At 38.9% G+C, this 72,089-nt stretch overlaps 1 long non-coding RNA gene across 1 annotated transcript; it reads right to left on the reverse strand.

The window, feature by feature from the left end:
• Positions 1-4,184: 4,184 nt before the first annotated feature.
• LOC131401353 (uncharacterized) lies at positions 4,185-48,342 on the reverse strand. Its single transcript, XR_009217660.1, has 3 exons — positions 48,317-48,342; positions 47,440-47,516; positions 4,185-4,497 (listed from the first exon to the last, which is right to left on the reverse strand). It is a non-coding gene; the product is annotated as an uncharacterized LOC131401353 (long non-coding RNA).
• Positions 48,343-72,089: the final 23,747 nt, after the last annotated feature.

A 72,089-nucleotide genomic window follows, 5' to 3' on the forward strand; every position in this document is an offset into this window, starting at 1 on the left:
TGTTTAAAAATGTGAAAAAAAATCAAGAAAGTTACTAAATTAACTGTCATAGTAATGAAGAAATTTATTTTAATAATGTAGCTGATCCTGTAAAACAGTGGCCACCAGATGCTCCCTTTCTTGAAATTAGTGCATGTTTGAGTTAAAAAGACACAGGCAATTTCAAGTCTACCTTTTCATCTTCAAACAGAAAAGAAAGCTGAGCAGGGAGTGGGAGAAATAACAGGAATTGATGTGACTCGTGCTGATGTCTTATTAAATACGTATGTGTAAGTGTTTATTCTTTTCTACTGGTTTATAGTTGTGGTGCTAATAACTGTTACCTTTTGAGGTTGCTTTGAAGTAAAGCTTGTCTTTCTATGAGAAAACAAAACAACCAAAAAAAGCAGAGGGGGCAAAAGGCCATTTTACTTCTCTTTCTATCCCAAAACCCATTCTAAATCTTAACACTTCGATTGAGGAAAGGTCAAACATGCTGATGAAATAATAGAAGAAAAATTTTAAAAAAGAGAGAATAAAAGCCATAACAACAAAAAAGCAAAAATAATAGAAGAAAAATACATACTCATAAGCTTCAATGCCAAGATTGATGTGTGTATGTGTGTGTGTGTGTGGGGGGGTGAGGTTCGTGTACAATTCCTAGATGAGAATGCCCTGTGGCTCCTCTTACCTAGCCACATGAAACTGAACAGAGCACTGTAAGACAGACAGATGGCCCAGATTGCTCAGAACAGCCCCTGTGCTCTTATGGAAGGGAAAGTATCCACCTCACCAGTTACTCTAGTCACTAGCAGAGTGACCAGTCTCTAGACGTCAACATTATTTGGGAGGCATTTGATTATATTCAATGTAATACATATATTAAAACATAGGATGGTCTCTAATTGTTTTATAAATGTTTATCTTGAATCCCCAGAAAGATTAGAAACTCACTGAGAGCCAGGCCAATATCTATGCTGCTTCTATTTCCTAAAGGGTGTAACCGAGACACATGGTGAGTGCTCAGTCAATATTTGTATGACCAAATGTAAAAAGAAGTCCTTATTTTTGAAACTCAATATAACCTGATTTTACAGATATGAGGATAATAGTATGGCATATTATATTCAAAGGAGGTAGAAAAGAGTTAAGAACTGGCAAAAGAGTTTAAACCATCAAGAGTAGCTCCACTGGATGAAAAAAACATACCCTCAAACCTTCTAATTATAGACTAGGCTCTTTGAGTTAATGACATTTCTTTATAAGACATGCAATTTTTTCTCTGTCTGGAAGCAACACACATTCAGGAATTGAGACAAACATCAATAGAACAAAAGCTGTAGCTCAGCTGTTTGGAGGAAATCAATTCAAACAACTCATAATTTGCTGGGTGACACATCATGAAACATTAAGCTAAGTGGCGGCACCTGGCTTCAGAAGCATGATCTCTAGGACAGCTACCAATTTATTCATGCTGAAGAAGAAAGTCTCCCCCTCCCCGCCCCTTTCATGTAAAGCTTATAAACCAAAATGATGATGATATCAAAGGGTTCTTAAAAAAAGAGCTTCCCAACACACAGTTTTCTCTCTGTCAGGTTATTTCATGCAACTTTCTCAAACAAAGTGAACGATGAGCTATACTAAGGAAATGCTTTGAGGTCTCTAAGCTATGACCAGAACTTATAAGATTCAGTATGGAAGGGAGGCATGCAGTGTGACAGGATAGCCGTATAATGGAAGTCTGGTTTATAACCTGGCGAGGTTGCCAGTGAAGATGTTTTCATTAGTAACTGGAGTTAGAGAAAGGAAGCACAAGTACCTCTGTACCTTAAAAATAGCAGGCAGACAACTGGGCACCGGTTCATCATGATCAGCTACTTACTGTCTCAGAGAAGCCAACAAAAGTGGAGCTCACAGAAGGAAGAAGGGGGAGAAAGCTGACCTTGAATTGACTGAGAAGAATGGTCAGTAGGAGTACACTGTTAGTGATGAAGTAACGTGTTAAGTCATGGAGAAGCTTTGGGGAGCATTCACCACAACATCCTTGGCCATAAGTGCATATTGAATGTAGACTTACTATGTGGCCATTTTGGGCTAGTTGAGTTGGGGGATATAGAAGAAATGTAGCCACTTTCCTTAAAGAATATGTCATCTAATGGAGACAAGATTAGTAGTGACCGCTGAGTATTTACTATGTGCCCAATAGTGCTTTACATATGTTATCTTACAACATAATCCTCACAACATCCCAATGAAATGGGTATTATTATTCCCTCCATTGTATAGATGAAGAGACCAAAGTCAAAAGAGTTATGCATCTTGTACAAAATTATTCATCCAGTAAGTGACAAAGCCAAGATGTGAACCATGGTCTTACGTTAGAGTCTATGCATTTAATCACTAAAGTAGAGCCAACCGTAAAATGGGGATAGAAATGGTGTCAACCACAGAGTTGTTAGGAGAATAAATGAGTTAACATATGAAAACAATGAGAGCACCTGGCATGGAGCCAACATTCAAAAATAGCCAGCTATCATCATCTTTAATGTCAGCAGTGTTTTCCTACATCTTAATGCATGAATCCTTTTTACAACATCCTTGACAGGTAGTTCCCAGCTCCTGATTATACATCTCCTCAGGGGCAGGAAGCTCAGTGCTTGAGCAAGCAGCTTCATTGTGCAACAGCTCTTGTTGTTTAAAGGGATTTCCTTTGATCAGCTGAAATAAATCTTCCTATAACTTTTGCCCACTGGCCCTACTTCTGCTATTGATAATAACACAGAATAAGCTGACATCCTCTTCCACTTGACATGACAGAATAAATATGGCAAGAAATAGAGAATCATTTAAGATTTTTGAGCTAGAGAACAACATAAGGAAAGGCGAGTCTAAGGAAGATGTGTCTGATGATATTGAATAAGGAGAGCTGGGTTGGAGAGCAGTGAGAATGGAGATAGGGAGGCCAGTGAGGAGGTTGTGGCAGTGATCCAGGTCATGTGGACCAGCACAAGAGCAATGGCAGTGAGGATGGAGAAGCAGCACAGATAAAGGAAACCTTTCATGGGGAAATTTGACAGGGCTTGGGGACTGGCCAGATGTGGGGGTGGGGAGATAAATAAAAGAAATCTCATTGACGACCCTGAGTTTACAAATCTAGCTGTTCAGAGGAGCCAAGTTTTTTGGGTTTGTTTATTTGTTTGTTTGGGGGTGGGGTGCATTTGGAGGGTGGGGAGATGATGAGTTTGGCTTTGAGTTGACAATTAAATAAGGCGAAAAAATATCCAGTAAGTAGAGATAGGTGACTGGCAAGAGACATCTGGATAAGACATACTAATTTTAAAGTCGTCAGCCAGAAGGGTTGAATAAGATAAACGAACTGTTGATTCAGGGCTTCAAATGGTAAGATGAGAATCTGAATGTGGTCCAGTAGGTAGGGCTGGCCCTATGTGAAACTTTGAAGGACCTGGGATTCTGAAGCCTCTGACTACCCTCCCACTCTCAGCTGTCCCTTTCTTTTCTTTTGATGGTGGCTGCTCCCCTACCACTTAGTTCTCTGATACCATTGTCTCCCTCCACTTGCCCTCCTATTAATATTGTGATGAAGACAAAACTACTCTTAGTGGGTCAAGGTGATCATGTGGCGAGAACATAAATTAAGAGTCAAGAAACCTGGATTTTCATTTCAACTCTCCCGCTCCTCCTTCTGAATCCCAGAAGGGCCCTAAGGGTCCCTACAGCTCAAAAAATCAATGTGTGTCCAACCTGTCTGTGCTGAACACTGTCCCAGTTCATTGCCTCAGTGCTGTGAACCTGTTTCCAGATTCTCCGTTCACCCTAAGGTGCAAAAGACGGAGCACAGCTTAGTGTACCCTAGTGGAAAGAAAGGAGTAGATAATATGTTTGATGGATAATCAAGAAACAATAGTCTTTGGTCTTGGAATGCAGTCTGATTTAGACATCCAAACACATGCCTACTAGTACAACCACTCATTCACCCCCTCCTAAACTCAGCTGGATGGTTCACTGCTGGAGCTGGGTAAGATATGGTGGGGGAAGAAAGCAGTTGCTTTGAATAGGCTTCTCTTAGGGAAAACCTAGAGTTGTCTGTTTGTTGTATATGGTTTATGTGCAAATATATACATAAGTATAAAAAGGTCTGGAGGGTTACATATGGAACAGTTAACAGTTCCCTCTAGGGAGGAGAATAAGATGAGAATGAAGAGGTGAGAGGGAAAGGAGACTCACATTGCACTCTAGATAGTTCAGTGTATGAATTTTTACAATGAGAATGTATCCCTGCATTACTTGTGTAATATACAAAACAATAAAAATGTTTTTCATTGTTTAAAAAAAAGACAACTGCTTATTAAATTTGAGAAGCTGAAAAGTTTAGAGTAGCATTTCTAGCATCACAATGATAAATGACTTCATGTCTCAGGATCCTTGCATTTTTTGAATGGTAGACAATTTCCTCCTCTCTTGTCCCAAGATCATCAGCCTCTCTAGGCTCACAGCCACCTAAGAAATAGAATCAAGAAAAGGGGTATTTAAAAAGAATGCAAAGAAGAAATGGAGTGTTTCAAATGGTCCCAGGAAGGCTGGCTGGTGGGCTACAGTCCCCAAAGTTTAGCCAAGCAGTGTGTCAGGCAGTAAACCAGAGGGCATCCTTAACCTCCTCCCACCATTTGACAAGCAAGCAAGAGAAAATGCGGCTGGTGTGAGTCCACTGCAGAGGTGGGGAGTTCTTTAGTGCAGTAGTGACAATGCCCTGCTTCCCTAGATCTGGCACATTTCAGAAGCTGCTGACGTGTTGAAGCCTGCTAAAACATGATGTGGGAAGAAGAATGAATGTGGGCAAGCTCGGCTAGCCACTCAGAGGGAAATGATCTCATTTCTCCTGCTGGGCAACCCCCAGTTGATGGTAAATGGAATAAGACAGGGTAACATTTAAATTCCATCATTATAGTTTTTTTCTTGAAAGCCACAAGTTTACAGTTGATGGTTTCTGTTGTCTTTTGAGCTCTTTATCATAGCTGTAGCCAGAAGGGGAGAAAGATTCAGAAACACTGTCTTGGCCAGAATTTCATTCTCCTGCTTCTCTTTGGAGATATTTCCATTATTTTTTTTCAGATGCACAGGGACGGCCTTTGGCACTTGTTATGGTCTTATGTGCTGGCTGGTTGGAAGTCATGAATATTGGAGCCTTTAATCCATAATCTCTCCCAGTGCAATTTGTCTATGAGATTCCTTTCCTGTCCTGCCAGAGGGTAGTAGAGTTATAATTCATGATCCTGTGATCTTCAACATGGCTTCTGGCATAGTGAGTAAGTTCTTTGTTCTTTTAGGACAGAACTGTCACTCATCACTAAACAGCCCTTCATTTTTTTCCCGAACACTGACTCATAGAATCATAGATTCTCAGGGATGGAAGGAAGCCGAGAGGTCGTCTCATCCAACCCCTTACTAGTTGACTCCAGGCAGTGCCTAGGCATGGTGAATTACTTCATGCCCCAAATAAGTAATATTTAGTGAAATAAAAAGGGTGATTCGTGAGGGTCAGAGATGAAACACCTCCAAAAGCACTTTAAAGAGATGTGTGTTCTAAAAGGTATGATGTAGGAAAAAGGCATATTAATAACATCTTTGTTTCTGTGAGAATTAATCAGGTACAAACCCAAATCAAAACTGAGAACCTAATTATATAATAGTAGTGATAATAATGATGACGATGATAATAACAACTAAGTAAGAGCAGTTAAAATCAGTTAAGATTTTTCTGAACACTTGCAATGTATCTGGCATGGAGCTAAGTTATTCATGTGAATTATATAATCATCAAATCACTGCTATGGGTCTGATATTATCCTCCATTTTACAGATGAGAAAACTGGAGCTTTGGAAAGGTTGGAGTAGTTTGCCCAAGGTCATATACCTGTCAAGTGGCAGAACTCATACTGGAACCTAGGACCAAGTCTTTATGACCAGGTCATACTACTGTATTATCCTCAAAAGAAGATGGTTACTGTAGAAAATAGTTACCTCCCAGATTTGTCCCCAGCTGCAGGGCTAGTGAGGGGATATGTTTCATAATCTTTTCCCTGGACCCCTTGAGATCCTTCTCAGTTTATAAGCGCTCATCTGAGCTGAAGCAGAAATATTTCTTGCTTCTATCTCATCACACAAAGGATGTTTTGGTTTCATCCAAGAGCAAAGAGAAATGCTTCTCTAAGCTTTGGTTATCCTACTAGTGCACTGGGAGCAGGTGATAGATTTAAGGGGAAAATAATAGCCTATGGTCCTGGGCAGCTGGTTTGGGGGGAATTAAAACCCTACTCTGATTCAAAGAATAAGGATTTTTTCATACAAACTCGCTGCCCAGCTAGTCAAAATCTATAAATCCATCAAGTAGAGTGAAGTTTTTGGCTTAAATTGTCTCAAGGATAAGTTTTCCTATTAAGTGCGTCTTCCTTTGAATACTGCGTTTTAAAAAGCTGAATTGCTGTGCTGTGAGTAAACAGCAAAAGGGGGTAAGAATATCCTAGAAATATATAATGAGAATCACATGTAACAAAGGACCCATGCTTTTGTCTCACATTCATACCTTACCAAGTGCTCTCCCATACTTTATTTGATCGTCACAACAACCCTGTGACGTAGGCAAGACATATTTTATTTTCCTAATTTGGTGAGAAAGAAAACTGAGACACAGAGTTTTAAGAGGATCACTCAAAGTTATATGGTGAAATGACAAAAAAGACAGAATTAGGACCCAAGAATCTTTTTATCTTGTTCTATCCATATTGAATAGTTCCCTGCTGATGGATAGCATGTTTACAATTTTTTAATCATTATAAAATATCTCTAACAATTTTATTATCCTCCTTTAGACTTAAAGATCTTGGTGTTAACAATGTCCTTGTTCTTTAATCTTCCTGGGAAATTAGTGTATGTCAAAGCGTTAGTATATTATGTCTGTGCTGGAATTTCCTGAATCTAATTTTTGAAAATTCATCATATGGTCATTGTCCTCACCAAAGGTTAGCACAGCAATAATCTTTAATGAGTTTGTAAATGTGATTGGTTGTACATTTGGAAAGAGGAGGGGGAAATAATGCTAATTGAATATTAACTACATGCTGGATACTTTATGTGCATTATCTCATTGAATGCTCTCAATACCAGAAAAGGAAAATATCACTATTGTCTTGATTTACATTTAAGAAATTGACTCATAGCGATGTTAAACAACGTGACCAAGTTCCCAGAGATATCAAATGGTGAAGCTAGGACTCAAACTGGTATAGCCTGACTCCAAAGTCCACATTTTTAACAACTGTGCACACTGCTTCCTAGTAGCTGAAGCTAAATAAATACTAATAGCTCATCTTGAGTGTTTATTATCTACCAACCACTGTGCTAATGACTTTGCCTTCCTTATCCCATTAATTGTTAAAACCTATAAAGTAAGTACTAATATTATCCCCAATTTAAAGATGAGAAAACTGAGACTAATGATGTTAAGTAATTTAAGTCACCCAGCTAATAAGGGAAGGAACCGGAATAATTACTATACATCTCTGGTTTTTTGTGTGCCATTTAGACAACATACCCTATAAGTATCAAAAAGAAGTAAAGAATCACTTTGCAGCAATAATTTGAGTTGCCATGTATGTGCACGAAGTCATATATCAAAAACTCAAGGCCCGTGAGAAACATTACTCTTTTATTCTCAAGGTTACTGACCAGTTATGGGGGGTGGGGGCATTTTTGATATGCTAAGAAGCCCTTAGTGAAGACAGACACCATTAAATAAATCAGTAAGGTTAAGAACAGAAGTATCAACTGGGGCACAGTTTATTAATTTGTTGGCCAGTTCATGAACTTGAGCCCTGACATATATAATCTTTTATCTTTTACTTGTTTTGGAAATTTTATAGATGAAAAACATTAAAATAATGATGCGATGAATTGCTATGTAATGACACATGAGCTATGTTGTCAAAATATATAAAAGATTAAGTATATACAGACAGACAGGTGTCAGTTGGGATCCCAACTCTGCTGCTTCCTAGCTGTGTGATCCTGGCCAAGATACTTGACTTCTTTGAGCCTTAGTCCATTTGTCTTTAAAATGAGGCTAATCGTACCTACCTCATAGAGTTGTTGTGGGCCTCTAATGAGTTTAAATATGCAGAGCACCTAGTCCTGTATTTGGCATATAGCAGTAACTCGATATATATATCAGTGCCCTTTGCCTTTCCCTTGAGAATCATTATTTAATATTAACCTCCATACAGCAAGGACTTTTTAAGATCGGAAAAATAAATATTTTTACATGTATTTATTGTTAGTAGTAGTTTCATATTATTTTACCATTTCTACTTTGTTAGGCAGTTGTGGCTACCCCAAATCCTGTGCTTCTTAATAGCATATGCAGAAATTGACTCACACAAAATGGTTTACTTTGTGGCTGACTTAAGATTTGCACAACATTATTGCTACGTTTTAATTTGTTTACTTTTTTTTTCTTTTCATATTGCTTGGCAGAATTGCCTAAATGGCACTCAGAAAACCAAAAATACGTGGGAAAGTAAGTAAGTTATCCAAGCACATGCTGAGAATTGCTTGGCATACTTTACAACAACTGGCAAATTAACCTTCACACACTCTGATAATGCCACAGAGTTAAAGGAGCAACTGTATGTGCCTCCATGCAGCTGTCTAGTTTGCTAATGCATGCTCCTAAAATAAAAATTAAAAAAAGAGCCACACACATACTAATTGTCTTTTTCCTTCCAACAATCCAGCTACTCAGTCCTTCTTCTTGAAGCCCATTTTCATAAACACTGTGTTGACCAAGAAACGTCTGGAGATGGGAGGAGGGAGAAAGCTTGTATTGTTTATTGAATATCAGAGGACGTCTCCTTCATGCGACCTAAGGCATGTGTGAGTGCTATCATAAGAGCCACATTTTAAAGAGGTGAAGTCATTGCATACGCCGCCTTAGAAGAGTATGCTGGTGCCAAAGACTATCCTCAACAGCGTTTCCAGATTTGCTTTTTTAAAAATCCAGAGATTTTTTTTTAAACACATAAATCAAAAGTGAACAAGGCAAAGGTTCAGCAGTTCACTTCCATGCGTTGCTACCCTTCATCGTGGAACTCAATTTCTTAGCCAGGTTGCCTTTCAGGGCTAAAAGAAGGGAAAACAAAGATGGGGGGAGGCAGATAGGGCCAAGAATCCAATTAAGAGATGAGCTGCATGAAGGTATAATCATCAGTAATCCTAAACAAGAGAAAGCAGAGGGGAAGGAAAGTTACTTATAATCAGAGAAAGTAGAGAAGAAGAAAAGTTCCTAAAATTGGTATACAGCAAAAAAATTGTAACTTCCATTTTACTGATGAATGTCCTTTAGTCTGGAATTAGAATTCTATAAGGTCAAACAAAGAGCCACAGTTAATTCCCTGGGAGACTCCAATTTCAACTTGGATTGGCTTTAACAATAAAAAAAATTGTGCAAATTCAGAAAGCAGCACACAAAAAAATTAAAGAATGCAAAAGCCTCTCCTAGATGAGCATGTAGCCTTGCATAGAGGGAAGATGAAAATCTTTTCATGCAATTACCCTTTACTCCAAATTCTACTAATCCTGACCTTCCCTGTTTTGTAAAACATCAAATGCAGATGAAATGAAAACAAAATCACTGGGCATTGGAGTTTAGCGAAAGGAAAGGCTAACCAGGAATGCTTTTCAGTGGCAGGAACTGTTCAGGTGAATATGGTGCTTAGCAATTATTCAGATAAGAAAGTGGCGGTAAGCTTTCTCTCTTACCATGAGTCTGTGTGCACACTTTGTTCTCTGAGGAAAAAAATCTGTACATATTGAAAAAAGGACATGTACTTACGTTGGACTTAGTGGGAATCTGGCCGACAGAGGTCTGTTCCTTTCTGAGAATATGAACAATTCCCAGTGAGGAAAGTATATAAACACTTACACACATACAGGCATCATGCCCACTCTCTCTCCTGGCCTGCACCTTTTGTCTCCAAATCTAAGAGACCACACACCATTTTCCTTTCATAGGCCTTTATTTGACACTCTTAGGCGTTTTAGGTTTATCCTGGCAAAGGCCATATTTAATATTCTAGATTAAAATCAGAGAATGTTGGAGCTGGAAGTTATATATATGTAGTTCAGCCAGTCAGCTATTGGCCTAAAACCACTTATGCCCCCAGTCCCTCAAAGGCTCATCCTTTAAATGATAGGCAACGTTGACACAATTAAAATAGTTTAATTGGCAAATCAAATTTCCTTCCTCTTTTCAGAAAAAAAAATCTATTATGTAAAGTGAGGTTGGACTCTACACAGTATTTGTGCCTTAACTATAATCTAGCCAATTCATTTTAGTAATCATTCATGAAAATATATCATTCTAAGTTCTCCTAGGCATTTAGAGGTGAATTGAAAGTACTTATTTCTTAATTTGTCCCCCCTCTATTTCTTATGATCCTCTCTACTTCTCAAACATATATACCTGAGAAAGAGAAAGGGAAATCAGAAAGAAAAGAAAAATAGATGTTAGGAGAGGCTGAAGGTGGCAACTGGAAGTTTCCTGGAAAGAATGAAAGTGAAAGGGGCCGAGACGCCCTTGAAATATTCTTTCTCGGCAAACAAAATCAGAGAATAGATGCTGCAGACTTGAAAATGGATAAACAATGTTTGTGCCTCCATCTCTATCTCTTCACAATCCCCTAAAGGTTGAATTGTACTGCACATTAAGGATATCTAGTTGTGTTTCAGTTACAATATATTTCCTTTGATGCCAATCTTCCTAGTGTCTGAATTTCCCCAGATTAAGAGTGAGAACTGGGATTGACCCAAACAACAGTGCAGAACTCATAACACTCAGCGGAGTTCAAGGCTGTTTCTAGGGATGAAAAGGTGGAAAAACACATCAACACAATTTAGGGTAAAACAAAATACAGTGATATCCCACTTATCCAATCATCTAGCATAAAGCCATATACAGAAAGGCCTATAATTTCTTTCGGTAGTAAAAACCCTCCACTGCTAGATGATTGTGCTAAAAGTAAAAAAGCAGATTGAGAGGGATACATCCAGGCATGAAAGTGAATGCTAATAGTGGAAGAGGAAAATGTGCAAATACCAAGGTCCAAGCTTAGCACACTGGTTAACTACGGAGAGGAGCAGCAGCTGGTTAGTCCTCCAGAGCCCCAGGGCATCACCATGTAACACGCGGTGTGATAATTACATTTAGAATGCTGCTTCCGCCTCCTCAGGTATCATACTTACTCCTGGGCAATTACCATCCTGCTGTTGTGAGCTCTCCCCTCTACTGGCTCCAAGTTTCAAGGGAGTATATGAAATGAAACATCTTCCTTTCGCTAAGGCCAATGTTCACTGTAAGGCAGTTTTCTATTACTGCCTCACCATTCAAAAATGAGTTAGGTCCCTCCTTCCATGTTCTCATCGCACCCTGAAGGTTCATTCAAAGCAATTATCAAAATTATAATTAAATAAGTGTTTGTGTCATTATTTCATTAATGCATATGTTCATTTATTTGGCACATGTTTGTTGATCATCTGCTCTGAGCCGTGCACTGTGCTGGGCCCTGAGCTACAACAGTGAGCTCAGCAGACATGGGCCCTGCTCTCATGAAGCATCAGAGGATACCGCAACTAATTGCGCAATTCATTACTTAGGCACATTGATTTCATGACAATCTCCTCTGCAAGACTATAAACACAATGAGCCGGGAGACTCTTCTGTCTTGCTCAGTCTTAGAGGGTTCTCAGTGGGAACCAGCTTAGGAAGCTTTTGCTTTGGCTGAAAGCATCTCTTGGGCTTCTGAGGTAGGCGGTGAAGCTGTTCCTGTAAGTTCTCAGAAGACAACACACAGGCTCCCCTCTGCCCAAAGGAGTCAGCTTCCCGAGTTCTAGAGGTCCAGTGGGTTAGGACCTTAAGCTAGGTCAGTCACTGGGGGTTCCGACAAGTGGAACCGTGCTTGGAATTAGGGATTTACTGGGCGCTGACTTTGCTGCACTTCTAAATTCTCAAGATGGACCCAGAGGTCCAGAGGACTTAACAACAGCAGTTTTGCGGTATTTCAGGGCCTCAGGTCAAAAAGAGGACAGCTTCAACAGCTACACATGAAGAATTCAGTAAGAATGAGTGTGGGCACCCAAGAAAAGGAAAAGAAGTTTGGATAAATCCCTGGGCATGTTGAGGCTTGGATTCTGAGGCTCCCCAGGAGTGGCTTTCTTCTCTTGGCAACTTATTTCTTATCTAGCAGTAGGTCAAGAGGGGAACAGTTGACTGCATGCCATCAATCTTCATTAATTTAATAAAATTCTCACTGGCATTTTTGTTCATCCAAAAACGATTCCTGGTTTCAATCGCAGGTAAGCTTAAACTTGTAATAAGACTATTAGTAGCTGCTCTGGGATGTGATGGAAAGTTCCAGGACCATGAGCAGTCCATTTACATCCTGGACAGGGGTAGTTCTCAGGCTACATATGGATTTTTTTTTAAATTCAAGAATAGTTCGGGGCCGCCCCAGTGGCATAGCGGTTAACTGTGCACACTCCACTTCGGCGGCCCGAGGGTTCGCGGGTTCAGATCCCCGGTGCACCAATGCACCGCTTGTCAAGCCATGCTGCGGCAGCGTCCCATATAAAGTAGAGGAAGATGGGCACAGATGTTAGCCCAGGGCCGATCTTTCTCAGCAAAAAGAGGAGGATTGGCATCGGATGTTAGCTCAGGGCTGATCTTCCTCACAAAAAAAAAAGAAGGAATAGTTCATTTTCTATTATTATAAAATACATATTCCTATAGAAAATCTGTGAAATATCAAAAAAAAAAAAAAAAAAACCATGAGAAAGAAAACAAAAGTCCTACCTCCCAGAGATAATCACTATTAACATCTCAGTATATATCCTTCCAAACACTTTCCCTATGTGCAGCAGGGTCAAACCCAAGGTCCACGTAACTTTTCTCTTGCCAGGACGCTCATCTAGAGTTTCCCTGACTCAACATCCCTTTGGAGCCCTGAGAACCAGACTTCAAATGAAAGAGCTGGGCTGGAGATATTAATTTGGGAGTCACCAGCTCAAGGTGGTAGCAGAGGCAGTAGGAAGCAATACTATCTACTGTTTATCAACAGCTTGGTATGTGTCAGGTGCTGTGCTAAAGTGACATTACATACATTCTCTCTAATCCTCACAAGAACCTTTTGAATCTGTATTATCTCCATTTTACAAATGAGGAAATAAAATTCAGAAAAAAAAATAGATGATGTATTAGTTTTCTAATGCTCCTGCAAAAAATTACCACAAACCAGGTGGCTTTAAAGGTCAAAAATGTATTAGCTCAGAGTTCTGTAGGTTGGAAGTCTGGGCACAGCATGGTTCACCTGGTTCTCTGCTTAAGAGTCTCATGAGGCTGGAATTAAGGTGTTGGCTGGGCTACGTTCCTTTCTGGAGGCCATGGGGGTGAATCTGCTTCCAAGCTCATTCAGGATGTTGGCAGAATTTCATTCCTTCTGATTGTAGGACTGAGGTCCCATTTTCTTTGCTGGCTGTCAGCTGAGGGCTATTCTCAACTTCTAGAGGCTGCCCTTCCTCCATTTTCTTTTCTTTTTTTTTTTGTTTGTTTGTGAGGAAGATCAGCCCTGAGCTAACATCTGCCAATCCTCCTCTTTTTGCTAAGGAAGACTGGCCCTGGGCTAACATCCTTGCCCATGTTCCTCCACTTTATATGGGACGCTGCCACAGCATGGCTTGACAAGCGGTGTGTCGGTGCCCGCCCGGGATCCAAACCCCGGCCGCCAGCAGCGGAGCGCGCGCACTTAACCGCTACACCACTGAGCTGGCCCCATCCCTCCATTTTCAAAAGCAACAATTGTGGATGGAGTCCTTCTCATACTTTGGATCTCTCTGACCTCCCCTCTGCCTTATCTCTCCTATGCTGTCCTCCTTCTTTAAACCTCCTAACTGAGGTATGATTGACATATAGAAAACTGTACAAATTTAATGTATACAACTTGATGAGTTTGGGGATAAGTATACACCCGTGAACCATCACCACCATCCAGGCCCTAGACATACCCATCATTTCTCAAAGTTTCCTCGAGATCATCCTATTTTAAGGTCAACTGATTAGCAATTTTAGTTACACCTGCACAGTCCCTACACAGCTGTACCAAGAATAGCATTTGGTTAAATAACCAAGAGATGGGAATCTTGGGGAAACATCTTCAGAATTTTGCCTACCATAAGTGAATTTTCCCAAAGCCACACAACTAATCAAGTGGTAGACCCGGGATTAGAATGCAGGCTTTCTGGATTCAAAAGAGTTTGCTATGTGTAACTCCTAATTCTTATTACTAAATTAATTAATAAAAAGGAAACTGGATGACATTTCAAGAAAGACTATATAGAGAAAGAGCAGAGGGCCAGGATAAGGTGTTGGGAACATCTGGCAGAAGGCTTTGTGGAAAGTAAGTTCAAAAAATATCTGTTAAGTAAGTTATTTTACTCAGCTATACAGCACATATTGGAGCCCGTCCCCTAGGCCATCACCCCTAAGTGTTTTGTTAAAACCAGGAGAGTTTTGGAATAGTAAAAAGCTGCTCATAGAAACAGAGAGTAGACTGGTGGTTGCCAAGGGCTAGGGGGTGGGGGGAAATTGGGAGAGGTTGGTCAAAGGGTACCAACTTCTAGTTAGAAGATGAATAAGTTCTGGGGATCCAATATACAGCATGGTGACTATAGTTAATAATGCTGTATTATATGCTTGAAAGTTGCTAATAGAGTAGATAAATGTTTTCACCACAAAAAAGAAATGGTATTCAGGTGATGTGATGGAGGTGTTAGCTAATGAATGCTATGGTGGTAATCATTTTGCAATATATAAGTGTGTCAAATCAACACATTGTACACCTTAAACTTACATAACGTTCTGTTTCAATTATATTTCCATAAACCTGGAAAAAAGATCCTGAATATTCTTGACCATTTACACTTCCCAATAAAATTTAGAGTCTGTTTACCAATTAAAAAAAAACAGAATAGTTTTAAATCATAATATTCTACAAGTCATCAGCATGAAAACTAGCTTTAAAAATGAAATCATTCTAAATTATTTATCTTATACATGCGTATGGCTCCAGTCAGGCATGTTTCTGTCCTTGCAGTCTCCCAAGTAACAGCAAATGATTCTGTCAGCACCTGGGACAAGCAGGGTGTCACTGTTGCATCTCCATCTGCCCTGGGGCTGCGGGAGCTATCTATGGTGGTGAGGGGCCCTCTCTGCCTCCATCTGGCTTTGGGGAAAAGCTTGTCACTTTTGATCAGATTAAGATTTCATCAAATGCCTAGGTATTTGTGAGATATGCTTTGGGTTAGCCTTTTGACCTCTGATTTGGGATGTGTTGGAATCTGACTCAAGCCTGTAGATGGTGAAGAAAGGGCAAGGTGAAGGCGAGCAGATACCACGGGCAAAAGAGAGTCAAGCACTGGAGGTGGGAAATTAGCATAGGCTCAGAGAAAGTGGAGGATTTTTCTCTTACTTTGGAATAAAAAACAATTAAAACTCCTCTAATAAATTCAGTCTCTTCCTTTGCCTCCTTTATACCACCACTTTCCCAACTCTGAACTCTACCCCCGACGCGTTCACATGTACACATATACTCATACGCACATACGCACACAAAAGAACGCAGGACTAAGCTCACTGAGAGTAAGGAAAAGGAGGAGTTTAGAACTAAAATGCTGTTGAAGACCCTTTGAGGGACCCTGAGACAAGCCCTAAAGGCAGCCCAGTAGGCAATGGAACCATGTCCAGTCTCTTTCATCCAGGAGAAATGACTGAGCACCACGGGGTTTGTGTTGTAAGGTCAAAGTCTGTGCATGCCCATAATCCTGGTGACTTCAATATGGCCATTTGCTCAGACCTATAAATCCTTTATTTCCCTAAGAAATTCCATCAGTTAAAAAGTCAAATAGTTGGCCCTTATTAGATCCAGACCTTCATCTATATTTTCAAGGACCCGTCTGCATTTTTGGGTTTAGTTTGCTAAGACCTGGTCTGACTTCAAATAGGAATAAAAGGGATATAAACATGGGAAACAGTTCATTAATTCATATTCTGCCCCTGTTTATAGGGTGGATGGGGATAACTACATAGCACAATTCTTTAAAGCGACTGATTCTCTGAGACAAGTGAATCTAAATTATAGTTCCCTTTCTCATCTCTGGGAAACTTATAGTACAGGACAATTCAACCAGTGTTTATAGGATGCCTAGCACAGTGTCCCCATGTCTATCATTTAGATACCTCAAAAGTAGGTGCTTAATTATTGTTTGACTCAAGCTTCTATTAGCTAATATCATCAGTCAAAAAGACAAATGATTAGAAAATGTCTTCATTTCTTTGGTTGGCATCTGAAGGGTTTGGAAAAGAATCAAGATTCATTCCCATAAATGGATATATCTGCTAATCAGGGTTCTGGAGTGAAAAAAAAAAAAGTTGGAGCTTAGGCCAGATTAAGAAATACGTGAAGCTTGTTTTACTTCCCTTGATTGTCTAGTGTTAGTCTTATGCTGCTCACTCCCCCACCGTTTAGTGCATGAGGAACAATATTAATGCACTCCTCTCTGCCAAGTTGGATGGGTGGGGCAATAGACAAAAAAGTAAACCTTGAAAATTGAAACTCAGTAATTGATTCATAATGGGTGACCTCGGCCTCCTTGGGAGGGGCTGTCTTTGGGAGAAGGCTTGTAAATGTGTCATAGGAAAGGTGTGACTTGCATCTTGTCGTAAGACTTGAGTCTTCCTCAAAGTCAGTCAAAAAACAAGGGTGACTGGAATGTGACAAGTGTGAAAAATTGTAATCCGTTCAACCGCATTGAACCTTCCCTGGCATGACATGAGGTCATGGTGAAAAATATAAAAGGGGAATGGGGATAAAAAACAGAATGAAAAAAGGGGGGGAAATGGGAATAAAAATATGGGAATAATTTGTCAGTTTTCAGAGAAGAGTGGGCTCTGGCCCTTTCTATGAGTTAGAGAGAAAATCGCCCCACAGTAGAGATGGATATTCATCTAGCTCTGCTTATTTGCTGAAAATAAAACTATAGAACTCAAAACACCCCCTCTCTTTGTTCAAACTCTATGCTGAACAAGCAACCTTCCCATCTATAATTTGGTTCTCTGAGTGACATGCCGATCCACAGGGAAAGCCCTGAGCAAACGACAAATTTGCATTATCCCACTAGATCCAGCTGTAAATTAATAAATGATTCCCTGGTTTATATGACAGTCTTTTACAAGTGTAGTTAGTATAAAGCAGTCCTCTAGGACTTGACTACTTTGGGAGCACTAAATAAACTGAGTTTCTGGATCTGCAAAGCTGAGGATCTGACCTTGAACCCATGAGGAATTTGCAATCAGCCTGCCTACTGAGTTTTGATAATTTCGGCATATTAAGCATGCTCGTTGTTATTCTCTAGCTCTCACATGGCCTGCAGGTCAGATTTACTTCTGCTAGAAATAAATATGCAAAAAAACCCAAGAAAGTGGAAGGAAAGTAATGTAAGCAGAAAGAGAAGTAATGTAAGCAGAAAGAGAAAGGGCTTTAATCTCATAAGACCTGAATTGGGACCCACATTCCTCCTCTCCATTTTCTCATTTGAAAATGGGGTTAATAATACCCACTTCTGGAAGGTTTCTTGTGAGAGTAAATGAGATTATATGTATATAAAGTGTCTGGCAAATGGAGGGTGTTCAATAAGATATAAGTTGTGTTACTGCCATCCCAGGCTGAATTTATATTTTAAACATACCTTAGACTTAACCCAAAGGCGTAAATGTCTTGCGGAGTCATTTCAGACCTCAGCTAGGAAGTAAAAGAATTTGAGGCACTCAGGCCCCATCAGGATCTTTGGAAATTACACTCCAGTGGCCCCCAAAACTAGATTTTCCAGTTGTCTACTAAACTCATTCAGGGAGCATGGCATAAGTTTTGTATAAATGAGTGGTTCCTAGAGATATGGTACTCCCAACAAACTGTCACAAGGTACTTTCTATTTTCATCCAGGGAAAGCTTGCTGAGAAGCAACACAAATAATAACAGCTAACATTTCTTCAGCACTTACTTTTTGCTTGAGACTGGTTAACAAAAGTATTTCTGTAACTCTTTTCATATGCATTTGTTTTATTTCACCAAGAACATCCTAAGCTCCTTGAGGACTTTGTGTCCCCCTCATTGCCTAGTACCGGTGTAGGGTGTAATGGAAGAACAAAGGCTGTGGATGATGACGCTGAACTACTAACATTTACTGATTTGTTACCATGAACCAGGCAATATACTAAAGTGCTTGTACGTGCTTTATCTCATTAAATACAGTTGATAACCTGATGAATTAGGTACTACTATTACCCCATTTTACAGATGGAGGCATTGGGGCTTGCCGGTGAGGTCACTTGCTCAAGGTCACAGCAGTAAGTGGCTGAGTATGGATTCAATCCAGGTCGGTGATCCCAAAAACCATTCTACTGCCACCCTACTGCCTCCAATACCGGCTTTACCATTTATCTCAGGCAAGCTACTTAATGTTTTTAAGGTACATCTGTAAAACTGAAATAATGATTCCCACTCTCACTGAAACAAAACGTTGTGAATTCATCATTTTGACCCTGAGAACGATGAAGCCCTAAATAAAGATTGCTCCTGAAAGTAGTCCTGGAATATCTAATTTTGTAATTTCTCATGAGTAAAATAACAAATAAGTGTAAAACTTTCCTGTTTTTATCCAATTCATAATAAATATTACTGGTAAAAATCAGCACAAAATAAAGCTGAAAAAGGTGATAACTGTATTTTATTAAAAATTATTATAGATGAAAAATTAAGAATATCTTTTCAGTGAGAAAACTGCAAAAATTGACCAGATAAATTAGCATTGGTAGAACTTATCAAGACAAAGGAAACAAAATGGAAAATGGATAAAAACACACTAAGAAAAATGTCATTAACTGCAAATGTAATAGGGAATGAAATCTTGCAAAATATAGATCTATAAAATATGACCCAAGCAAATTGAACTCTGTAGAAATAATGGCCACAAAAGTAAAACTATATATATAAATAACTTTCATTATAACTTCTGTGAATAAATAGATTCTGATAAAATAATTTAAGCAAATTAAAAGTGAAAATGGAAAAATTTTACATATTTTAAGTTTAGTGCACTGAAAAATTGATAAAAGAAATAGAAGGGCTTAGTGGTGTTCTCTCCAGAAAATACTTTAATGAAGAAAATTCATCAATGTTATTATAATTAAGAATCATTATAGCAAAATGTTTTGAAAAGTGTGGGCTCTGGAGCCAGACTACCTGGGTTTGAATTCCAGCTCCACCACTTAGTTGACTATAATCTTCAGTCAGTAGCTTAACCTCTCTGTACCTCAATGACCCTACCTACGGGATAAAAATAGTATTCACCTCATTAGGTTCTTGTGAGGAGTAAAGAAGATAGTATATATAAAACACTTGGAAGAGTGCCAGGCACATAGTAAGTGCTATATAAGCATTAGCTACGTGTAAATCTTTCCTTTCTCATCAATCAATTCCGGGGCCCTGTGTTGCTTAACATTGGGTCATAATCATTGCTGGACAGGGTGCTATAGAGTCATTATGATATGCCTGCAGTTGAAAGAACTGATGTGCTATCAATGACCAAAAGTCTCAGGCTAGGTAAACAAGTTTCAGGTTGCTTCAATTGCCAGAACTTGATTGTTTTGCAATGATTATAGAAAAGGAAGTTGGTAGTTTTTCAAAAGAGTTTCCTGCATTGCTTAAATGTAGACTATTTTGTTTTCTATTGTTGAGGAGGTGTGTGGATAGTGTTTGTAGATAGGAATTGGTCTTCATTAAAAAATGTATATGATTTAGACGCATATATTCAGGCTATAAAGTTGCCCTTTGATTCAAAGATGCTGAGTCTGGACACATTCTGACTAGGTATTTCTGTATTCTGCTCATCTTGATCCCTTTGTTCTAGACAAAAAGTATGTGTCCCCCTCAATAATGCATTCTGGTGTTTAACGCTAATTTTGTAGCAATGTTAAGGCCTGGGTGTGGTGGAAGGAGGAAAATCCAGGAAAAAAGTGAGTTGGAGAACATCTTCCCTTCACCACTAGTTTTTTGTTTATAATCCCATAATGAAAAATTTCAGATTTTTCCATTTTCCCCATCCCAGAACATTTTCTTGCCTTGCATATGCTTGTCACCCTCGCTTTCCCCATTTCCCTCTTTACTGCCCAGTTTTCAGGCTCAGTTATTTTCCATCTCCTACCTCCTTTACTAATCAAGATGCTCTCTTCTCTGAATTCACGTTGCATTCCTGATCATGACCATGGAACTTTAGTCCTCGTTATTTGTATTGGTCTTTGTGTCATGTGTTCTTTTCATCCAGTGTTTTCAACCACAGCTGCCCACTGGAATTACCTGGGGAGCTTTAAAAATGCTGATACCTAGGCCTCACCCCAGACGTTCTTATTTAGTTGGTCTTAGCTGCAGCCTGGAGATGGGGATTTTTAAAAGCTCCCCAGGAGATCTTAATGTGCAGCCAGGTTTGAGAACCACAATTTTACCCCATCATGAAGGTAAGCTCCTTTATAATAGAGAGTGTTTTCCATTAGCAGCCCTCAAACTTGTTCAGATGCTGGTATACCTGCAAGTTATGGTGCTCTTTGAAGAATTCTATAAAATATTGATGTATTTGATTGATTCATATAAATGAAGAACAATTTTAGTGGCAAAGAAATTGCTGTGGTTTGAGTATAAAATATAAAAGCATAGCCCTGAGCACATATAACCAAAACAAGCTTTTAACCTAAACATGATTGGCTGATTCCCAGTTTCCCCCTAATATTCTTCGGCTTCCTGTTCTGTCATCTGTTAGTGTTCACTAACAGTCTAGCAGTAACAGGTATCAAAGTTTTAAACAAAAATTACAAGCCAAAAAAAAAAAGTGGTTGAATTCCATCTTTTTGCTTTCTTTTTCTTGCAAAGTGAGAAAAGCCTGTTACTAGGTTTTTAGTCTTGGAATACTTCCATTCAGGTTGCAGAACACCCAACACAATAATAACTGCTGACATTTATTAAACTCATTACATAGCAGATGCTCTGCTTTATATATGCCATTTATAACTTACATACTTTATATATTTTTAAAGTATATAAATTATCATTTTGTAATAATTGTTTTTGTTGAAAAGGGATGAATGCTATACAAAAGGTATTTTATTTAGAAATAACTTGTCTGAAGTAGCCCCTTAGATATCTTTAAAAATGAATTTGTATTATATTAATAACAATGGCATATACATGAATTTGCAAATGGTAGTAGTTATACATGTAAGTTATTATTTATTTAAATAAAATTTTTGAAGCCCTAGAAATAACTCCACAGTTGGTTAGCAGTGTGAGGCCTGTAGATTGTAAACTAAACATTGAACTGCAAATTTGGAGTCTGTGGGAGGCAGAATAATGGCCCCTAAAATATCCAGGTTCTAATCTCTGTAACCTGTGAAGGTAACCTTATATGGCATAAGAGACTGTGCAGGTGTGATTAAATTAAGGATCTTGAGATGAGGAGATTAGACTGGATTATCCAGATGGACCCTATATGCAACCACTTGTATCCTTACAAAAGAGAAACAAAAGGAGATTTGACACAGAAAAAAAAAAGGCAATGTGACAACCTCAGCAGTGGGGGGAGAGGGGAAGGAAGGGGGGGGAAAGGGGTGGAGAGAGAGAAAGAGAGAGAGAGAGAGAAAGTAGAAGATGCTATGCCTCAGTCATTGTAGATGGAAGAAGGGGACACAAGCCAAGGAATGCAGCTCTAGAAGCTGGAAAAGGCAAGAAAACAGATTCTCCTCCTAGAGTTTCCGGGGAGCACGGCCCTGCCAATGCCTTAATTTCAGCCCAGTGAAACTGATTTTGGATTTCTGGCTTCCAAAACTGTAAGAGAATAAATGTGCATTGTTTTAAGCCACCAAGTTTGTGATAATTTGTTACAGCTGTCATAGGAAATTAATACAGGGTTGTTCCCCACTTACATATTGTCAGCAAAAATGAAGGTTGTGATTTTAGGTATAGGCCATTACTACACTTAAAAAAAAAGTAGAGGGACACTTCAAAACCAAGGAAATATTGACTGAACCTATTGCTTTGGTTTTAAATTAAAGTGGTATGCAGTGGAAAACTAGGCTTATTGCTAATATATAAACTACTTTAATTGAACAGTCTTTGAAGAAATTTGGCTCTAGTTGGGATAGTGTCCACCCAGCCTGAGATGTGCCAAACCAACCCCATCTGTATGGTTTACATCAGGAAGTATGCTTTTTTTAAAGGATGTTTTGGAAAAAGATAACTAAAATCCTTACATGGTAGTTAAATTTCAACTTGAAATTCTTTATAAAAAATTAGAAAGCAATAAATGATATACGGATTATCAGTTGTGTTAAATTAACTAAACAAGGAGGCCATTAGACTGAGGTGGTTCTAATGCCTTAGCAGCCAATGTAAGCAAATCAAAACCTAAGCCTGTCAATGCCTCAAGGTTAAGAAATCAAAACCTAAGGACAACCAATCACAGACAGCCCCTAGGCTTTTCCAACTAAGGCAAAGCTTAAGCTGTAGCCAGTCAAATCATTTCCTTGCTCTGCTTCCGCCTTTTCTCTATAGAAGCCTTTCCTCTGGCTCTTGTCTGGGGAGCCCTCCTAAGCACTTCCGGTTTGGTGTTGCCCAATTCGAATCAATTTTTGCTCAAATAAACTCCTAAAACTTTTGATAAGCTTATAAATATGTTTATGGATCAGATAGGTTATCAATACTTTAATGACTCAGAATGTCATCAGATTAACCATTCCATTAAGAATTTGGAATTTTTCCCACTAAAGATACTATATGGACAGCTAAAAGAGTGCACTCACCTCCTGGTAATGACAGGATGGCATACTTACCACATATTCAGCTTTGCTTAAATTTTCTGGAAGATAAACTCACTTTAGAAGTCAACATGGATGTTGGTGTGTCATTAGTAATTTTAAAAAAGGGGGAGTCCCAATTAAGAATACAAAAATAAAACATCTTTTAATGAAACAGGTGTTCCCTTGGGAAGGGTTGTGGGGGTTGGGCTGGGGAGTGAAACTTTATTCTTCAAAAAGCTTGGGTAATTCAAAAATGAGTGACCCCATTAAGGGTCATTTTAATGGCCACTATGGAAGGCTAATAAAAATAAACTGTCTCTACAAGTACGAAGCTGTAAATTCGCTATCAGTAAGTCTATGTTTTGCAAAAGAAGAAAAAACTCTGTGAATTTTTGTTTTGGAAATTTATTGTTTTTGTTTTTTCAACAACAATAATATGCACCCTGGAGACTAATTATCTGCCTTTCATTTCCTGGTCACCAATTACTTCTAAGCTTCATCTTTGTTTTAATATCCACTTTGTAGCATTTATTTCTGTCTTTTAGCCATAAATACAAATATTAGAGTAAGAATATGCAAGCATTATATAAGCAGTAAGGATGTAAAACAATTTGCTACATATGCCACCAATGTTTAAGCCATTTCAAGCCACTAAAGCCTATAAAAGCAAATTATTTGCCCTTTCTAGGTTCACTAACAACCGCTTTCACCAAAGTGATCTTCGAGTAGCATAGTTACTGAATTGGATACTGCTGAATTAGTAACTTTATACTCCCCCAAAGAGTATTTAGTAACTCAGCACATCTACAATTTCTAAATTACTGCTCTTATAAACAAAGACAGAGATAACTGGAGGCTAGAATCTAATGGGTCTCTAGACACTTGTCTATTCCAGTTCAGCAGTGGGTGATATTTTTATGGGGATTTCTTTATATCAGGTAACTCGATATAGGAATAAAAATGTGACAGTAGCAGAAGGTAGTAGCAAGGTCTCTGGCTTGTGTGACAGGAAGATTGGACACTGTCTCTCTAGTGAGGACCCTTGAACCGCAGATCTAGCCTCAGAAAATCTGGATCATCAGTGTTGATAACCAGGAATCCTATTTAAATTAGTACCCATCAGGCCTCTTGGGAATAAAACAGAAGATGACTTTTTGATTGGCAGTAGGTTCCTGTGACACAGAGATTAAGACCCTTAAGGAAAGGAATAGGACAATAGTTGCTGCCACCATAGGGAATGTGGAGAGCAGTGCCGAGAATGACCAGGGAGCCCCAAAGTAGAATAGGGTTGAGGAGCCTTGTGACAGACATTGGGTTTTGTTTGCAGGGATAAATGTTTTCCGGTAAAACCCAGGTGGCTATCACTCAAACGTGTATGGAGGGGTTGGGAAGCTTTTTCTATGAATGGCCAGATAGGAAATATTTAGGGCTTTGGGCACCACGAAGTAAAGTCGAGGATATTATGTAGGGGTTTAGATAACAAGAGAGAGAACAAATTTCCAAACATTCAGTGTTGAATAATAGTGATTGAGGTTGGATCTTTTTATTTAGAAAAATTCCAATCTTGTCCCTGAGCTCAAAAAATCTCAAGAAAACTTGACCACTGCTAAGCCATTGAACTTCAGTTTCTATTTTTGAAAAGAAAAATTCACAGAACTGTCAGTGGCTAAGTCCAGGAGAGTGTATGAAGTTCACCACAGACACTCCTGGCTCGACAGCACGTGATCGACTCATTTTCTGCGAAGTGCCTGCTGACGAGTAACGCAATGAGTAACCTTAGGCTATAAACATCTTACATTTTCACAAGTTTTGTAAATTTGTTCAACTAAGCCTTTTTCTGTTCCACACGTTTTTACCATCAGTTGTAACACATCTTAGCATATTCTACTTCAAGTTGTACTGAATTAGTATTTTTTCAACTTCTTTGAAAATATTCTCTCCTGTAGCTGTTCCACACAGACTATTCATAAAAGCCAATTCTTCAATCACTTCACACTTACATTGTTTCCTCAAATAAACAAGCAGTATTGATATCATCTGTCAACTCATCAGGAGCCAAGGAAAACCATTCAAAATCACTTGCTTGTTTTTTAATTGACTATTGGTGTTGCTCCCAGTGTCCTCAACTCTTTGAGCAACTGTTCTCACCAAAAGGCTAATAGTTTTAAACAAGTTTATTTTCTCTAAACACATTTCTTTAGCTGCTGCAATCAAACATGATTTAATTAACCAATCATCAGTAAATGGTTTTTATTGCTTGGCTGATAAATGAGCCACTTGGAAACTTGGTTTGGTGGCAGCCTCACTTTCATTTTTTTATTTTTGTGAAGAATTTCTGCTGTGATGAGATATTTCATTTTAAATGTTCCAATTTTTCTGACCATTGCTTTCCTGTGAGTTGGGAATATTGTGATGAGTGCTTAGCCTGGTGATGTTGACATATGCTGTATTCTTTTGGCACAGCTGTAGTGTCAATGTGTAATAAAGACAATACTCTGCTATCTGCTATGGACTGTACTGTGTTGCCCCAAAATTCATATGTTGAACCTCCAACCTCTAACATGATTGTATTTAGAGATAGGGCTTTGTGAAGGCAGTTAAGGTTAAATGAGGTTATAAAGGTGAGGTCCTAATTCTATAGGCTTGGTGGCCTTATAAGAAGAGAAAGAGAGAGCGAGATCTCTCGCTCCCCACGTGCACACACAGAGGAAAGGCCATGTGAGAGCATAGCAGAAGGAAGGCATCTGCAACCCAAGGAGAGAGCTCACACCAGACACTTAACCTGCTGGCACCTTGATCTTGGACTTTCTAGCCTCCAGAACTGTGAGAAATTAATTTCTGTTGTTTAAGCAACACAGTCTATGGTGTTTTGTTATGGCAGCCTGAGCTGACAAATACCATCTAATTAGATGAACAAATACTCCGCACTCCAATGTGCCTTAAAAACACAACAATGGAAGTCCACTTTCCTTTTCTTATTTTGACATGATGGATATGCACTGGTTATTTTTTTTAAAAAGGTGCAGTATAGAGATATGCATGACACTTTAAATGCTGTTGAGTTATAAATGCGCCACTGTGATTTATAGTGCACTAAGCAGCAAGGTGAAAAGGTGAGGGAACCACATTTGGTTTCTGTTGCAACTACTCAACTCTGCTGTTATAGCTCGAAAGCAACCATAGATGATATATAAATGAATGTGTGCCTATGTTCTGGTAAAACTATTTATGGGCATTGAAATTTGAATTTCATATAATTTTCACGTCAGGAAATATTTTTCTTCTTTTGATCTCTTTCAATCATTTAAAAATATTAAAAACCTTACTAGAAGAAAACATAGGGGGAATTCTTCATGACAATGAAGTTGACAATGATTTCTTGGATATGAAACCAAAAGCACAGGCAGCAAAAGAAAAAATAGACAAATGGGACTACATCGAACTAAAAAATATCCGTGCATCAAAGGACACAATCAATGGAGTGAAAAAGCAACCTATGGAATGGGAGAAAATGTAAATCATATATCTGATAAGGGGTTAATATCCATAATATGTAAAGAACTCTGACAACTCAACAACAAAAAAACAAATAACCCAATTGAAAAATGGGCAAAAGGGGGCTGGCCCTGTGGCTGAGTGGTTAAAGTTCCACACGCTGTGCTTCAGTGGCCCAGGTTCACAAGTTCAGATCCTGGGCGTGGACCTACATCACTTGTCAGCCATGCTGAGGCAGCGACCCACATACAAAATAGAGTAAGATTGGCACAGATGTTAACTTAGGGCTAATCTTCCTCAAGCAAAAAAAGAGAAAGATTGGCAATGGATGTTAGCTCAGAGCTAATCTTCCTCAAAAAAAAAAATGGGCAAAAGACATAAGTAGACATTTCTCCAAGGATGATATACAAATGGCCAACAAGCATACGAAAAGATGCACAACATCACTAACCATTAAATAAATGCAAATCAAAACCACAATCAGCTATCCTCTCATACCCATTAGGATGGCTACTGTCAAAAAAACAGAAAATAACAAATGCTGACGAGAATGTAGAGAAATTGGAACCCTTGTGCACTGTTGATGAGATTGTAAAATGATACAACCACTAGGGAAAACAGTATGGTGGTTCCTCAAAAAATTAAAAATAGAACTACCATATGTTCTAGAAATCCTGCTTCTGGGTATACTCCCAAAAGAATTGAAAGCAGGGTCTCAAAGAGATAGTTGCACACCCATGTTCATAGCAGCATTATTCACAATAGCCAAGTGGTAGAAGCAACCCAAATGTCCATGGATGGTTGAATGGATAAAGTGTGGTATATACCTACAATTAAATATTATTCAGCCTTAAAAAGGAAGGAAATCCCGTCATATGCTACAACATGGATGAACCTTGAGGATAGTATGCTAAAAGAAATAAACTAGTCAGAAAAAGTTTATGATTCCACTTATATGAAGTATGTAAAGTAGTCAAATTCATACAAACAGAATGTAGAATGGTGGTTACCAGGAGCTGAGGGAAAGGGGAAATGGAGAGTTGTTGTTTAATGAGTAAAGAGTTCAGTTTTTCAAGATGAAAAAGTTCTGGAGATCTGTTACACAACAACGTGAATATACTTAACACTACCAAACTGTACACTTAAAACTGGTTAAGACGGTAAATTTTATGTTCATGTGTTTTTTTACCACAAAAAATTAAAAAAAGAAAACCTTCTTAGATTGTGCGCTACACAAAAACTGACAGCAATCCAGACTTGGCCTGCAAGTTGTAGTTTGCCAACACTTCCTCTTTGGCCTAGCCTTAGGAAAGTTCTCCCAGGTTCCAGGCCTGAGGGAACTCTAAACTATAAGAATCCCACACGTTTGGAGAACCTAATAAAACACCTGCAACACTAGTAGGCAAAAGACCTTCTTTCTTCTTAGAAAAATTGACGGTGGGTACAGTGGTGGAAAAACAAGCAGGGTTGGAAAAGGAGATATTAAGAAGAGACTGAATAGTGGACGGGAGAGTAGTGTGGGCAACTACCGTGGAGGAGAATGTGTGAATGGTGAGGAATTTGAGAGCCTGTTTGAGGAAGAAGAGGGAGTGTGGACACTGACAAACCACTGCTCATGTTATCCTCGGGATGGTGTAGTTTAGATGAGCAGGAGTTCATCCATCCATTCACTGTGTAAACTCAGGGCAGTCAGTGGCTCCTGCCTTATCTGTAAAAGAGGAGGGTTGGACAAGATCCCTAGTGCCCCTCCCAGCTCTAAAAACTATGAAACTCACCAAGCTGATAAAGTGCCAATGACTTTATCCCTTCATTTGAACAGCTTTAAAGACAGGAGACAGTCCATGTCTCCTATTGGGTTGATATTTATTTGTTTAGTTAGTAGGGGTAAAAAACTAATTACAGTCTACGGAGTCCTGACTAAGTCCATTTCCACAGCTGGGCCTTCTCTTGATCCCTCAAGCCCTTCTTCCCCTGGGAACCTGAGGAAACAGTGCAGACAGGGAAGGAAACTGGGAGCCGTTGTTAACTCCAGTCTCTTAGTCCCATAGCAGCTATCTCCTCCCCTTAAAAATCTCTGAAGTTGGGCCGGCCCGGTGGCTTAGCGGTTACGTGCACACGCTCCGCTGCTGGCGGCCCGGGTTCGGATCCCGGGCGTGCACCGATGCACCGCTTCTCCGGCCATGCTGAGGCCGCGTCCCACATACAGCAACTAGAAGGATGTGCAGCTATGACATACAACTATCTGCTGGGGCTTTGGGGGAAAAAGTAAATAAATAAAATCTTTAAAAAAAAAAAAAATCTCTGAAGTCTCTTCCAGTTCTTTAACAAGAATGGTGGGGAATGGGTCTTGTTTTTGAAAAGAATGTAAATCTCAGTGCTCATTTTGAAAAATCATCATTATGTATGACAGCCTTGTCAAAAACAACAGCAGCAACATTCTTTTTAGCTTTTTTAAAAATTCCTCTCCTCCTTAATCAGTGACTACTCAGGGAAAAACAGAAGTTCGAAGGGAGTCATATACCGAGCTTCCTCCTTCCAGTTGTTCAGCAGACACTGTTTTCCAAAAAGGAAGAGGCTTCCTCACCCTTGGCCTCTAGCGTGTTTGGGGGGAGGGCCTTTATTAATCGGCTTACTCCAGTAGCTGTCTCATTCGCTTTCCAGTTTGCAGCTGTCCCGTGCTATGTTTATTTCAGTATCAGTCCCAGAACTGACTTGCCTTTGTTTCTGTCCCAAGGAAGCTCTAGTCAGAATGGGAAAGTTCAGCCACACTGTTCAAGTTAAACACATTGCAGTGGGAAAACATGAACTTAAGGCTCTGGGACCAGGTTAGATTTTTCAAAGTAAATGCCTTTCCCCGTGTTGTGCTTTTGTTTACTTCTGGGACTGGTTGTTGTGTTAACCTCATGTTTGCTTAGAAATTTTCCTGGGGTGATTTAATTACATGATGTTTTGTCCAAGAAAAAGGAAATTAAAAACCCATAGGCTCCCTTTGTGCATTCATTGCCATGTTACAGTTAGGGCTTTAATAAATAATAATAATAATAAATTATTAACAATGATATATTAACAAATAATGCCTTGCAGGTCTAAGGTGTGATTGGTTATACACCTGCACAGACACGTTCTTATTTAACACAACAAGCCCTGTGAGGTAGACAGAGTAAGAATTTTATCCCCATTTTACTGATGATGAAACTGAGGCTCAAAGTTCAGTGACTTGCCCAAGTCAGTGGTTAAGCCAAGACTTAACAGCTTTTTGCAGAGCATCGCACTGCCCACCTTTTTTCAGAAAAGCAGAGATGTTGCTTATGACAGGACTTAGGTTCAGTTTGTAGACAAGAGTAGTTGTTAAAAGCATGAAATACTTATGTACTGGTTGGTAAAGAGCTGCTGCCTTGAGCCCTTCCAATGGTTTCCCAGGTTGCACCAGTATGGGGGAGTCCCTCTGGGGTGCGGCTGCCCTGATGCCTGCAGCTCCCTTGAGCAGGCTCCCATCTGTGTGCATCCAGATGACCAGAGTTGAGAGAGCACCAGCTAGAGGAGAAACAGCACGCCTATCAGCAGTACTGGCACCTCAGAGTGCAAATGTGTGGTTCTCAGCTGAGCCCTCCCTGCCAGCACGGCTGCCCACTGCTGGCCAGCATGCCCCTCGAGTGCCTTCATTTACCCACTGACGAGAACTTCAACCTCTCCACTATATCACACCACTTCTTAAATATTTTTAATATCATTCAGACTTATAATCAAGACAAACCAACAGCAAAACTGTGAAGTAGGTCCCTATCACTTGTCTTTTCCCCACAGTGTGTGCTCTGCTCCCTGAATGGGTGTCTGGTTCCTCAGGTTCCCTATCCCTCCCCCACAGTCTGCTTCACTTCACTTCAGGGTGATATCTGGGCTAGAACTCCTCAGGCTTTTCCTCCTTTCCTTGTACCATACTCACCTATCTAAGCCGTCAGATCTTGACTTTTGAAAGTGTTAGTGACTGGTGAGGGTTACTTATGATGCTTAAAGACACTAGGTCTTAGGGACATCTTTACTGATAGAACTTCAGGCCCTGTTGGTAGTGGGACAGGAGATATTTTTTGAGAGCTGGCTTTTCTGCTCTCAAGCCGTATTATTTAACAAACACAAAACAAAGTGGTCTTTTGATTGTTCAGTATTTCCAATGAATATTGAAACATTTCTAAGATCCATTTTTAATGTTTGATTACCTTCTATTCTACAGGAAAATAGGGAGTCATATTTAAATACAAGAAATATATTTGGGAGGAGGGCATTCCCTCCAAATAACTCTTAAGATGGACATAAGATGCTATATTATGTGGTTAAGAGCATAGGCCTTGAATTTCTTTTTACAAATGGTAAGAAAAAAAAAAGAGGAGACACCTATAGATTGAGACTTAAGAGACAAATTAACCAAATGCCATTATATGATACAGACTTTGTTTGGATCATGATTCAAATAACCTACTGTGGAAAAAAAAGAAAAAAACTATGAGACAATTAGGGCAATATGAACATGGACTGGACATTTGATGATACTAAGAAATGATTAATTGTTATAGGTGTTGTTATGTTTTTAAAAGAGTCCATTTCTTTTGAAGGTATATATTGAAATATTTACAAATGAAAAGATGAAATTCTGTGTGTGTGTGTGTGTATGTGTGTGTGTGTGTGTTGGATGGGGACTGGGTGGGATATGGATGAAACAAGATTGGCCATGGATTAGTAATTGTTAAGGCTGGGTGATGGACACATGGGGATTCATTATACTATCTTACCTACTTTTGCTTATGTCTGAACATTTTTAATAATAACAACGGCTAAAAACATAGAGCACGAGATTGAAGTGATGTCCTAAGAGAAGTCACTTCTCTGAGCCTAAATGTTTCCATCTGTAAAGCGATGATAATGCGACGATTGAATGAAATAATATATATAAAGAACTTAGCACAGAGCCTGGCACATAGTAAACAGTCAATAAATAGTAGATTTTATTATAGTCCAATTATTTTGTCCAACTTTCTGAACCTATAATTGCAAATACTAAGAGATTTTATGCCCTAAGAAGTTCTTACCACTAAAGTAGAATACTTGTGCAATACACAAGATGTTTACTGCTGTTTTCCAGATGTGGAGCATGTCTGGGAAAGAGAGGCTGTGGTAGCATCACACATGGAAACTATGGCAAAGAATCAGACAATTGGTCCTAAGAAATAAGAAAGTCTTGCTTTGCTCCTCTGAGCCTTTAAAAGCATCCTTGAGGGGGCCGGCCCCGTGGCTTAGCGGTTGGATGCCTGTGCTCCGCTGCTGGCGGCCCGGGTTCGGATCCCGGGCGCGCACCGATGCGCCGCTTCTCCGGCCATGCTGGGGCCGCGTCCCACATGCAGCGGCTGGAGGGATGTGCAACTATGACATACAACTATCTACTGGGGCTTTGGGGGGAAAAAGAAAGAAAGAAAAAAGTTTTTTTTTAAAAAAAGCATCCTTGAGAACACACGGCATCTGATATTTTGTATCTCTTTCCCTCCCTTTCCTTCCCCCACACACTGCCCGATAGTGAATGTATTCTGAGAAGAATTAATTGGTTAGTCAGTCAACATTCACTGAAGCAGGAATAGGGGTCCATTCCTGACATAGTCCTTATGCCTCGCATGGGACTGAAGAACTCTGTAATAGTACTTGCTTTAATTCTTTTAACAAATATTTACCAGATGCTTACAGTGTGCCAAGACTCTACTAGACACTTATACATTATTTCAATATCTGTCGCAACCCCATTTTAGACTGAGGTTTGGAGAGATTCTGTGGCTCTCCCAGGGTTACACAGCTAGGAAGTAGCAAAGCTGTTATTCTGAATGCAGAGCCATCCGACTCAGAAACCATGTTCCCTTAATTAGCTTGATTGTAATAATCATTTCACTATATATATGTATACCAAAACATCATGTTGTACACCTTATATAAATACAACTTTTATTAAAAAAATAATAAAGAAACCATGTCCTTTACTTCTAAGTCTTTATTGTAACTTCATACCCATTATCAGAAGGAGGGGTGAGAACAAGGGGTTCTAGATAATACTTTTTTCCCTCCCTGAGACGTATTAATATCTCAATGATTTCTTTCCAGTATGGTTTATTTTTGTTGCCAAAGCTGTGATGTGCAAATAGAAAGGATGCTTTAGATATGCAGTGTTACCTTGGTTTCCATATTGTTTTCATGAACTTTAAAGATACGTAGAACCAGAACCTTGTTTTGCTGTCAGGTCATCAATGCTTCCTAAAGCCAAGTGGCCTTTGTAGAGGAGAAAGTTGCAGAACAAAGAGGTCCTTCATGTTTCGGCTCAATACCGAGCCCATGTTGCACATGAAGGTCCAGGGTAAGGGAGCAACGTGGAATCCATTGAGCTCAGCTGTAAGGGAGAGGTGGGCTGCCAGACAGGGCCCTTGCCAGTTCTGAGTCATTACAGGCTTCCTGAGCCCAGCCAATTTACCTGCTTCTCAATAAGATCTTTATTTGTACTTCTATTCTTGTCGAAAGCTGTTGTCATTTCCTTTTCTGTCTGGAGACACTGGGGGCTGCCTCCAGGCAGTATGACTATGCTGGCCCCTTGTGCAACCCCCAACTCACCAAGATGAAACGTATCTTAGAATTCCCCTTATTTGGCCTTCTCTTTCTTATTGGGCAGAAAGCATCATATTTCTCACATTTCTAGAGCTTCAACTATTCAAATTCTTTATCGGATCAGCAAGCAGCTGGGGGTTTGGGGTAAATGAAGAGTGCTGACCTGGCAGCTCTGGTTGCATTGGGAGACATACGGATTCATAAGATCAGAACCTCTAAGATCTGCAAAGCCCTCAGAAACTGCAGAACTGGGGGCCAGACTGGAATGACCACAACTTGATTGTTAAAGTTTTATTTGTTCATTCATCCTTCCCTTTATTCTTTTATCTAAGCAACACTTCTTAAATGCCTACTAGATATCAGTGCCTTGGCCCCATCCTCAGGAAGCTCTCATCATGAGAGAGGGGGTGGATGGACAAGTAAACAGAGTCATAATACAGTGTGACCAGTTCTGTGAAGGAGATGCACAGAAATAGTGGTGGTTCAGATAGTGGTTTAGAAAGTACACTTTAAAATCAGACAGTCCTGGTTTAAACCCCAGCCTTGCCAGTTATTTCTTGTGCAGCCCTGGGTAAGTTGTGAAACCTCCTAAGTTAACTCTGGAGCGTGGGGATATGGGATATACATAGGTACATAGTACTAGAGCAGCACAGATGGCTAGCAGAACATCTACATCTGACTTTTGGGGTTCCAGAAAGCCAGGAGGTTATGGTAAGCTAACAAGATAGAATTTTATCCTTAAAAATATCCTATGGTGAGGGCAGGCAACAGGCAGGTGGACAGCTGGGGTAAGGGACATTTGCCCACTGGGATTGAGGAGCTAGCCACGGGGGCTCCAGTTCAGGGTGAGATTCCTAATCCATAAAAGGACATGGAGAGCAAAGCAGACCTCAGTCCCAGAGGAAATATATGGCTGAGTTTACAGAGGAAGGGTATAAAGTAGGACTTGGAGATGGGGATGGAGGAAAAAACAATATGTAGGTATACTACCTGTATTCTAGGTAGTAACTAGAATATGGGGAAGATACGAAGCAGGACAGGAGCCCTGATGACAATGCTGGAGCTGGCAGCCATGGCAGCCATAAGAGCATGCCTCTTGGGTCTCTGCTGGGAGAGAGACCAAGCTACTGCTGCATTCTGAAATCATCATTGCATTTGCCTCAAGCCACACTTCCTGTGGGCTGTTTCTGGTCAGTGAATGAGCACAGCAGGGATACTAGACAGACCTGTTTGTGGGAGACGCTGGACTCCTTTGACTGCTGACTTTGTCTCAAGGACTCCCTGATGGCCACGCTAAACTTTCCTTAGAACTGCACGCGGGCTAAGACACTTCCTTCTGACCAACCTTCCTTCTTTCCTTCCTTCCTTTCTTCTTTCCTTCCTTCTGTCTCTCCTTCACTCAGGGTCAGACTTGCATCGCATTGCAGTGCGTACTGGTGGCTCTCCCAGACTCCCCTGGCTCTCTCTCCATTTTCTATCACCAGGGTTGCCCCTAATAAATTTCTTATGTTTTTAATTCTATCTTTTTTTCTACTTCTTGAAGGACCTAGACTAACACAGGGGATCACCTATATATGTGTTTTAAGGGACCTTAACTTAAAGGATAGAGAATTGCAGTGACAAAGATTTCATTGGACATTTAGTCCAACGGTTTTCACATTTCATTCCATGAAGAACGTAGATTCATCAGGTAGGCCTCAGGGGCCAGGCATAGCGCTAGGCTCTAGGACCATAGTAATGAACAAGATGACCAAGATGCCCTTATGAAATTTATTGGGAAAGACAGCAGAGATTAAGAAAGCAATGGAGAAAATATTTTTGTTGCTTTTCTGTTTTTAAATTTAAAAGCTAGTGATATAATGCAAACCCCTTACCACAGCTTACGAGTTTTCATGATCTGGCTCCTACCCGTCTGTCCATCCTCTTTTCTCACCATATACATACTTCACTCTGCACCAGTTAGCTTGAAATACTTGTAATTCCAAGAACTCTTCACCTTCTTCTTACCTCTGGGCCTTTGCCCAAGCGACCCTTCACCCACCAGCCTTAGACCATATCTATCCATCAGGCTTGGTTCAGTCTTCCCTGAGCAACTGAGAAAGATGCTCTTCCTCTGTGCCCTCATAGCACCCTCCACCCTTATCATTGATTTCACTACAGGCAAGTAAGTGGAAAACTATAGAAAAGCAAAAATGATGCCAGGCACAAGAAATATATATTCCTTTTTTCCAAATCAGTTGGCTCATACTTAAGAAATGATATCTCAATTCTTTATGCTCAAGCCAAACTTGGCTTCTGTTTTGTTGCAGAGACTAACTGCCTACCCAATATCTGTTCTCCTCTGCCTTTTCACTGTAATAATGCACCCAGCTAAAAATATCTGTGCTTCCTAGTCTCTTGCAAATAGAGGTGGACAAGGAGATACAAGCAGAAATCATGGGGTGGGGCTTCTGGGAAGCCCTTTTTGCCTTTGAGCTTCCCTTCTACCCACTGCCTAGTATTTGAATGTGATGCTTAAAATTGCAGCAAACACCTTGGGACTATGAGGGAAAGCTCAAGAGAGTTACAAACGGCCCTGACGTTCTTGAGCTGCTAAACCAACAACAGCAACCGCCTACCTTTGGACTTCTCATTACATGAGACAAATAAACCCTCACGTGTTTCAGCCACTGTGATCAAAAATTTTTTTAATCAGAGATTAATGCAATTCTGAACCAACCCACCTCAACAAGTTCTGTTCCCTTCTCCTTCACTGTGCTCATGCCTGGAATGTCTCCCTTCCTCCCCACCATCCTTTCCCCTAAATGTCTGCCTACCAAATCTTGTCCGTCATTAAAGACCCAGTTCAAACAACACCCACATTATGGGGTTTTATTTTATCCCCTCCCAATCTGGGTGTGCCATTCCTCTCTTTAGACTCATCCCTATTGTACTCTATCTGGCCCTCTTTTGTGGAATATATATAATATTATGCCCATGTGATAAGTATTGGTACTCTTATTTCTGTTGTATGTTTCTTTGTATTTTCTGCAATAAATAGCAGAGACACTTACATATAGTACACATTCAGTAAATCCTTGTTGAATTAAATATAAATGTGCAATAAGCACATAACTTCTCTACATACACACATACAGGCACACACACACACATTTAACCATTGACTATAGTATTTTTTTGGAATGAAGTTGGGCAGAACACAGGTAGCCAAATAGATAAAATGATATCTTTTTAAATTGACTTGGAAAATGAAATTATTCACTTGACAACGGGGGATTGACTTCTGTTTAATTTTATGTTGAGAATTCTTTCCTTTCAACTCTTATTTATTGAATGTCCCCATTCATAATGGCTTGTTTCTTTGTAGGTTTGGTGATTGTTTTTTCATTGCGAGCTCATGCTCTTTGGAGTTTTATCTGTGGGAATTCTTTGAGGCCACTTTAAAATTCTTCCAGAGAAAATTTTCATTTACTACTGTAATGTGCCTAGAGGCACTATCCACCAAGGACCACTATAAACTAACGTTTCTGTTTGGTGGTTTTGAAGACACAGACATAGTATTCTGCTCCCAAAAATGCTTGAGTGTGGTCTTGTGGTTGGGAATTCTCAGGGGAAATAACTTTTTTCCAAACCCTCCTGCCTAATCCTTAGGTAGGTAAGTATCTTTATGTAGAGAGGGGGTATTTTCTAGGTCACTCACTGAGATAGTCACTCACGGAGGATTTTAGCTTTATGACAGTGTCTCCAGTCAGCCCAACTACCTTGCTTGGGTCTCAGGCTTTATCTCCTGTCTTTGGTCCTGCCACACAGTTTTTTAATACTGAGTCTAGGTCACCAAGGGTTAGCAGATACTCCCAAGACAAACTCTGGCTTGATTACCTCCGGGAAATCAGGCCTTATTGTTTCCTCTGATTGTTCCCTTTACTTAACTTTAGGTCAGCTTCACTTGAAAAACAACATGTAAAATATTTTATCCAGATTTTTAGGCACCCTTTATTGGGAGGGATTTCTCCTCCTAGACAATATCTCTAGTCACACAACCAGTCTTTGGCCTCTAATCCATGTGATACCCCTTCCATCATTGAAGCTGCCACCAAAACTCTCTTTCCCAATCACAGATCTGATCATATCATTTGCCTGTTGGAAAATCCGTTGTCAACTTTCCATTGCCTATCATGGAAAGAATAAAATCCTGACTTCTTGACTTGGTGTTCAAGTTACATGACAATGGAACGCCAATCTTTACAGCCTTTTAATTGTGACCCTTTATTCTGTGATGCATGGAAAGCTCCAGTTACACTGTTCTTGTCATTCTGTTATTTAACTCCTTTACCTGAAATACCCTTTCCCTCCACTCTACCTACCAAAATCCTGCTTTTCCTTTGAGGCCCAGTTCAACTTGCTCTCTCCATAAAGTCTTCCTAGAAATTAATTTCTCCTGAAATCTGTACTCTCAAAGCAGTTTGATCATATATTTTGTGGTACTTATCATATTGTGCCTTTTATTAGAGGTCATTGTATATGTTTCTTCCCCTTACCAGATGCTTGAAGGCACTAGAGTGTTGCGGTTACTCACTCTGGCTTTGGAGTCAAATAGACCAGGCTCAAACCTTGATCCCATCACTAGCTGTGTGACTTGGGGCTTTACTCTGTGAGTCTCAGTTTACTCATCTATAAAAAGGGGTATACTGTAGTCTTCTAAAGTTTAATTATCTAATTCATTAGAGCCATTAGCACAGTGCCTGGCACAGAGTAACTATTCAATAAATATTAACTATTATTATTAAAAGCAGATGCTATATAGCCTGTTCATCTTTGTATTTCTCCAACACTTCCTCTAGCCTCTCCTCTTCCCTCCTCCCCGCTTCCTGTTCCCAGGCTTAGTCCAGTACCTTGCATAGGCTAAATATTCAATAAATTCTTTGAGTGAATGCTGCAAACATCACACAGTTTTTATATAAAACATTTAATTCAGTCTGGGTAGAAACAGTTGACATTTGTATGAGACACCAACAGACGAATGCTTACGGGCTGTCCTAGCAAGATATATCAATGGAACATCCTGTCTGAGCACCAAAGAGCAGCCCCTTTCAGTATTGTCTGAACAAGCTGGCTTTACTAGGAGTGGTGAAAGAGAAAGGGGAGGTTTCATATCCTAGGGAAGTGTTTGGAACTTAATGAGAAGTGTAGGCTGAGAAAATGACCCTGTTCTTTGAAAACCAAATGCAGCTACTGAATGTGAGGCTTACACACAGCCTAGGCCATGTGTGAGCAACAGGGGCCAGAGTTTTGCAAAATCTTTTTCCTGGCCTGTGGTGAATTTTGAATCAAACCCACTCAGCATTTTACTCTCTATAGACACAGCACATTTTTGCTCTAAATCCTCACTCTCAGCACGCTTACTAACCAACATTCCTGATAAAACCAATGAAACCAAATGAATTATTTGGGGCTAGATATGAAGTTGGTCTTCCTCCTTTTTCTTGTTCCAGCACCAAAAATGTTTATGCTATTACTTTATATTCCTTAAAACTATCAATATTTCAAAATGTTCACTGTTTACTTGAATTCCATATTTTTTTCTTTTCTATTTTAGAGACAAATGCACCATATTTTATGACATACCTGTTCTAATACTATCAGTAAGATTCCCACAAAGGTGAAACGTTTTAAAGTCCAACTTTTTAAACTCTTCGTGAATTATGTCTTACACAGCTGCAAATCCATCAAAATGCTCAAATGATGCTATATGTGTTTCCAATTTTATTTGTTTTATGAATTTGAGAAAGATTTAGACTTTTGCTGCTTTAAGCTAACTATTTCAGGAATGTTGAGCTTTATCATTCAGAGATGATAAAAATGGAATTTTTCTTTAGTTTAATAGCACAGACAACTCAATGGTATTCCTGAGATCTGATTATTGCCCCTTGGGTAAAGAGGCATGGAACAGCTCAACTACATGATATGCTTCAGGTGACCCTCCACCCCCAACACACACAAGAAATTCAATTAAAAGACTTTGCTCTTCAAACCAAAAGTTATACATGGCTCCTGACTGATATTTACTTGTATATGTAACCCTTGATTCCTAACCTGTCTCTTCCATTGGAAAAATCAGTGGCCCAGGATACAATCAACATTATTCAGTTCCATCCACTAAATAGTATTTCTTTCACAGTATCTCCCCACTCCTCCCTACTATCTATCTTGCTGTCAGCTAGCTGTCAAGTAATCACCAGCAAGGTCTTGGCTGATAAGGCTTAAAGCAGGGGTTTCCAACAGTTTTGTGTGTGTGTGAGTGTGTGTGTGAGAGAGAGAGTGTGACAGAGAAACAGAGAAAGACAGAGAGAGAAAGAGGAAGGAGAGACAGAGGAAGGGAAGTGAGAACCTAGAAAGTGGAAACTAGTGAGGCATGGCTGAAGCAACCATCTTTAAAGATCTAGAAAATGAAGCCAGTTGTTGTTTTCTCGCTAGGAATTCCTAGCCGAAGGCGTTACCTGTCTCAGTTTAAAAGGAACTTCTTTAGGGCTGGCCCGGTGGTGCGTAGTAGTTAAGTTCACGCACTCCACTTTGGCAGCCGGGCGGCCCGTGGGTTGCAGGTTCAGATCCCAGGTGCGCACCGACGCACCGCTTGTCAAGCCATGCTGTGGCAGCATCCCATATAAAGTAGAGGATGATGGGCACGGATTTTAGCCCAGGGCCAATCTTCCTCAGCAAAAAGAGGAGGATTGACATCGGATGTTAGCTCAGGGCTGATCTTCCTCACCAAAAAAAAAAAAAAAAAAGAACTTCTTTAATACCAACCAGATTTCAAAACTTGAAGGAATGTGTTTCTCATGACAAGATTTCAGGCACCTTGACAATTGTTCAGGAAGTTAGTTTGGGGATGGTTTTATGACGCAGAGGGACCATCTCAGTGGTGTCATCCGCAAGGTGCTAAGCACAATCCCTGGCTCCAATCACTGCTCAGACCTTATTGAATCTGAGAGACTAAGAGTGGGAAACTTTCTTGCAGTGTCTTTTGACCCAGACAAGTCAATATGGGCTCAATTTGCTTCAAGGGATGAATTTTTTGGAGCCCTCCTTTTTCTATTCCAGTTCCACTCACTCTAATGTTATTGAAGAAGTAGAACGTGAGGCAAATACAAACCTAGTTTTACACTCTCAAATAGGCCACCTAGGAATAATTGGCCATACAAACTCCTCTGGAAAAGCGGCTAGATCTTTTAGACTGTGTTTATGGCCCGACCTTGTTTCCAAGCCTCACCTTTTAATCACCCTTGTGACAGAGGTGAGGCTTTTGGTTGCTCCCCTCTTGTCTTCTCATGCAGTACCAATCTTCCTCTTGACTCCCTCAACCCCAAGTACCTAACTCTCTTGGGGCCTTGGTCTGACCCAACCCACTATAAAAGCACCTTTACTTTAGGTGTTAGGCCTGCCCATGGTAACACTTTGTAATTTACAATGCTCTTCCTCATATAGTCTTACATCTTATGAGACATAAATATAAGGGTAGGTGAGCCTTTCCAAACAGTTGAATTAGGGCCTCTTGAAGACAGAAAATCCTTCAAAAGCTTAATAGTTACTATTTTCTGCTCCTGCCTGCTTTCTCTATTATGTCTCCAGGGGATTATTATTGGTCTTCAGTGGCGGCATTTTGGATAACATAACGTGTGATGGAGAGCGAGAGGCAGCAGAGACCCTCTTAGGATCCTTCAATCACACAACATAGGCACCTAATAGCTCCACCTCCTCAGAAGCCCAGCTGCATTCACGATGAAGAAAAGGGACGCATCATGCTACAGCACTGGTTCTCAGCCTTGCCTGTGTATTGTAACCACTGGAGGTACTTTAAAAACACTGATGGCTGGGTCCCACCCAAAAAGATTCTGGTTTAATTAGTCTCATGTGCAGCCTGGGCAGCCAAATTTTTTGAATCCCCTCCCCAAGAGATTTTAATATGCAGCCAGAATTGACAACAGCCATGTTACAATGTGATGTTCTTTGCTTGCTGACAAATGGCATCCTGTGAGGGATCCCACCAGCAACCTATTGATAAAATATCAGGGTTTGATTGAATTTTCCTCTTTCAAAAATCATCTTTGAAAAAATAAGTGAGCCAGAAATGTTGATTAATATTTACCAAGCTGAATCCTGATACTAAAACTTCTTCTGATTGAACTTTGATAGTATTAGTAATATTAGCTTTTATTCTCTAACATTAATTACTAGACTTTGGATATATCTAGGGTGACCAACATCACTATTGCCTGGGACTGAAGGGATTCCCAGAATGTGGGATTTCAGGTTTAAAACTGAGCAGTACCAGGAAAACCAGGATGAGTAGGTCACTCTAGATACATATGAGAAGAGGATATGAACCATGCAATTATTTGCACATTGACATTCTGAGAAACACAAATTGGGAGAATGTTCAACATGGAGGCCAAACTGTTTCCAAAAATCTACCCCCTTCTAGGGAGAATTGAACTTATTCTGTTTTATTTAGTTGGCACAGTCCTACACAGAAGTAGTTCACTGTTACAATGGCTCAAAAGTAGCAAAAACAAAACAAAACAAACAAACCAAAAAGAACAATCAAAGCTCCACGGTCACTAAGGACTTCTTAACCTGGACTTGTGTACCTTGGTTGGAATTTGGCTCCTGCCTGGTGATTGTCAAGAGGCACTTGGGTAGTTTGCATGATGGATGGTATCAGTGTCGAGTTCCAACTGTAATCCAAAGCCGAGAAGGAATCCATATCATCATGTGGATGTTGAATAGAATTTGAGAATAGGTCTGCAACTGGCCATCATATGAAAAGTCGTTTCAATTAGAAGATACCCATAAGTGGCAAAACATGTCATGTTGGTATGTACGTGTCTGAGGGGCCTGACTCAAGTCTATTTTCTATAGGACAAAGCTGTTCTGTTATTCTCAGGTGGAAAACATTAGAGATGAGGGATGGGCCTTTGGTAAACTTAGGAGGAATGCAGATTTTAGTGTACTAACAAATGCATTTTTAGAAAAACTTATTTGTAAGGGATATAAGGGTTTTGTGGTAGTCTGTGTATCTTGAATACAAAGTGGCAAGGTATATAGTGGTTTAAGAACTGACTTTGGAATCAGGCAGATGGGTTTAAAATCTAGTTCTGCTCCTTAGGACCTTGTGATGTAACCTTGGGCAAGTTACTTAACCTCCTCGACTCTCCATTTTATTATCTATATATTAGAGAGAATTATACCTCCCTTGTTGGATTGCTGTGAGGATTACGTGACATAATAGATCTAAAGCAGGGTTTCTCAACCTCAGCACCACTGACATTTTGAGTGGCATAATGCTTTGTTGTGGGAGCATGTCCCGTGCATTGTAGGATACATAGCAGCATTGCTGGCCTCTACCCACAGCTACCCCAAGTTGTGACAACCAAAAATGTCTCTAGACATTGCCAAAAGTTCCCAGGGGGGTGGTGGCTCCTGGTTGAAAATAACTGGATATGAAGTGATGAGTGTCAGACCTGGAATACAGTAGGCACTCCTTAAATCATGGCTATTATAATCGTTAATACTATATCACAGTTAGAACTCTTATTATTGATGCTGAACCCTAAAGATGTGTCAGTATGTTTAATTCCATCTAAGAACGGCCTCTCAGGCTAATTCTTTTAGGCTGTGTAAACCAGTCTTATTCTGCTAAGAGAAATATCATAAAATATCCCTTTCCTGCCTCGCATCTCCTGCACCTACTAGTCGGGCAAATCTAAGAACTTTTAGATTTACTGATGTGTTATTCAACCATTTAAACATTCACAAACTGGGCCGGCCCCGTGGCTTAGCGGTTAAGTGCACGCGCTCCGCTGCTGGCGGCCCGGGTTCGGATCCCGGGCATGCACCGATGCACCGCTTCTCCAGCCATGCTGAGGCCGCGTCCCACATACAGCAACTAGAAGGATGTGCAGCTATGACATACAACTATCTACTGGGGCTTTGGGGGAAAAAATAAATAAATAAAATCTTTAAAAAAATAAACATTCACAAACTACTTAAAAATAGCTAAATTATAAGTGAATATTTCTCAGGAATGGTGTAATTTGCAACTTTTAGGCATTTGAGGCACAATCTTTTCTTCCATCTAATTTATTTCTTCTGTCCTGACATGCATGCTTTGCAGAAACCTCAACTGCTACTTCACTGATAAAATTATGGCAATCCAATATGAGCTTCCTCTGCTACCAACACCTCATCTCCTTTCTCAGCTCTTTGTCCTCTCATTCTTGTTCTTATTAAAGTAAGAAAGGTCTCTCATCTATGAGTCTTCACTCCTCTGCTGCCCTGTTTCCAGAAAGACCTTGCTCTAGCATTTATACATTCCTTAGCCGCATCTTCACTTTATTCCTATCAGCTCCTTTTTCCTCTATCATCAACTAAGACAGGTCGTCTCCATCTAGAAAAGCCCTTTGCTACTGACTTCTGCCGAAAGAGACTGAGAAGAACTATGTGGGGAGTTCAGCAAAGAAATAATACTGCAATTTCAGAAGTCAGTGTTCTCTCCTCAGACATCTTCTCCTCTCACTCAACGTCAACCTGCCCTACCCTCATGCAGGAAGATCTCCTTTTCTCTCATGGATTCAAATACTAACTACTTGCTGTCTCCAAATTCTCCATCTCTGAATTAAATCTCTCTCCTGAACTTGAGATACATTTAGCCAACTGTATCTCTAGCTCCCTCATCTACTTTATACCATGTATGTAATTAGCCAGCAAATATTATACAATTCTTTTAAATGTGTCTCATGTATTGATTCCTTTCTCTCTTCCCCCCTTCTGTTATTCTGCCCTCATCTCTTTACCCTTAGACTACTATTGTTGACCTTCCTGACCTCAATATCACCCACTTTCAGATCTGTTTTGTGTGCTGCTGCCAGACTAATCACTTGTACACACTCCTTTCATGGTCTAGGGCTTTTCACATAGTAGACTCAATAAATATGAGAACACCAATTCACTCTCCCCTTGAGAACTGATAATGGACACAAATTATCTGCTAAGTCCAAATTTCTCTTCCTGACTTTTTTCCTTCCCTCTGGCCCTAGCCATCTTTTTCAGCTTTGACACAACTCTATACTGTTCTTCTATGCATCCTACTTTCCTGACTTGCTGAACTTCTTGCCTTCCCCAAAACACATCCTACTTCATTCCATTGCCCCTGTTGGGTTCCTCTACCTTGAGCAAACACACTCCCCTGTTAGTGCTAAAGGCCTAATATTTTTAATATCAAATTAAAATGTCACTTTTTCTATTACCCTGGCAGAATTAATGCTCTTTCTGTGCCCTCTTTGTTCCTTGTTTGTACTTAAAACATTCCTTATTTTCTTACTGGTATAATTGTAATGTGCACATCAGGACTGTAAACTCCATGAGATCAGGGACTCTTACTTGTTCATCCTTATAACCTCTGAAGCATCAAACCAGTGCCTGGAATGCACATAATAGGCACTTGGTAGTTATTCTTGGAATTGACTTGGCCAAGTTCCTTACCCACCCTATTCCCTATATCCCCACTCTTGGTCTCTACTTCTTTAATGGTCAGTAAGGCAGCTCTCTTTGAATAAAATCCAACTGCACACACCCAGCTCTGGTGAGACGCTCCCAGTTGAGGCAGGAGCAGCTTCTGGATGTCTGCCTAATTTCTAAGACTCACCATAATCTAGCTAACCAACTTCTACAGCCTTGTTTCTCATTTGTTTCTAAACACGTGTCCTCCATTTCACATTATGTTAAATCTTTCAATTCAATCTTTGTTCACACTATTGCCCTTTCTAGAGGTGCTGTTCCCTTACTCTGATCAAATCCTCCCCAAACTTCAGACCCAGCTTAAGTCTTACTCTATCCATGATGTCATCTTTAACTATTTGAGCCCACGTTTATCTCTCCTGTGTCTGAATTCCTTTGGCAGAGATAATATAATATATCATGGTATTCTCGAATTCCTTCATGCATATGTCTTGCTTTCCTCAGCAAGAGTATTGGCTCTTTTGGGCAAGGATCATGTCTTAATCTCCTTTGGAATAGTACTGCTGATTATTATATTGATAAATCAACAGAGCTATTTTCTTCCTTATTACTAATTTCTCATAAGTTGAAAAAAACTTAGATTCCCCACAGCCTAATTTTGCCTATAAAAGAACTATATAACCAGGTTTGTGAGAAAAACTCAAGATTGGTCAATATTACTCAAAATGATAGATTTTTTTAAGTCAGTTTTTTTTGACAAATAAATCAGAGTTTGTTTGCAGTTAATCTAGCCAGCTGTCTTGCAATAGGTTAGAGAGGTTGCAGCTGGGAGAAAGAGTGAATTAAAAGTGGTTGATTTTTGTGGCTACTTACAAAACATGGTTGAACTAAGCCTCAATAAATCAAACTCATTATCATGTTTTTTTCAATTATAGGAGAAATAACAAAGCCTAAGTTCCTGGTGATTATATCAGTCTAGGACTAAACTCTATGTGGATGATACTTGCACTCTCGTTGTAGATTTAGTCCATTCTTGCATTTAAGGGGCTGTTTAACAGGTTGAATAACTAGGCCTGGTTTGACCCAGAGAGGTGTGCATAAGCTCCATGCATGACACGAGGAAGAGCTGAAGGGCAGAGTTGAACAAAAGGCACAGTGTAGCTTATGCTGTGTGTGAATTGCACACTGCATTTTCAGGATGTGCAGGGAGAAAAAAAATAACAGCATTTCTCCTCTTCTCTTATTTCTTTATTTTTACGTTCATTTCTTATTCTAAGGAATCAGTTTCCTCTTAAGTATTTTGCTATTTTTCTAATACAATGAAATGGTTAAGTTAACTGCGTTTGAATTTTCCTGCTATTGCTTTAAAGCCACTATAAGAACCTATGCTGTTGATCATGGGCGAAGACAGACGAGATCAGACGCTTTATGGAGGTCTGGTTTGCTTCTTAACAGGAACTTATTTCTATATTTTTTATATTAATGAGGGTTAAAAGTTGCATTCTTTCTTTGTTCTCTGAGTTGTCTTTTCCAGTTGCCACAGAATGTGAACTATTCTGTCATCAAAGTTCCTCTGAAAGCCTTTAACCCTCACCGGTCACTGGCCAATGCTTTACTGGGTCGCTCCCATCTTTGTTTTCTTATGGCCCACCAATAGCTAGCTACAAGAGTATTTGACTAGAAATGTTCCCTCAATTTAATACAGCTTTCTAGTTTAAAAAATAAAACACTTAGAAACAATGTCCATATAGAAACTTGGACATGAATGTTCATAGCAGCATTATTCATAATAGTCAAAAACTGGAAACAATCCAAATGTCCATCAACTGATAAATGGATAAACAAAATGTGGTATATCCACACAGTAGAATCTTATTTGGCACTGAAAAGAATGAAGTACTGATACATGCTACAACATGGATAAACCTCAAAAACACTATGCTAAGTGAAAGAAGCCAGACACAAAGGACACATATTATATGATCCCATTTAAATGAAATGTCCAGAATAGGCAAATCTATAGACACAGAAAGTAGATTAGTGTTTGCCAGGGCCTAGAGAAAGGGGTGAGTAAAGAGTGACTACTAATAGGTATGGGTATTCTTTTGGGGTGCTGAAAATATTCAAAATTAGATTGTGGTGATGGTGACATAACTCTATGAATACACTAAAAAACGTTGAACTGTACAGTTTAAATGGGTGAATTTGTATTGCATATGAATTATATCTCAATTTAAAAAAACATTGGAAACCACCTTTTGAGGAGAGATCTAGACCCCAATTCAAATACTAGTTTTGCATCAGAATCTCCAGAGGTGGGGATCTGGAATCTGTATTATAACAAATTCCTGGGTGATTATTGTGCACAACTAAAGTTTGAGGACTGCTGAATTAAAAGATACAAACCTTGAACTGTCTTCATGAGATACAACTGCAAATGTCTCCCCTCAGGAAGGGGTTGTAGTTAGTCCCAGGTGAATCATACTCAACTTCTTTGTTTCTTCTGTTGTCATTGCTGTTGTAGTTTGGGTAGTTAAGATTTTGGTAGATCTTTCTTTGTGTATCCACTGTCAATTTTTAGACCAAGTTTCTTTTAGTCCTCTGGGAGAAATGGTGAAAACACAGGAACCACTAATACTCTGTTCCCTACTAATTAAAGTCAGAGAGTTGTTATCACTATCACTTCTGAAGGCATTAGTAGAAAAATATTTCAAGTTTTCCTTCCTTTCACAGCTAAGGGGAGAAAAGCAAGATTCAGCATCATACAGCAAGTTAGAACTGTGAATGAAGTTAGAACTTACAATTCTCTGTCTTGAGTGGCCTTTGCTCAGCTGTCATCAAAGTTTTAAATTGTACATCAGTCTGTGGTATTGATTTCCTGAAAGACATGGAAAGATAACCATATTCCACATTCTAGCTCCAAAAAGAAAAATCTCTCTTACATCGTTTTAGGAATTAAAGCTCTCCCTCATGCTATTCCTACCCAAAAGGAAGAAGAACAAAAAACAAATCCTGTATAATATTCAAAGCACTGGATCAGTCAGTACTAATAGGATTTAAGGGCTGAATGAATCCTTTGAATATCATTATGGAAAAGTCCTTTTCTAGTCAGCAATTCCAGCTGATCTTGGTGATCTTATTATCAGAAGTAACTGAACAAACTGGATTGACATTTGACAGGTGACTGACAATGGGAACCAATTTAGGGAAGTGTTGAGTTAATAGAATTTCTATATCCTGTATGTGTTTCACATTGAGGAGGTTACTGTGCTGTTAGCTATCTAATAATTAATACGGTAAAAATGTTAGGTCACCTCTTTATCATAATTGTTTTTCAAATAAAAAACGATATCTGCAGAGCATAGTTTAGGAAGTTTTACTCATATATGAGAAAACCATTTATTTTCTTATTTCCTGAAAGTCTAAACATATGAAATTTAAATGAACAAAGGATAGGGTTTAATGAAGTGTAATTACCTGAAATCTGATTTGCACATGTGAATGATTAGAAACAGTTATGTTCATATAATTAATAAAATTTAATAAATTCAGTAAATATTCATTGATCACCTCCAGTCATGCCAGGAAGTACACTAGGTGGGCATTATTTAGTAGATGAAAAAAACATGGTTCCTGACCTTGAGGAGTTCAGTGGAGGAAATAAGCAACTTTACTTACTCATAAACTATATCCGTGATAATAGACTATGGTTTCTAGGTACTGGAAAAAATACCTGGAAATGAAATATTAGGTTAGGTATTTGAGCTTGGAAAAATGAAAAGCTAAAATTCTTATCTTTCCTAAAAGTCATAATGATATACAGGCCATGATAATAGCATGAAATTCCAAATGCTATGTGGTAAATAATGTTGATTCTCAGATAAACTATTCCCTATAATTTTAATAGTTGGACGTACACCATGGAACATACAGTCCTGTTACTCTTAGAGAACGCTGCACCATTTCGTGTATTTCCATTGGTTTAAATTTATAATCTTAGCACTTTGTTATTGCAGTGCTTGACATTTAATTACTGAAGCCTGAAAAAAGAAAAAATAAGGAAAATACCAGCAAATGTTGAAAGTCCTCTATAATGTTCATATTTCAGTAATTCAAGAAGTGTCTGCTGGAGAATGGGGTTGGCTGAGACGTTTTTCATAGCCGTGCGTCTGTTATTGGTGCAATGGGAATAACTTTTGTAGACCACGCTGCTCTTTTCTTTGTGAAGGGGATTTTGGGCATGGCGGATGGTGCTGACCATCGTTCCCAAGAAGTCCAGCAGGCTGCAGACTGCAGTTTCTTTCACCAGCACTTTTTCTTCCCTTCCTGCATCACAGAAATTTTTAGATCCTGATATTGAGTTTACGTGAACTTATAATTGCTCTCATGCGCATTGTGAAAAACAGTCTACTGGAAGCTCCTTTTCAGCTCTCCATTGCTAGTGGTAAACAGGGAAAATTACAAGTAAGTTTTCCTGAATCTGCCCTGAAGCTCAATTTCAGAAACCTATCATGGGGTCAGGCGCTGAGCTGGGGAAAACATACATTTGAGGGGCCGGCCCCGTGGCTTAGCGGTTAAGTGCACGCGCTCTGCTGCTGGCAGCCCGGGTTCGGATCCCGGGCACGCACCGACGCACCGCTTCTCCGGCCATGCTGAGGCCGCGTCCCACATACAGCAACTAGAAGGATGTGCAACTATGACACACAACTATCTACTGGGGCTTTGGGGGGAAAAATAAATAAATAAAATCTTTAAAAAAAAAAAAAGAAAACATACATTTGAGAGTACCACAAGTGCAATTTGAAATTGGTCTTAATTAAGGGGGCTAATGGAAATAATTTCCTTAAAAAAAACTACATGGAAAGAAAAGGTTAAACAAGGAAAATATGTCACATGACATTTGTCATTTTGAAGCATAAAGTAAACCTTACAGTATAAATCTTGTTTGCTCCAAAATATTTTAAAGACGTGACCAGATTTGAAAACTAAAATTCTATTTCCAGCTACTCATCTACTTTTTAAAAAATAGACTTTATTTTTAGAGCATTTTTAGGTTCACAGCAAAATTGAGCAAAAAGTACAAAGAGTTCCCATATACCCCCTGCCCACATGCCCACATAGCCTCCCCCGCTATCAACATCCTGCACCATTTGTTTGTTACAGTCAATGAACCTGCACTGACAGGTCTTTATCACCCAAAGTCCATAGTTTACATTAGGATTCTCTGTTGGTATTGCACATTCTACGGGTTTTGACAAATGAAAAATGACATGTATCCACCATTAGAATATCATACAGAATAGTTTCACTGCCCTAAAAATCCTCTGTGTTCTACCTAGTCATTCCTCTTTATCTACTTCTAAAAAGCCAAACTGTTCCATGTCTCTTACTTACCTAATCCAGGGTTTCTCAATCTTGGACTCTTAACATTTTGAATCAGATAATTCTCTTTTTTTTTTTTTTTGGTGAGGAAGACTGCCCCTGAGCTAACATCTGTTGCGAATCCTCCTCTTTTTGCTTGAGGAAGATTGTCGCTGAGCTAACATCTGTGCCCATCTTCCTCTACTTTATAATGGGATGCTGCCGCAGCATAGCTGGATGAGCAGTGCATAGGCCCGTGCCCGGGATCCAAACCGGTGAACCCTGGGCCACCGACGCGAAGCGTGCAAAAGTAACCACTACGCCACTGGGCTGGCCCCCAGATAATTCTTTTTTTCAAGGGCATTATAGGATGTGTAGCAGCATCCTTGGCCTCTACCCAATAGATGCCAGAAGCACTGCCACTCTCAGTTGTGACAGCCCAAAATGACTCCTGACATTGTCAAATGTCCCCTGGGAGGGGAGCAGGTGGCAAAATCATTTCCCTTTAAGAACCATTAGGCTGATCTAAGGCATACTCTACTTTCAAGACAATGTCTGTGTTATTCTATTACAACTTGTACAGTTAGTCATTAAATGCCAGTCAACAAATATTTATCCTGCCTACTATGGGCTTGGCCGTAGCTAGCCACGAGCTATTAAAATTTTCGTATATTAGAAGTGTTAGCGCAGAGCATGAGCTGTTAGAATAAAGGTATGTATCTATGTATGGTAGCTTCATTGAACCTTGAGGCATGATTAATCAAATCAATTCAGCTATCTTCATGATCTTGTGACCATTCACAGCAGCATGAACCCAGAGGGAAAGTGCGTCGATTGGTCTTGAAGATTGCTTAACTGATTGGAGTGCTATGCTGTGGTCTGGTTCAGCAGTCAGACACAAGATAGAAACTGCAGCTCTACAGGGTAATAGTTCTGAATAATTAGCCAGGGGAGGTTGATTCTATACAAATCTCCACTCCCACTCCACCTCCACCACCAATTTCGCATGATAGCAGGGGTTTTTTGCCTGATTTCCGTGGGCAATTGCCATAAATGCCTCAGTTCTCCTTTCATTTAACCTCTATAGATAGAGGCAGGACTGAGGATAAACTGGACTCCTTTCTGATTTGGTCAGTTCCTGTGCTCTTCTGGTTGTTAAATTGGAACATAACTGGGCAAGTACAATCTGAAATTTTATGTGGAGATATTCCGTGTAAAGATTTAGGCATTTCGAGCAGTCATTTAGTTCAGGAGACAACTGACAGAAAGGAAAAAGGGAATTGGAGAGGTAGGCTATGGGGCATCTTAGCAAAACTAATTCTATTTGCATTAGGCCCCAAATTATGGGTTTCCTCCTTCTCTTTCTCCTCCTTTTTTTTTTTTGGATAGACTTATTACATTCATTTTGATTTCTCTTCACTTTTGTTTATTTGGCTTTTTTTTATGATGGACCGAAAATAAATACATTCAGAATTGACTCATTAAAGACAGTTTACTACATTTTTAATTTAGTTTGTATTTCCAAGACACATCTTGGAGGATATGGGGCTACTTATTCCTTAGTTCTTAGACTGGATTAATATGTATATTCCCCTTTGTGGACCTCCTAATTGGTCTTCTCATCTATAAGTAACTTGTCAGATTTCTTCCAGCTCTAATTGTCTATGATCCATTGGCTATTATAATTAGCATAGACTGGACCATGATGCATACTGGGATCTCAGCAGAAGGAAGAAGAGAAAAGGGCTAGGAAAGAATCTTGGAAAGGGCCTGACTGAAGTTTCATGGACTAAATTGGTTGTAGAACTAGACCTTCGAGATTGTATTCAGCACATCAAATCAGAGTCCAAAGAATGAGGCAAACTTGGGCTTTATTCAAGAGATGATCAGGTCCTGGAGTTGGGGTAAGGGAAAGCAGCAGGACTAAACATTTGATGGCAAGACCTGGGATCATTTGGTCTACTGGGAATAGAGAAGGACGCCAGCTAACAGAGGAAGCCATGCAGAGCAGGATCCAGCTCCCAGGGGCAAAGGGAGCAGAAAGGATTTCTGAAATAATCAGGACCCTAGCCAGTCAGGCTGGAGCTCAGGGGAAGGTCTAGCTTTAAGGTGAGAATTATAGCCCTTATCAGAAAACCAAGGCAAAAAGCCAATCACAGAGCTTATCCCAACTCTGTTGCATCAGGGCAGAGGAGGCAGTTTAGTGAGCACACACCAGACACAGAGGACATTGGGCAGCAATGTCTGTTCTATCACTCCTACTGGCAGGATGGAATGTCTAATATCCTGCTTGTCTTAGGATTTGGCTCATTAGATGTAGGAGGTAGAACATTCCTAGCCTCTGTCAGAGCAGGTCTAGGAAAGGGAGGAATTAACAGAAGGCCACCTCATGTACTTTGTTTCATTCAACTCCTCTATTTGTCAATGCTTAAATAATCACAAAAACATCATATTCATTGATTGCTAACTTCTCTCTGCTGTGACTTTTACTTCTACCAGAAACAAGTGTAACTTCTTAAAGAATTAAACATAATCAGCCCCTAATTATTGTGCTGTGAGATTTCTGTGTATCAGTGGACTTTAAACACTAAACCAGGGCTGCAAACTTTTTCTGTAAAGGTCCAGAAAGTAAATATTTGAGGCTTTGCAGGCCATATGGTATCTGTCATGAGTACTCGACTCTGTCATTGTAGCATGAAAGCAGTCATAGACAATATGGAAACAAATGGGTGTGGCTCTGTTCCAATAAATCTTTATTTATAGACCTTGGAATTTGAATTTCATAAATTTTCATGTCATTAAAATATTATTCTTCTTTTGATTTTTTTCAACAACTTAAAAATGTAAAAATCATTCTTAGCTCATGGGCCATACAAAAACAGGTAACAGGCCATAGTTTGCAACTTCTGTACTAAAAGAAATGACTTATTTAGCGAGCAATGATTTACCTAATTCTGCCTAGCAAGCCTCCAATACCACAATCACGGCCACATAATCCTACTGATAGGATTAACCTTGCTCCAAGCTCTGGTAGAAATCAGGCCACAAACAGGGAGAATATAAGAAACTCTACCTATTATCCATTCACAAAGTCAGTTTGTTTGATGGTCCTGCTCTATTTCTACATTTTGTTCTGGTAATAGGGCTCCGTTGTGGTTGTTATTGATAAAGCCACTTGAATTGCACTGCAGTTCCCATGAGTATACTTTCTTGTATGTCTGAGCTTTTGCTTGGCACCCAGTTCCTACAGTCTTGCCATGACTCCCAACACAAAGTGCTCCTGGAGATGCGAGTGTCGTATATTAACCTTAGTACCTGTGGCTGGCTTCCTGTGGTCTTACTGATGTCAACTCTCTACCTGCCTAATCATCCTTCTGTGGCTGGTCCACATCTAGGCCTTGCTGACCTGACCAATCTCACCAAGCCTGACTGAGGCAGTTAGTATCATATGAACAGAGAGGCATGTGGGAAAAGAAGATGGAAAATAATAAACATCCAAAGGCTGTCTTTAAATAGCTTTCAACCCCAAAGCAAGATGGTGTAATCTCTTTGTCTTGTTCTATCCTTTAGGAAGCACAAGTGTTGAGAACTGAATTTCTTTCTGCCACAATGGCTGCTCAACACCGAAGTAAAAAATATTCATAGGTAAAACTCCTGGTAACTGCATCAAGGCACAATAAAAATTATTTAGTTTTGGCCTTTACAATCCTAACTTTCAAGTTTCTGAGTTCATTTTTCATGGTTTTGGCTCATTCTTGATTAATCAAAACTGTTCCAGAATTTTATGGAATATGCAAAGTAATTCAGTCACATAGCTTTAGTATTTTTTATAGTTATCTTTCACATGTACTGAATTCTATACTGTGGTAGGTAGCTATCCTCATTTGACAATGTATGACTACCTCTTCAAGATGAACCAATACATTATAATGTAGGTGATGCTACATTTCAATTTTTCATCAATATATCGTACATCCTTAGCAAAGGCAATTGGAAAAAAACTGTATTGATAGCTCCCAATTTTGAGTTCATGTATTTTCTGGGATGAAATCTGGGAAAGTGTATTTCTGGCTTAAGTTTTGTACTTGACCTTTCATTGAGAGGAAAATACCTCATCTGCTCTGTGCCAAGATTTACAAATGTGGTTAATTATAAAAAATATGCATTGCCTGCAATTCGGTGACACTTAAGGATGGAGATAACAAGACATAAGGATTTAAAGTGTTCGTTATTAAAATAAAGACCTAACTTGGATATAATTCTAAAAATCAAATATCTAGACATAGCCCATACTTTTGATTTCCAAGTAGGAGTATGGACTTACAGTCACCTGTTATTCTCCACTATCAGGACACGCCTACCTGCCGCCATCAAATTGGCTCTTTTTAGTTACTTTGGTTATGTTTATTCAGCTATCTTATTTGGCACAGACTAACAGATTGACGCTTTGGGAACCACTCCAGTTTTTTTGTTGTACAAATATTACCTCAGAGCAAAATATATAAACTCCTTAGTGAATATATTTATTGCTTGGGAAAATGGGTCTCATTATTTTATATTCTCATGAACCCCACAATTCTTAATCACAGGGCAAAGGAAAGATACCTTGAGCCACAAAAGAAATGGGAAAATGCAGAGGAATCCAAGAATAGTGCTAATTTAACCAGCTTCATCTTGCAACTTTGACACTGCTTTCATTGGTTTTAAACCACATCCGTGGTTCTTTGTTCACTACTTGGAGCTTGGAACTATAACGAAGAAATAGGAAGTCTTTCCTTTCTTCAGTTCCTCAGTTTGGATAATAAGAACTTTTTACTCTAACACTCAGACTTAGGACTGCAAGGTTTTTCCTTAACCTTGTTTCTTAGATTTATCTTACATCTGTAGCTTCTTTCTCCCATAATGAACATTCCAGTGATATGGAAGGGGCATGGAGGGTTTATTAAGATGGAAGAAACTGGAGTCTCTTTAAATGGCAATGGAATGAGCCAGAAGATCACAGGAAATTGAAGATAAGGGAGGAAAGGAGATAATAGTGCAAGATTCCTAATAAAGTGGGAATAGGGACAGTTCATCCATAATATCACTAGGCAACAAGTAGGATAAGGGGGGTAGGAATCATGCAAAGTCTTTGTCACTTGGATGACTCCCTTCCCTGGATCCTGTGAGAATGTAGGTTTTCCTTATTTTGATCTTGTCATGGCCATTAGGCTTAGGAGGGAGCATCATATGTTGGTTGTCTGCTCTGCATGGCAGTGGCAGACTTAGAAATAGAACTGGCTTGGATTCCTAGGCCAATGTTCTTTCCATACACTATATTGTGGTTGCTGAAAACAGTGTTGTTTTTAAAAATTACTCTCATTATTTTTTGATTGCTGATTAAGAATTTTCTCTACACTTCAGTACATTCTGTCTGTTTGATTTGGAGCTGGTTCTGCGTATGAAATTAATCTGTGGGACAAGATCTTCCCTGCTTAGGTGCCTAGAAGAGCCCTCCTGCTCCCACTGCCCCCTCATGTCCCTTTTGGCACCACTAACTCAGGAAAATATGGAGGAAACCGAGGATAATGTTAATACAACCAGCTTCACCTCTCAACTTGCTCACTGCTTTCATTGGGACTAGTGGCTTAAAATCATTTCTACGGTTCCTTGTTCACTGCTTGGAACTATGACAAAAGAACAGGCAGTCTTTTCCTTTATTATACACATTTACATTTATAAATTTCCCACGAGCAAACTCAATAATAAGCCCATAGGGAGTATTTATAAATTCCTTATAAGTCAGTACTCTGCACTACTCATTGTTATCCTTTGACTACTTCATTTACCACTTTTTTAGGATGTGAATTACTCATTCAGGTGCTCAACTCTTTTCATCCCTCAAATTGTGATTTTTGTTGTCTTGACCTTCATAACTTCCCTCTGTTTTAGTAGGACCCCATAAACTCTTTATGGCTGTTAACTTGCTCTTTATTTTCTTCTCTCATAATATTTGCTGAAAGGTTTTTGTGTGACATTTTCTGAGCCTGTGTTGCTACATAGACTGAGGGGATTGGAAGCTAGTCTCCACTTACTATCTTCTACTTTCTTAAATTTGAAGCACTAAAACTAAAAAGTATCAAATAATTCTGTATTTATCATGTCCAACCTTTCTCTGGTGACAATTTGCCTTCTGACTGTAATTCTTGAGGGTCATGCCAAAGTCCCCACTGGCAGGCCTAACACTGTAAAGGGAGCTATGCAGTGAACAGGGAACTGGTACCAGAACTTTCTGGATCAATCTTACAACTTCTTAATGGAAAACTCTCCCAAATCCAGTTGGTTCTTTCATTTTCTGATGTCTTTATTCCCATGAACCAATGTCTTTTAGCATCATCTTCCCCCAAAGCAATAATCAAGAACTCTCACTGGCTCTTCTTCCACCTTTTCGTCTTGCACAGGGACACTTCTCACTTGAGCCACCATGTTTATAGCTTTATGTCTTGTTTCACCAATATTGGCTCCTGCCTCTTAAGCCTACTCTTTATATATTTCGAATCTGTGCTGCCTTTCTTCTGTTGCTCTTGCCAATATGATATCACACATTAGCTGTGGCTGGTGTGATTGGCTATGACTGAACATGACCAAAGGAGGTCCCAGTGAGGACCAAAATGGAAAACTCCTAGATCCTGTAGTAAAGGCACAGAAAAGCAGAGACTGCCCCAATGCTGGCACAGTAAGAACTTCAAGGCTCCAGTATAGAAATTGAGCCTGGGTGATATGATTTTCTGAATACGGGAATTCTTGCCTTCCATAGCAGTATAAGTTGTCTCTGGGTGCCAAATACGGGGGCAGGCAGGGTGTAAAATATAGGAAGCCCAAAGCTCACAACTGCCCAAACCTGGAGGGTATTTCCCTCTGTGCGGAATGCCTAGTCTACAGAACTTAGGGCATGCCTCTGAGAGATGCAAGGGAGGCGATGGGCAGCCAAGTCAACTCTGGTGTCTTTATCTCATTTGTATCCTTTGAGTGCTAATTTTCTTTGAGAGTAACCAAAGTAAAAGTGACCTCAAATGTGGACCAGACTCCCTGATTTTGCCTCATGTAACTGGAAATCAAGTGTTCCTTTTTATATTTCCACTGATTGGTAGACCTGATCAGCAGATGTTTCCAGGATAGCACATAGAGGAAGGAACTCTGTGGGAGGCTTTGCTTCACTCCTCCCTTCACATTCACTTCTCTTCCCCACCCCCTTTATTCTAATTTTTCTGACCATTGATCCTGGGCATGTGACTGCACTGACATTGAATAAAATCAGTTATTCTTTCAAGAAATGTTTCTGGAGCACCTACAATATGCCGAGTACTGTTTTGAGCACCAAGGATATAGAGATGAACCATAAAGGCAAAAACCCTGCCCTCATGGAGCTGACTGACAGTATGTTACATGGTGAAAAGTGATATGGAGAAAATAACACAAGCAAGAAAGTGGAGTAAGGAGTACTAGGGGCTAATTTAAATAGGGTGATTAGGGAACACATCACTGAAAAGGTGACATTTAAGGAAAGACCTGAGAGAAGTGAAGGCACAAGTTACACAATGTCCCAGGGATGATAGTTCCCGGTGGAGAGACTAGCAGGTGAACACAGGCTTGGAAGCCTGAGGTGGGAGCAGGCTTGGAAACAATCCAAATTTCCATCAACAGATGAATGGATAAACAAAATGTGTTACATCCATACAATGGAATATTATTCAACCTTAAGAAGGAATGAAGTACTGATACCTGCTACAACATGGATGAACCTCCAAAATATGCTAATAAAAGCAGCCAGGCACAAAATGCCACATATCGTATGATTCCATTTATATGAAATGTCTAGAATAGGCAAATCTGTAGAGACAGAAAGCAGATTGGTGGTTGCCTGGGGCTGGGGATGGGAAAGCAGATTAACTGTAAATGGGCATGAACGATTTTATTGGGATAGTGAAAATGTTCTAAAACTGGAAATATGGTGATAGTTATACAGTTCTATAAATTTACTAAAAACTCATCAAACTATACATTTAAGATAGATGAATTTTATGGTATGTAAATTACACCTCAATGATGCAGTTTATTAAAAAAAGGCCTGGCTGACTGGTATTCTAGAGCTTTACTAGATTGGGAGAACTCAGGATATGATGCAGGTGAATATGATTCAGGAACAAAACTGGAGCATTATGCAAGGTGGGAGAGAGAGAGAAAGAAGGAAGGGTAAGAGGCCAGACACCAGTGCTCTCCTCTCCCCACCCACCCAATCATCATAAAGATAGAAGCTGAGGGGGTGAGTGAAGGTTTGACAAACATTTTCCAATCAAGTTTAGGGGGAAAATTGAAAACAGGGTGGAATTATGCCGAATTCAGTCTTTGGAACCCTGAGACACTACCTTTCTGAGTGCCTCCTCACTAACAAGGGGTGATCATAACAGAAGAGCAAAGGATACAAGGCGTATCTAGGCAGATAAGGAGAGCTATGTCTCCCTCAGCTCCTACCTGCCGTAGAGTGATCCAGAAGTTTCCACGTGTTCCTAGTAGAAGACATGGAAAATAGCTGAATGTTGAGAGCCAGCAGGCCTGCCATGGGGCCATTGGCATGAGAAGCAAAGTGACCCCACGGCAGAGAATGCAAGAGGACAACCTCATCCCGGGGCTGGATGGAGAATGTGGCTGAGATTCAGAAGATCTGAAAGGCAAGCAGGGGGAGGAGTGGGGCCAAGTCAGCAGGGCAGTGAAGAATCCTGGGCCTAGATGGGCTGAGAGCAAAGACCCTATAATTCACAAGCCCTGGATTTCATCATTAGATGCCAGTACTCAATGTTGGGAGGGGGGTTGCTGAGTACATTACTGTAGAGGTCATTGAAGAACCACACAAGGATGCCCATGTCAACTGGCTGCTCCTTCTCTGTTGCCATCTTGGGGAGGAAGGATGTAGACGTGGGGAGTTGAGACTGTGAAACACTGAGAATTATCCAAAGGGACTAAGTTAACCCAGAAGATACTATTTTTTTTATTGAAATATATTTGATATATAACATTGTGTAAATTTAAGGTGTATAACATGTCGATTTGATACATTTATGTATTGTAATATGATTGCCATTGTAGTGATAGTTAACACCTCTATCACATCACATAATTACCTTTTTTTGTGTGTGTGGTAGGAATAATTAAGATCTAGTCTTTTAGCCTGAGAGCAAGGAGAAAGGGGTCCATGTGTTCCTCAAACAAGAAGGAATGTTTCCTGCTGTCTAGCTGATGCTGAAGATAAAGAAACCTAAAGAAAAGGATAGCTGTGAGTTTTCTGGCTTTGACTAAATATCCTTTTGCCTCAAGCAGAGAATCTATGGGTTTGAATGAAATTAGAGCTGCGGAAATTTTACATCTCGTGGTTGCCAGGCTGACTGATGTCTGAGGACCAGAGAAGTCTTCTCAGTTTTTTGAGGGTAGGTAAGTTCCCAGAATACCATACCCTGAGCGCTAGGAGCCCGGTGGGAGTTAGAGGTTGATGTTACCTTCACCGTGCAAACTAGGGCTAGGAACCACAGCTAGTTAATTCACTGAAAATAATTTAATATTTCTTGAAAATCTGAACTATGCTCTGAAATTTATAACCACTATTTTCTCATAATTCAATACACTTGTTCTTTCATATTCTTTTGAATTTTGTTAATACTGGATGTGTTAAAGATTGGGACTAATGGATTAAATTCTACCAATTTAATGGAATTTCTGTTCATCTCTATTTTCAACAATTTGTTTTTTGTTTTGCTTTGTCTTTTGTTATTATCTTACTTGTCAAATAAAAAACTGTGGCTAAAAAAATATCTAGTCTTTTAGCAAGTTTGATGATTATAATACAATATTTTTGTTTATATTCACTATACTGTGTGTTAGATTTCCAGGACTTATTTTTAATGGAAAGTAACTGAATTTTCTTCATAGTTTAGTATAGTAATAGAACAAGTTTACTTAGTCCCCAGTTAAGCACAGTGGACTGAGGCCTGTACCTGGTTGTTCATTCACAGTGCTGTGAAGGGCTGTAGCAGAGCCTGGGGAACCAGACTGAGCTCTGCAGAGTTCTATGGGAGCTACCAACATTTTCAACATTGAAGATTTGATCAAGATTTTCATAATAAGTCTAAAAGCAGGAAGATCTGAGGCTGGATTATATAGTTCTTTAAAAACTCAAACTTCATCTCTATTAACCACTATAGTAGATTTAAAAACCAAGTAGAAATGCCAAATGCCCAAATCCACTTCATACATGGAGATCTGGTTCCCCCTAAGCCAGGGATTCCTAATCTGGGGTCGACGGATGGACTGTAAGCAGCATATACGTGTCTTGAAGGTTGGGTGCGAAATTGAAAGGATATACATATATGTGTGTGTTTCTGGATAGAGGTTTTGTAACTTTCATGAGTTTCCCAAATGGGAAGAGAAAAGGTTAACCACTCAGAGAGAGGGCAGTTGAAGCTTGAGGAATGGGTGAGCCACCCAGAGAAAGTGGGGACAAAGGAAAGTCCCAAGCGGAACACTAGGAAATCAACCAACTGTAAGATAAGTCAGATATTTTAGCAAAATGATTCTCAGATCAGTCACATGAAATGCAGATGGTGTGACTGAATTTCATGATGAGGAGATCATTATTATAGACTACTGACCTGAGGCTTCTGGGTGCACTTTATGAGGTACATAAACTCTTTGAAATGGGATGTGAAATGTCCTGTGTATTTATACACGAGCATATTTCTGGGGAGAGGAGCTATAACGTCCACAGAATCTTAGAGCGGGTCCTTTACCCTCAAAAGGTTATAAACCATTCATTTAAACTTCTGGCAATGACAGTGATTCAAGTTCTTTCCTATGTCAACTACCATTTTCCCATCTTCGTATAACCTCTTCTCTCTTTCTCTGACAAAACAGTGCAGAATGATGCAGTCCGATCTGAATATGAGAGCGGAGAGAGCTCAAAGAGGTGATTCTGAGGAGATTAATAATGCTTCTGACGTGAGGTCTAGCAGGTCTGCTCAGCGCTTGAGTCCTGAACTGTCACGCAGAAGAGAGACTGCTTGGCTTAAAGGCGATGGACAGGAAGGCCTGGGCTGGCCACATAATTTGTATCAAATTCATATACAAGATGAAGTATTTACTCTTTGATTGTATAAGACATTATAAATGAGGCAGGCCATTGCCAGAAGGAGCACTTCATGGGCTATTTATCATTATAAAGCAGGCAGAAGGAATTGACTAACCTGGTGGGTTAATCAGAATTCTAAGCAATGACTTCATTACGTGATAATTCAGTGAACAAGATTTAGACAGCACCTGTCCTAATTAGCAATATAAATATTTCTTTAAAACAACATTTTGGAATTAAACACAGAATAAGATAATTTTCTTCACTTTCTGAACTACTAGGGATTGATTTTTACCTAGCTGTGTGTGTGATGCTTAGCCTTCATCATTCCCAAGAACCATTCATGAGGCCTGAGTTACTGTGTGATAATTTTCACCTTGCCAGGGCTTTTGTCTTTCTTAAAGGAAGCTGTCCTTGGCAACAGTGGGAAGTTTCCAGGAACAGACTGACTCTCTGATAGGACTGCCTCAGAATAATCTGGGATTCAAAAGGTGCATATTTAGCACTATGCTAAATACTTTTCATTTATTTGATTCTCACAAAACACTTATGATGTAGGTGTTATTATTACCTCCATTTTATCAGATGATGAAATAGTCTTAGAGATGATAAACAAATAGCCCATGTGAACCCTTGGATGCTGTTGGTGGGAATGTAAATTGGTGTAGCCATTACGGAAAACAGTATGGAGATTCCTCAAAAATTAAAAATAGAACTTCCATATGATCCAGCAATCCCACTTCTGGGTATATAGCCACAAGAAATAAAACAAAAATCTTGAAGAGATAACTGCACTCTTATGTTCATTGCAGCATTACTCACAATAGCCAAGACATGGAAACAACTTAAGTCTCCATCAGTGGATGAATGGGTGAAGAAAATGTGGCATATACATACAATAGAACATTATTCAGCCTTTAAAAAGAAGGAAATCCTATCAATTGCAATGGATGAACCTGGAAGGCATTATGTTAAGTGAAATAAGCCAGACACAGAAAGACAAGTATTGCATGATCTCACTTATATATGGAATCTAAGGGGAAAAAAAGCCACACTCATAGTAACAGAAAGTAGAATGGTGGTTACCAGAGGTTGAGGGGAAGGAGTCATGAGAGTTAATGTTTGATAGGTACAGAGTTTCAGTTTTGCAAGGTGAAAAGAGTTCTGGAGATGGATAGTGGTGATGGTTGCACAACAAAATAAATGTACTTAGTACCACTGAACTATACACTTAAAAATGGTTAAGATAGTAAATTTTATGTGTATTTTACCACAACAAAAAAAATGGAAAAGAAATCTGAAAAAAAAAGTGGCCTATGGTCATATGTCTGTTTAAGAGGTAAAATCAATAATTGAAGTCAGGTATGCTTCATACAATATTCATGTTCTTTCCGCAAAACCATACAACTATTACCATCAAATAATGTGACTGTATTTATAAACATAACAATACTTCAAAGGAGTCATCTTGGCCAACTCTACTGTACTTTTATTATTGCAAAATTTTATGGGACTTGTATTCAAGAACGTCTTCCCAGTCTATAGATCATTGTTTTGATTCTTATCAATGATGATAAATTTTAGTTCTTTGAGTGAAGATTGAGTTTTGGAAACTGGCAAAAGTCATTTTATTGATTTAAATGTGATTAAGCTGGGTAATACAATTTGAGCAGAAATAAGTTGTTTTTTTTTAACGTAACAAGTTTATTTCCTTTCCTGGTTCATACACTGGCTCAGTACCTAAAGATTTCATGCATTAATAAGTAGATGGGTAAACAAATCTCCCAAGAGACTCACACTTTGAAGGTCAACACCCATTAGAAAATATAGGTTCGAAAATATCTGTTTTGTTCAGATTGTTGAGTTACTTAGTTACACTATATATATACCCCAGCAAGAGTTCACAAAGATCAGTTGGATTAACTCAAAAGTAACACAGGTGGTCCTCTCAATAGTAAGTTTCAATTTTATGTCTCATAATTCAGTCTCAGTCTGGCATCCTCCCTAGAGATAAAGCTTTTTTAAAACACACTAACCAGCAACCTGAAAGATTCATGACAGCAATGTGCACAGTGAATACATAAGAAAAAATACAATTTAGGAGGAGTTCCTTGTTTTATCTAAAGAAGATAAGAACCTCTGATTCTTTGCCCATTTTTATAACCTAATCTCTTTTTGTAAAAGGAAAACTTTTGGATGCATCTGTTGGGCAATAAATTTCTTTTTTCATTTTTAACCAAATGCTTGACCTGTAGTCGTATTACTTCTTGCTAATTTTAGAATCAGATGATTTTTAGAGAAGTGAGGAATCTGTAGTTAGGCTATAAAAGACTCAGTACAGATTATTTTTTATGCAATTTTATGCACAGAATGATATAGAGAATAGCCTAACTACTACAAAACAAACATTTATAATATTCGAGTACAGGTATATTGAAAGAATCCAACTGAATCATACATTTGATTACAGCTGAGTGTTTGGTTCTGTTCACAGCATGCATGTCTTTCTCAATGTACAGTTTCCATGTATTATGCACCTCTAACCACTTAACTCCAAGCCAACATTTCCAAGGCACCCACCTTCCCAAATACTAGACTCATATCCAATTGTCTTTGGACCTTTCCACGTGTTTGTCCAGAGTCAAGACTGTTGTATTTGTCTGTGCAGACTGTGTGCTATACAGCTTCTGAAGTGAGGGGAGTCATTTACATAGACCACCATATAAATATTGCCTCTTACAGTTGTACAACGCAGCTACCCTGTCCACAGACAAAACACATCCAAAATTAAACTTACCAAGTCCTTCCACCAAAATGAGCTTATCTTGCTGAGTTCCCATTTCCATTGAACTAATAGCATTGCCTTTTCTCTGCCACTGAGCTTTGAAGTTTGGAAGTCTTTTGACAACTCCTCTTTTGCTCTGCATTCAATCAGTGGCTGAGCCAAATAGATTCTTACCTTCGAGGTATCTCTCAGATCCATCTTCTCTGTTCTTTTTCCACTGAAAACAGAAGTCTAACCAGTCCCTCATTGTTTAGAACAATAGAATTGCACATTTGAAAGCAATAATGGATTTTACAGATCCAGGCCAAATCGCTCATTTTACAGATGAGGTCATTGAAGTCAAAAAAAGTTAAATGATTTGCTGGAGGTTGCACATATAACTAGTTTAGAGAAATAAATGGGATTAGAATAGGAATCTCCTAGTTCTCATGCCCCCAATTCTTTCACTATAAGATAATTATCTCTTTTTTTCACCTGGCCCCATCATCTATCTTCTGTCTCTCCCCACCTCAATCCATCCTACACTCTTTGGCCGGATTAATCTATATGAAAAATTGCTTTCCTCATAAATCTTTTATTGCTCCATATTATTTTGTAAAGTAAGCACAAAGTCATTATTCAATGGCAAAATGTGGATGAAATCTACCTTTCTAGTATAGTTTAAAAACAGAAAATATATCAATGTAATTCTCCATGTTAATAGACTAGAGGAGAAAACATATGTTTATTTGAAGAATTTCAGAAAATATTTGCTAAGTTTCAATATTTATGTACAAAACAAGAAACTCAAGGGGCCAGCCCAGTGGCATAGTGGTTAAGTTTGTGTGCTCACTTCAGTGGCCCAGGGTTCACAGGTTTGGGTCCCAGGCACTGACCTACACACTGCTTATCAAGCCATGCTGAGGCAGCGTCCCATATAAAGTAGAGGAAGATGGGCACAGATGTTAGCCCAGGGCCAATCTTCCTCAGCAAAAAGAGGAGGATTGGCAACAGATGTTAGCGCAGGGCTAATCTTCCTGACCAAAAAAAAAAAAAAAGTGGATAGTTAAATGTGATAGATATAAACCATGGAGTTCTAATGTAGCAGTTAGAAGCAATAGATTAGATTCACTCGTGGCAACTTGAATAGATCTTAGAAATGTTGCTGAGTAGAAAAGTAGAGACCAGAATCAATACAATGTATAATAGAATATTATTTTACTAAATTAAAATACATGCATATAAAATACTCTGCATATTTGAAAATAACACAAATGAAAAAATATACATTAAACACATATAAATATTAAATTTAACTTATTTATTAGGTGAAGAGAAAAGGGGGACTAAGTTCTGAGGATAAAGAGAAATTAATTAATTTCTAACCAACTAATCAAAAAGAAATAGAAAACCTGATTACACTGATAATTATTAAAAAATTGAATATGAGAACAAGTCTCCTCCCTTATCACACTCAAAGCAGATACCAGTCCCTTAGAGATTAACCTGCAAGTTTTACTTAAAATATTAGGAAGAGATAATTACTATTTATATAAACTGTTTTAGAAACTAGAAAGAGAGGAAACTACCCAATCCATGCTCTGAGGCCTATATATTACTTTGATACCAAATCCAGACAATTACAGTATGAGAAATAATAGATCAAATTCTCATATGAGCATGAATTCAAAATATCCTAAATAAAACACAAGAATATCAAGTTGAGCAGTGTATAAAAACCTGATATAATACAACATACTAGCATTTTCCACAAGAATGAAAGAATGGTTCAGAATTGGAAAATCCAATTATGTAAATTACTGTATTAACAGATTAAAGGAAAACTACATATGATTACCATTTAAAGAAACCTAAAAACCATGCAATTAAACTCAACATAATAAAAACTGTTAGGAAATCAGGAATATAAATAAATATCCTTAATTTGAATTTTAAAAATCTACCAAAAGCCTACAGCAATCGTACTTAATGGTAAAACTTATGGCATAGATGGCAAGCTGTTCATCAAAAGCTATTTCCTCTTCTTTTGGGGCACATAGCCAGACATTTCCCAGCTAATCATTACTTAGTTACAGCCATGTGACTGAATAATAGCCAATGGAATATGAAGAGAGGTTCTGTATGCCATCACTAAGCCTCCTATAAATGTGCAATTCTCGGGGCCAGCCCCATGGCTTAGCAGTTAAGTGCGCACGCTCCACTACCGTTGGCCCAGATTCGGATCCCGGGCGTGCACCGACGCACTGCTTCTCCGGCCACGCTGAGGCCGCGTCCCACATACAGCAACTAGAAGGATGTGCAACTATGACATACAACTATCTACTGGGGCTTTGGGGAAAAAAAAAAGGAGGAGGATTGGCAATAGATGTTAGCTCAGAGCTGGTCTTCCTCAGCAAAAAGAGGAGGATTAGCACAGATGTTAGCTCAGGGCTGATCTTCCTCACACACACAAAAAAATGTGCAATTCTCCATGTTCTTCTTTCCAGCTGGAAATAGTGACCTGCAGAGAAACTTTGGAAGCTACATGTAAAGAGATAGTAAAACTGCCACCATGCTGGCTACTTGAATAACTACATGGAACAGAACTCTCACACCTCCATGAACATAGAAATCTCATGGAATTATATGTGAGTGATAAATCTCTACTATTTTGAGCCATTACATGCCTGTTCAGGTATATTTACTATACCAACCTAGCCTATGCTAATTAGTGTAAAACTTCAATAGTATTTCCTTCAAAAAAGGGAAAACACAGAATCTTATGTTTGTCCACAGGCAACCTGCTTTAAATACAATGACAAAGATAAGTTAAAATAAAATAATGGAAAAAGATATACTAAGCAAGCATTAATCAAAAGATATCTGGCCTATCTATATTAATATCAGACAAAGTAGACTTCATAATTTTATTTATTTATTTATTTTTCCCCCAAAGCCCCAGTAGATAGTTGTACGTCATAGTTGCACATCCTTCTAGTTGCTGTATTTGGGACGCGGTGTCAGCATGGCTGGAGAACCGGTGCGTCGGTGCGCGCCTGGGATCCGAACCCAGGCCGCCAGCAGCGGAGTGCACACACTTAACCACTAAGCCACGGGGTCGGCCCAAAGTAGACTTCAGAATAGGGAGTATTACTAAGGATAAAGATGGATAATAATAAATGGTTCAATTCACCAAGAAGACATAATAATCCTATATGCATATGTACCTCACAAGAGAGATACAAAATGAGTGGAATGAAAATTGATAGAACCAAAAAAGAGAAATATATAAATCCACAAACATAGTTGGAGACAACAACTCCTCTCTCAGTAATAGAAGTAGCAGACAGAAAAACCAGCAAGGATATTGAAGAACTGAATACCACCACCAGCCAACTGAAAATAATTGAAATTTATAGAACACACAACCCAACAGCAGTGGAATACACATTCTTTTGAAGTGCACAGGAAATATGAAACATTCACCAAAATAGGCCATGTTTTGAGCCATTACTCAAACCATAAGAAATTTAAAATAATAGAAATCATAGTAAATATGCTCTCTGACAAAATGGAATTAAACTTAGAACTCAATAAAATAAATATATCAGGAAAGTTTTCAAAAATTTGGAAATAAACAACACACTTTTTCATAACCCTAGTCAAATAGGAAGTCTCAAAGGAAATTAGAAACATTTCAAACTGCATGAAAATGAAAACACAACAAATCAAAATATGTGGGATGTGGGTAAAGCAGTGAATAGAGAGAGATTTGTAGCAGTAAATGCTTATATTTGAAAAGATTGCAGATCAATAATCTAAGCTTCCACTGTAAGAAACCATGAAAAGAAAAGAAAAGTAATCTGAAATCAGGCAGAAGAAAGGAAATAACATAGAGAATAAAACAATGAAAATGAAACAGGAAAACAATAGAGAAATTAAATGAAATCAAAAGTTTGATCTTTGTAAAAATAAAAAAACCCTAAATCTCTTGTCATACTGGCCAAGAAAATATGAGAGAAGACACAAATCATCAATATCAGGCATGAAAAGGGGGACATCTACAGAACATACAGTCATCAAAGGGATAATAAAGAAATATTACAAGCAACACTTTGCTCAAAAATTCAATGATGTGAATAAAATGAACCAATTCCATGAACGACACAAATGATCAAAAGTCAAGAAGAAATAGATAACCTGAATATTCCTATGTATATTAAGGGAACTTTATTTGTAGTTTAAAAATTTCCAATAAAGAAAACTCAAGGCCCAGATGGTGTCAATGGTAAATGCTAACAAATGTTTAAAGAAAAATAACACCAATTCTATAAAATCTCTTACTGAAAATAGAAGTGAAGGGAGCACTTCATAACTCATTTTATGAGGCCAGATTTCCCTAATACCAAACCAGACACGTTACAAGAAAAGATAATTACGGACCCAAATCCCTGATCAACATGGACGCCTAAATCCTCAATGTTATCAAGTTGAATCCAGCCATATATTAAATGGATAATACATCATGATCAAGAGAGTTTACCTCAGGAATGAAAGGCTGTTTCAACATTTAGAAAATAACGTAATTCACCAGATCAACAGACTATATAAGAAAAGCCATAAGATCATCTCAGTAGATGGAGAAAATCTATTTGACAAAATCCAATGAACATTTATAATAAAAATAATAGTAAAACTCTTAGCAAACTTCAAAGTGAATTTCATTAATCTGATAAAGGAGATTTACCAAAAAACCTACAGCTTTCATGATACTTAATGGCAAGAAACTGAATGCTTTCCTCCTAAGATTGGGAACAAATCAAGGATGTCTTCTCTTACCAACGTGGTTCAACATCAGACTGGTAGTCCTAGCCAGTGCAATGAGGCAAGAAAAAAGTGCAAGGATTAGAAAGGAATGAATAAAACTGTCTCTATTCATGGAAGACATGATTGTCTTACATAAAAAACCCAAGGAATCTACAAAATATCTCCTAGAACTAATAAGGGAATTTAGTATATTTGCGGTATATAAGGTCAATATATAAATTTTTAACATTTTTCTATTACCAGCAACAAACAATTCAGTTCAAACTTTTTTTAAAATAGTACCACTTACAATAACACTAAGAAAATTATGTACTGAGATAGAAACCTAACAAAATATGTGCAGGATCTATATGCTGATATCTATAAAACACTGATGAAAAAAATCAAAGAATTCCTAAATTAATGGAGAGCTATACCATATTCAAGGATTGGAATACTCAATATTATGAAAATGTCAGTTCTAGCCAAATTGATCTAGATTCAGCACAATACTAATCAAATTCCCAGTAGACTTTTTTTGTTGGTATCCATAAGCTGATTCTAAATATTATATTTAAAGGCAAAGGAGATGAATACCCAAAACAATTTTGAAAAAGAAGAACAAAGTTGGAGGATTATTACTTCTTTATTTCAAGACTTACTGTAAAGCTACAGTAATTAAGAAAGTTTGCATTGGCATAAGGATAGTCACTTAGATGAATGAATTAGAATAGAGATTACAGAAATAAACCCACAAATATTTGGTCAATTGATTTTTTAAATATCTTAATTGAGGTATAATTGACATACAGTAAACTGCATATATTTGAAGTGTGCAACTTGGTAAGATTTGACATATATATATATTATGAAACCAACACCACTATCAAGATAATGAACATATCCATCACTGCAAAAAATTTTATTTTACCCTTTTGTCCTTTTTATTTTCCCTCACTCTCCACTCCTGTCCCCAGCCAACCACTGCTCTGCCTTCTGTCACTATAGATTAGTTTTCAGTTTCTAGAATTTTGTATAAATGGAATCATACAGTATATGTTCTTAATTGGTCTTGTTTCTTTTACTTGCATAAATATTTTGAGATTCATCCATGATGGTGTGTTCCTTGCTCATTCCTTGATATTGCTGAGAATTCCATTGCATGGATATACCATAACTCACTTCATAATGGACATTTGAGTTGTTTCTTGTTCTTGTTTTGGGCCACTACAAGTAAATTTGACACAAATTGTGTATAGGTGTTTGTATGGATATATTTTCATTTCCTTTGGGTAAATATATTGGAGTTAAATGGCCGGGTAATGTGGGTGGTATTTGTTTAACTTGTTACAATGTAGGAGAGTTCCAGTTGCTCAACATCCTCTCCGACACTTGGCATGGTCTGTCTTTTTAATTTTAGACATTCTAATAGATGTGTAGTCAATTGGTTTTTGACGAAGGTGCAAAACCAATTCAATCGTGAAAGGATAGTCTGGAACAATTGGATATTGATATGCAAAAAAGTAGTATCTTGATCCATCTCTCTCACCCTATATAAAAATAAACTTGAATGGGAGCACTGAACTAAATATAAATCCTAGTACTGTAAAATTTCTAGACGAAAAGATTGGAGAAAATCTTTTTTTGACCTTGGGTTAGGCAAAGTTTTCTTAGATATGATGCCAAAAGCATCATCCATAAAAGAAAATATTGCCAAATTGGATGTCATCAAAATTAAAAACTTTTGCTCTTTGAATGACTGTTAAGATGATGAGAAAAAAGCCACAGACTGGGAGAAAATATTTGCAAATCACATTTCTGATAATGGACTTGTATTAACAATATCATTTTATCAACAATAAGGAAACAAATGACCTAATTTTTTTTTTATAATTTTATTTATTTTTTTTCCCCCAAAGCCCCAGTAGATAGTTGTATGTCATAGCTGCACATCCTTCCAGTTGCTGCATGTGGGACGCGGCCACAGCAAGGCAAGAGAAGCGGTGCGTCGGTGCACGCCCGGGATCCGAACTTGGGCCGCCAGCAGCGGACCGCGCGCACTTAACCGCTAAGCCACGGGGCCGGCCCACAAATGACCTAATTTTAAAAACGGACAAGATTTGAACAGACACTTCACCAAAGAAGATGTATGGACAGCAAATATGCACATGAAAAGATGCTTAACATTATTAGTAATAAGTTAAATGCAAATTAAAACCACAATGAAATCCCTCTATATACTAATGGCCAACCTCAAAAAAACCATCTGATAATACCAAGTGCTGGTCAGGATGTTGAGCAACTGGAACTCTCATTCATTGCTGGTGGGAATGCAAAATGGCACAGCTACTCTGGAAAATAGTTTGGCAGATTCCTATAAAGTTAAATACATACCCACCATATGACCCAGCAATCTGACAGCTAGGTATTTCCCTGCAAGAAATGAAGACATATGCCTCATAAAAACCTATATGCAAATTTTCATAGCAGCTTTATTCATCATCGCCAAAATTTAGAAACAATCCTTCAACTGGTAAATGGAAAACATGCTGTGTACATCCATACAATGGAATGCTACTCAGCAACAAAAAAGAACAAACTATTGAAATGTATAACATGGATGAATCTAAAACACATTATGCTAAGTGAAAGAAGCCAAACATCAAAAATCTACATAGTGTATAGCTCCATTTATATGACGTTCTGGATAAGGCAAAACTATTGGTATGGAAAATAAGTGCCCAGGGATCAAGGATACAGAGAGGGGTTGACTACAAAGGGCCATGATGTCCTATATCTTGTTTTTGGTGATGATTATGCAACTCCATGCATTTGTCAAAACTCATAAAACTGTACATCAAATATAAGGAATTTTAGTGGATATAAGTTTTAAAATAAACAATTTCTAAAAGGGAAAATGGGCAATTCACAAAAGAAGACATCCAATGGCCAATAAACCTATGAAAAGATCTTCAATATTACAGCAACAAAGGCTGTGTGTATAAAAAAATATCAATAACAAAATGTTGAGTGAATAAAAGAAGCTGCAAAATAACACATATTGTATGCTATTTATATAAAGTTTGAAGACAAAACAATACTACATATTGTATATTGATAAATATGTACTTAGCAGTAGTTTAAAAACTTGTAAGGAATGATAACCACTATATTTAGGATAGTGGTTACTTCTGAGGAGGGTTGGAGAGGAATGAGATCTGGGAAGGCAACAAAGAAGTCTTCAATTGTATATATAATGTTTTATTCCTTCAAAATAAAAATATGAAGCAAATTTGGTAAATGCTGAGAATTGATTTGTTTTCTTATTCTCTGTATCTTTCACAAAAATGAATAAATAAAAATCA

The sequence above is a fragment of the Diceros bicornis genome, chromosome X (assembly GCF_020826845.1).
Source record: "Diceros bicornis minor isolate mBicDic1 chromosome X, mDicBic1.mat.cur, whole genome shotgun sequence".
Lineage (NCBI taxonomy): Eukaryota > Metazoa > Chordata > Mammalia > Perissodactyla > Rhinocerotidae > Diceros > Diceros bicornis.